General features: G+C 49.3%; 2 protein-coding genes across 4 annotated transcripts; both read left to right on the forward strand.

Moving 5' to 3' along the window:
- The first annotated feature begins 6,447 nt into the window (after window positions 1–6,447).
- Window positions 6,448–44,977, forward strand: gpatch3 (G patch domain containing 3). Of its 2 annotated transcripts, none has more exons than XM_038797669.1 (8): window positions 6,448–6,964; window positions 22,135–22,565; window positions 23,389–23,563; window positions 23,687–23,746; window positions 28,144–28,265; window positions 36,244–36,371; window positions 36,975–37,139; window positions 44,836–44,977. In XM_038797669.1, exons 1-8 carry the CDS (start codon window positions 6,625–6,627, stop codon window positions 44,909–44,911), a joined length of 1,497 nt encoding a protein of 498 aa, XP_038653597.1. In that variant the 5' UTR covers window positions 6,448–6,624; the 3' UTR covers window positions 44,912–44,977. The 2 variants fall into 2 exon arrangements, with proteins under 2 accessions (XP_038653597.1, XP_038653605.1); XM_038797677.1 differs by lacking the exon at window positions 44,836–44,977 and adding an exon at window positions 43,560–43,596.
- Window positions 44,978–57,029: 12,052 nt separating this feature from the next.
- Window positions 57,030–65,901, forward strand: gpn2 (GPN-loop GTPase 2). Of its 2 annotated transcripts, none has more exons than XM_038797689.1 (6): window positions 57,030–57,164; window positions 58,559–59,015; window positions 60,298–60,454; window positions 60,997–61,157; window positions 61,631–61,761; window positions 65,482–65,901. In XM_038797689.1, exons 2-6 carry the CDS (start codon window positions 58,596–58,598, stop codon window positions 65,582–65,584), a joined length of 972 nt encoding a protein of 323 aa, XP_038653617.1. In that variant the 5' UTR covers window positions 57,030–57,164; window positions 58,559–58,595; the 3' UTR covers window positions 65,585–65,901. The 2 variants fall into 2 exon arrangements, with proteins under 2 accessions (XP_038653617.1, XP_038653628.1); XM_038797700.1 differs by having other exon boundaries at window positions 57,058–57,188.
- Window positions 65,902–70,816: the final 4,915 nt, after the last annotated feature.

Raw genomic sequence — 70,816 nt, forward strand, 5'->3', positions numbered from 1 at the left:
AATGTGGAGGGACTCGAAGCCCCGAGTGTAGAGACCTGGGTTAGTGACATGGCTGGGTTTCTCAGTCTCGAGAAAATAAAGTTTGCCTTAAGAGGGTCAATGTCAGGGTTCATCCGGAGGTGGCAGCCGTTCATTGACGCTCTAGGGGAAAATAAAAATGTCAGCAGATGCAGTATTCCAAGGGGGGCTGGGCTTTTTGTTGTTGTATGGTTGAGGTGCGTGCAGATTGGGCGGGGGGAAATGTTTATTAACCATGCTGATGTTATTTTAAATGTTACTGTTATAAAAAATTTCAAATACCTCACTAAAATATAAAAATAAAGAATGGGTGTTATATCAAATAGCTGCAGTAATGTCATTGTGTGGGTAGAGCTGGAATGTGATTCTGTCTTTTACTTTCATTTTGAGCTGGAAGCTGCTTTGTGTTTTACTTTCATTTAAGGTAGTTGGGGGAGCTGCATTCAAGCAAGAAGGTGTATTTTGATTTCTCTCTCTGCCTACTAAAGAATGTCTCAAGATCACTTGATGATTTCAAAGTAATACCTCTTTTTGTAAGGAATACTGTCTTTGTTAAAAAGGTTTTTTTGACTTATGGATGTTGCTAAGAAAGTTATTAAGGGTTACCTATAGAGTATTGTATCTGTGGGGATTATCATTATTGGTAGTTGATCAGATGTTTACTGTGTGTTTTGTAAAATGTTATCTGGATCTCTGTTGCATCACACCTGTAAAGTGGGCCCTTGTGCACCCCATAAGCAAAATCTATTAAAAGTTGTGGGTCGGGGCAGCACGGTGGCTCAGTGGGTTAGCCCTGTAGCCTCACGGCGCCGAGGTCCCAGGTTCGATCCCGGCTCTGGGTCACTATCCGTGTTGAGTTTGCACATTCTCCCGGTGTTTGCATGGGTTTCGCCCCCACAACCCAAAGATGTGCAGGCTAGGTGGATTGGCCACGCTAAATTGCCCCTTAATTGGAAAAAATGAATTGGGTACTCTAAATTTTTTTTTTTAAGTTGTGGGTCAGGTGAACTCCATGAAATATTTTGGTGTTCTCTAAACCCATAACCATAACAAATTGGGGGCTTGTGGGGTAAAAGTCTATCTTTCGTGATTGGGTTGGCTCTGTGAATCTTTAAGACAGTGAGGGGTGAGCATATTTATGTTTGCTTTTCAGGTGTGGTATTCCAGTTTAAGTAGAGAGTGTGTTGTGGATAATGGCTCTTTCAGAGGCTCGGAAGTATTTGGGGAAGGAGAAGGTCACACGCAGTACCTTACGAACAGAGACAAAAAAAGGCTTTTAGATTTGGCAAAAACATTGCAGCGAATGTTACCTGACAGCATACAAAAATAGGTACTTACGGCGGCAGCTGAGCATTTAAAATTGCCTGAGATAGTCTGACCCATTAGAAATAGCAAAAATTCAGTTTCAGATTAAACAACTTGAACATGAAAAAGAATTAAAGCAGCTTAAATATGCAATGAAGGAAAAAGAAAAGGAGAGAGAAGAAGGAAAAAAAGAAGGAATAGCCCTAGCAGAACAGCAAGAAAGAGAAAGGGAGGACAGATCAGGGAAAAAGAGAGAAAGAGGTCGAGAGGAAAAAGAGAGAGAACGTGATAGAGAGGGAAAAGAAAAAGAGAGAGAGAGAGGAAAGGGAAAAAGAGAGAAAGGAAAGGGAAAAAGAGAGAGTTTGAACTTCAGATTCCATACTCTGGCCCATACCACCCTGACTACAGCCTGGATATTGGTTTTCGTCTCCTCTCTATGTTCTCTCAGTTCCCTTGAGAGAAACATCTTCCAACCACCCCTGGTGAGGGGAGGCTCCTTGTGTGGCTGGTCAATCCTTCCCGTACTAGCAAGGCCCAAGTTTTGTCGCCTTGTGTGTCTGATGGCTCAGCCAGTTGCTTCTGCAGATATGTTTCATACTTCACACAGGTCTATACACGAGCTATACATGCTACAGCTTCACAATACCAACTGCTTGTAATGATATGCATAAGCAATCATGTAAATAGTGATAGATACGACTTCCAACCAGCAGCTGGCAGTAGCAAACAATCACTTTTTTAAAACTTAGAGTACCCAATTCATTTTTTCCAATTAAGGGGGAATTTAGGCTGGCCAATCCATCTACCCTGCACATCTTTGGGTTGTGGGGGTGAAACCCACGCAGACACGGGAAGAATGTGCAAACTCCACACGGACAGTGACCCAGAGCCGGGATTGAACCTGGGACCTCGGCGCCGTGAGGCAACAGGGCTAACACATTGCGCCACCGTGCTGCCCCAGAGAACAATCACGAGATACTTACTTCAAGGAGTCTGGAGATAGTCGTCGTAGTGGATAGTCACATTTATAGTAGCCGAGGCACAGGGCAGAGAAGCTGACTTCCAGCTCAACAGGACTTGCGTCTGGGCAATCAGCAAGGCAAAAGCTAAAACATCTGCCCCCGCACCTGCCTGCAGGCCTGGCCTGTCTGACACCCTGAAAACGGCTTCTAGTTCCAAGTTCACCACCCCCGAGATGACACCTGGCTGGGCGACTACAACCCGGGGGTCGGGGGTGGTGCTCCAATGGGGCCTGGGCCACGATTGGGCCCACCGATCGGCGTGCGTGCCTCTCGTTCTCTGGGCCTATTTTCTTACACGACGGCCCCTCCTGAACTCCCGCGCCATGTTGTATCGGGGCCGGCACGTTGAGGGAGGCAATCGCGCATGTGCGGGTTGGCGCGGCGCACAGTACGCACCGGGATGGGAGGCTGGAGCAGCGTGAACCGCTTCAGCGCCATTTTGGCCCCCTGTAGGGGCCAGAATTGGTACTCCCAGTGGCCCATTCATGCCGTCGTGAAACACGATGGTGTTTCCGACGGCATGGACACTCTGCCGCCGAATGGGAGAATCCTGCCCATGGTTTCCCCTAATCGGCATTGTTTTGTTACCTGTAGAGATGGTAACTCAGTTACAGTAGACACTCTGGAAAAAAGGCTAGAAGTCGTCCAGAAGTTTGATGGTAGGTTTATTGAGCAACACAACTTAAATAACTGCGAGAGCAATTACTTAAAAAACTGCACTTGTAGATGAGGTTACAACTTTTCTATGCTCTGCAACTAGGCCTGACCACACTAGCAGCCCTGAGCTAACTTTCTGTTCCTGTTCTCGTCACAGTCATATCAGCCAAAGTGTGTGGGAGGGCCGTCGGCGTCATTTTTATACATGCCCCTGCTGCCCCCTGGTGGTCTTTCCATTACCCATCAGCTCTTTCTGTACACACTCAAGTAAGGATCACTACATCCCCCTTTTCACTTTTTTTTTCATAGTTGCAGAGCTGTAACTTAAAACAAAATTCAAACACAGTTAGTTTCATGCACAAAAACAGAGCAGAGCAATGATTGTATCAGTCCATGTTCACATGTTCAGGCGGTTGGGTGCACGTCTGATCCGGGTAGACCCCCTGAGTGGGCATGGAGACAGATAGTCTTTTATAGACCTCCTGAGTTGGGATGGAGACCCAGAGTCTTTTATGTCCATCCCGGAGTCCCAGGATGTCGTATGATGGAGTCCTGCAGATCTAATGTTGGAAATGCAGGTTGACGAGGAATAACTTTCAGCAGGTCTCGCCGATTGCGTCGAAACTGTATTCTATCATCAGACTTCACAATGTAAGATCGTGGTGATACTTGGCAGAGAACCATCGCCATGTTAGACCAACCCCCAGCCGGGTGTCCCAACCTTACCGTGTCGTTGATCGCTAATGGATGCAGCACTTTTGCCTGCCGGTCATAGTGCTGCTTTTGTACTTGACATTGGTGATGCATCTTGCCTAGGACTGGCGAGTGATCGGGATTGGTGAAGTGTTATGCCGGTAGCGCTGTCCGCACATCTCGATTGAAGAGCATTTGAGCCGGTGACAGCCCAGAGCTCAAAGGCGATGAACGGTATGACAATAGGGCCAAGTGTATGTCGGACATTGAGTCAGTGGCCTTGCTGATCAGTTGCTTAATAATGTGGACACCTTTCTCCACCCTGCCATTCGATTGAGGAAAGTGAGGACTCGACGTCACATGCTTGAAGTTGTACTGTTTTGCGAATGCCAACCACTCCCAGCTGGCAAAGCAAGGACCATTGTCGGACATCACCGTCTGTGGGATGCCATGCCTGGAGAAGGTTTCTTTGCAGGCTTTGATAACTGACGCCGATGTGAGATCCGGGAGTTTCAGTACTTCCGGAAAGTTGGAGTAATAATCGATGAGAAGAACATAGTTTCGGCCCATGGAGTGAAACAAGTCTATGCCAACTTTGTCCCACGGTGACATAGCCATCTCATGCTGTTGCAGTGGCTCCTTGCATTGTGCCGGTTGATGTTTTTGACACGTGTCACATGTGAGCACCATGTTCGTTATGTCCTCGTTTATCCCAGGCCAATACACGGATTGCCGTGCTCTCCTTTTGCACTTTTCAGCACCAAGGTGCCCCTCGTGAATCCTGCGGAGCATGTCCGCCCGGAGCGCCAGTGGAATGACAATTCTGTCATTCTACAGTATGATGCCATCCACCACGGACAGTTTAGTTTGGACGTTTTGGAACTTGGGCATTGCCCTCTTGGCCAGCCATATTGAAGGTTGTGCATGACCTGGAACAGGGTCGCATCTTCTTGTGTCGCCTGACAAATTTGCTGCAGCCTCTCGTCCGTTGCAGGGAGTGTCTCCCTGCACGAGTGTGCATGAGCTTCCACATCATTAATGGAAGCCGGAGGCCGATTGTCAGCGTCAATGGCTCAGGATAAGGTGTCAGCTATTATTAGGTCCTTACCAGGGGTGTAGACCAGCGTGAAGTCGTACCTCCGCAACTCCATCATCATGCGTTGAAGGCGCGCTGTCATGTCATTGAGATCTTTGTTGATGATGTTGACCAGTGGCCTATGATCAGTCTCCACGCGAAATGTGGGGAGGCCATCCACATAGTGGTGAAATTTGGTCACGCCTGTGATCAATCCCAGGCACTCCTTCTCTATCTGTGCATACCTTGTGTCCGAGTGTCCATTGCATCTACTGTGCAATAAAGTTTCCATGCCTTTGCATTGGAGAGTAGTATTTGGCTGCGGACTGACACTGGGAGGCAAAATGATTCATCTTAGAGCATTTTAGACACCTTTTCCCGTGTGCAGGACATTTCCCTTCTAAATGGGTGGTGCCACAGCGGTAGCACATCATGACGTCCGTGACATCACGCGCTGGCAGCATTCGCGCATGCGCAGCGCGCTCTTCAGACAGGGGCAGGTATTGTGTGTACTGCGCATACGCATACCGGGTCCTTCCGGGATCACGTCTGTCCTGATTGCGCGTATGCGCAGACGTGCCGTTATGGGCGCCAGTCACCAGAAAAGAAGGCCTGTGAGGAGAGGCCACCATTCTTATGTCTGCCTCGTGGTGGATCTTCTCCATATTTTTTTTTTCAAGAAACTCCAGGTACTGCTGCTTTTTCTGCTCTTGCTGTAAGCACTTTGCTATTATGGTTTTTAATATGAAATCATTTTGCAGCAGTAATGATTTCCTTAAATTTTTGTCGTAAAGACCATAGATTAATTGATCCCTGATGATGGAGTCTGTTAAATCAGCATAGTTGCAGCTTTGTGCTAGCAAGCGGAGATCTGCGACAAAACTGGAGATAGTCTCCCCGTTTTTTTGGAATCTGTTACGCAGGTTAAATCGTTCCATGATTTCATTTGATTGTGATTTATAGTAGTCATCAAATTTTGCCACTATCACTTGATATTTAGTTTTATCTTCAGTATCACCATACGTAAACGAGTTATAAATGTCTACCGCCTGCCGGCCTGCCGTTGAGAGTAATAGTTCAATCTTTCCCTCGTCGGTGGCTGTATTTAGGTCCATAGCTGCCATGTACATCTGAAGTTGCTGTTTATACATTTTCCAGTTACTATTTAAATTACCGGTAGTTTTCAGCATCTCTGGAAGTAGCATCTGATCCATCGCTTCAGTAGGTTGTTTGGAATCAAAATGCTGTGAAGTCTTCCACAGTCGAGCAGCCGGCCCGTTGCTTTTGCTGGTTGCTTTGCTTCTTTCTGGTCTCTAACCTAATCTTTCTAGTGCTGTTCAAATAAAGCCACTCCTATACAATGTTTTGTTACCTGCAGAGATGGTAACTCAGTCACAGTAGACGCTCTGGAAAAAAGGCTAGAAGTCGCCCAGATGTTTGATGGTAGGTTTATTGAGCAACACAACTTAAATAACTGCGTGAGCTCTTACTTAAAGAACTGCACTTGTAAATGAGGTTACAACTTTTCTATGCTCTCAACTAGGCCTGAACACACTAGCAGCCCTGAGCTAAATTTCCGTTCCTGTTCCCCTCAGTCTGTTCAGCCAAAGTGAGGGGGAGGGCCTTCAGTGCCCAGTGCTGCCCCCCTAATGGTCTTTCCATTACCCATCAGCCCCTTCTGTGCACACTCAAGTAAGGATCACTACAGGCATCTCCCTTGATCCAGCCCCCAACTTAAAGTGCTGCCTCAACTGCCTCCAAATATTTAACTAATGATGTTTCAAACGTTCAGGAATATCACTCAATAATTATCAATTGTCCTGTGCGCAGGCGCCCCCGATGCCAGTCTGAAAGATGGCGGCCGCGGACTGTGTTTATGCTGTTGTCGGGAATATTCCGCGCAGCCTCCGCTCTGCCGACCTCCGTAACCAGTTCTCTCAGTTCACCGAGAGCGGTGGCTTCAGCTGTTTCCACTACCGGCACCGGCCCGAGTGGCGGCGGCGGCCAACTTCGACGGCTGCTGCAGTCCCGGAGCTAGGCCGCAGCCCTACCTGCTGTAGTGTGGTTCGGCTGACCCCGGACCGAGCTTGCCACTTTCTGCAGATGTATGACGGCTGCCAATGGGTGGACAGGGCCGGAGAATGTATGCGGAGTCGCTGCTTCATCCGCATCGTCAGAGCGGCGGAGATTGCAGGTGAGGGGGTGATATCCGGGGGGGGGGGGGGGGGGGGAGGAGGGGAGCTTGTGTGGTCCGGGAGGGGAGGGGGGGCTTGTGTGGTCCGGGAGGGGAGGGGGGGCTTGTGTGGTCCGGGAGGGGGGGGGGGGGGCTTGTGTGGTCCGGGAGGGGGGGGGGGGGGGGGGGGGGCTTGTGTGGTCCGGGAGGGGGGGGGGGGGGGGAGGGGGGGCTTGTGTGGTCCGGGAGGGGGGTGCTTGTGTGGTCCGGGAGGGGGGTGCTTGTGTGGTCCGGGAGAGGGGGCTTGTGTGGTCCGGGAGGGGGGGAGGGAGGGGGGGGGGCTTGTGTGGTCCGGGAGGGGGGGGGCTTGTGTGGTCCGGGAGGGGGGGGGCTTGTGTGGTCCGGGAGGGGGGGGGTGCTTGTGTGGTCCGGGAGGGGAGGGGGGGGGGTGCTTGTGTGGTCCGGGAGGGGAGGGGGGGCTTGTGTGGTCCGGGAGGGGAGGGGGGGGGGTGCTTGTGTGGTCCGGGAGGGGGGGGGGGGCTTGTGTGGTCCGGGAGGGGGGGGGGGGCTTGTGTGGTCCGGGAGGGGAGGGGGGGGGGGTGCTTGTGTGGTCCGGGGGGGGAGGGGGGGCTTGTGTGGTCCGGGAGGGGAGGGGGGGGGGTGCTTGTGTGGTCCGGGAGGGGGGGGGGGCTTGTGTGGTCCGGGAGGGGAGGGGGGGGGTGCTTGTGTGGTCCGGGAGGGGAGGGGGGGGGGCTTGTGTGGTCCGGGAGGGGGGGGGGGGGCTTGTGTGGTCCGGGAGGGGAGGGGGGGGCTTGTGTGGTCCGGGAGGGGGGGGGGGCTTGTGTGGTCCGGGGGGGGGGGGGGGTGCTTGTTTGGTCCGGGAGGGGAGGGGGCGGGGGTGCTTGTGTGGTCCGGGAGGGGAGGGGGGGGCTTGTGTGGTCCGGGAGGGGAGGGGGGGGGTGCTTGTGTGGTCCGGGAGGGGAGGGGGGTCTTGTGTGGTCCGGGAGGGGGGGGGGGGGCTTGTGTGGTCCGGGGGGGGGGGTGCTTGTGTGGTCCGGGAGGGGAGGGGGGGGGGGGTGCTTGTGTGGTCCGGGAGGGGAGGGGGGGGGGGGTGCTTGTGTGGTCGGGAGGGGAGGGGGGGGGGGTGCTTGTGTGGTCCGGGAGGGGAGGGGGGGGGAGGTGCTTGTGTCCGGGAGGGGAGGGGGGGGGGGGCTTGTGTGGTCCGGGAGGGGGGGGGGGGGGAGGTGCTTGTGTGGTCCGGGAGGGGAGGGGGGGGGGTGCTTGTGTGGTCCGGGAGGGGAGGGGGGGGGTGCTTGTGTGGTCCGGGAGGGGACGGGGGGGGTGCTTGTGTGGTCCGGGAGGGGAGGGGGGGGCGCTTGTGTGGTCCGGGAGGGGAGGGGGGCGGGCTTGTGTGGGGGCTTGTGTGGTCCGGGAGGGGAGGGGGGGGGGGGCTTGTGTGGTCCGGGAGGGGAGGGGAGGGGGGGGGGGCTAGTGTGGTCCGGGAGGGGAGGGGGGGGGGCTAGTGTGGTCCGGGAGGGGAGGGGGGGGGGCTAGTGTGGTCCGGGAGGGGAGGGGGGGGCTTGTGTGGTCCGGGAGGGGAGGGGGGGGGCTTGTGTGGTCCGGGAGGGGACGGGGGGGGGGTGCTTGTGTGGTCCGGGAGGGGAGGGGGGGGCGCTTGTGTGGTCCGGGAGGGGAGGGGGGCGGGCTTGTGTGTGGGCTTGTGTGGTCCGGGAGGGGAGGGGGGCGGGCTTGTGTGGGGGCTTGTGTGGTCCGGGAGGGATGGGGGGGGGGGGGGGGCTTGTGTGGTCCGGGGGGGGAGGGGGGGGGGGGCTAGTGTGGTCCGGGAGGGGAGGAGGGGGGGGGCTAGTGTGGTCCGGGAGGGGAGGGGGGGGCTTGTGTGGTCCTGGAGGGGAGGGGGGGGGGCTTGTGTGGTCCGGGAGGGGAGGGGGGGGGGGGCTTGTGTGGTCCGGGAGGGGAGGGGGGGGGGGCTTGTGTGGTCCGGGAGGGGAGGGGGGGGGGGGCTTGTGTGGTCCGGGAGGGGGGGGGGGGGGGGCTTGTGTGGTCCGGGAGGGGGGGGGGCTTGTGTGGTCTGGGAGGGGAGGGGGCTTGTGTGGTCCGGGAGGGGAGGGGGGGGGGGCTTGCGTGGTCCAGGGGAGGAGGGGAGGGGGGGGGCTTGCGTGGTCCGGGAGGGGAGGGGGGGGGGGGGCTTGTGTGGTCCGGGGGAGGAGGGGAGGGGGGCTTGTGTGGTCCGGGGGAGGAGGGGAGAGGGGCTTGTGTGGTCCGGGGAGAGGGGCTTGTGTGGTCCGGGGAGAGGGGCTTGTGTGGTCCGGGGAGGGGGGCTTGTGTGGTCCGGGGAGGGGGGCTTGTGTGGTCCGGGGGAGGGGGGGGCTTGTGTGGTCCGGGGGAGGAGGGGAGGGTGGGGGGCTTGTGTGGTCTGGGGGAGGAGGGGAGGGGGGGGGGGCTTGTGTGGTCCGGGGGAGGAGAGGTCGGGTGATGACTGCAGTTGGAAGGGTTGAGGACTGGGACCTGAATAACGGGTGTGAGGATTGAGATTGGAAGGGGTGTTTGACTCGGGGAATGGCTGAAGGGCAATTTTGGAGAGGGTGGGTAAAGAACGGCACAATTTTGCATGGACTCCTCTCTTTTGATCTCAGCAGATGTAACTGTTTGCATTTATACTTGAGCTGATCCAAAACTCTGACCTAGATCCCAACTGGCTCCAAATCCTATTCACCCATCACTCCTGAGCTTGCTGACCTCGACTAACTCTCCATGTCTGACAACGTGTCAATTTTAAAAGCCTTGGGTGGTGTAGTGTTTAGCACTGCTGCTTCAGGACACTGAGGACCCTGGTTGGACCACAGCCCCCTGCCACTGTTGTCATGTGGAGTTTGCATATTCTTCCCATGTCTGCCTGGGTCTCACCCCTGGGACCCAAAGATGTGCAGGGTAGGTGGATTGCCCCTTAATTGGGGAAAAAAAGAATTGGGTACTCTAAATTTAAAAAAAAAATAAAGTGTCACCCGTTTCCACTTCAGAGGAATCCTGCAGGATAATGGCTGCTCTGATCATTCAGTTCATGTTGTATATCAGACAAATCCATGAATGGGCTTAAGACTGTCACTTTTGGCCCTGAAAGAGGCCAGTCTCTCACCGATTACCCTGGAAGGGCAAAGTAGCTCAGAAACTTGAGCACCCAGTGAAGCTAGCTGTTTCACACTTACTAAGCAGTAGCAACACACATGGTATTTGCTACCAATGGGATTTGCTGTCAAAATATGTTCTACCTATCTCATAATTGAGTCATGTGGTATATGGATTTCAATGCCACTGTGATGCTAGGTAGGTAGGCCGTACATCCCAAAAACTTGCAGATTGTAGAGGAAAGTGAGAGAGGAGATTGAAAACAGCACGAGAGTGTAGTGAGAGCTCCAAACTGGCACTCAGATTTCTCACTACACTGCCAGGATTGAAAAGTGACACCGGACAAGTGAAAGTAGGTGATTGAATAAGTACGGTCAGGTAAGTATTTACTACATTTATCGCTTATAGTTTGGAAGGTCTTTATTTTGTGCTTTATAGGGCTATATTCTGTAGTAACAAGGGCTAGGGAAGAAGGGGCCTAGCGTATTTGATTTTAAGTATCTTACGAGGTTTAATTATAAAAGAGGTAAGTCATTACAGTAGAGTGTAAATCTGTGGTATACTCCTCCTGCTGTATGTGGGAACCGGGGAGCATTTCAAAAGCCTGGGGCCAGCATGTCTGCAGGAGGTGTTCTTCAGCTGTGGCTCCTGGAAGCCCGGATTTCAGAGCTGGAATGGCGGCTGGGAACACTTTGGAGCATCTGCGAAGAAGAGAATATTGTGGCTAGAACGCATAGAGAGGTGGTCACACCACAGGGGAAGACTCCATAGACAGCTAGGGAATGGGTGGCCACCAGGCAGAGCAAGAGAACTAGGCAGGCATGGAAAATAGGAGCAGGAGAGGCCATTCAGCCCTTTGAGCATGCTTCCCCATTCATTGTGATCATGGCTGATCATCGTACTCCGGGACCTGTTCCTGCTTTCCATCCATATCTGTTGATCCCTTTAGCTCCAAGAGTTGCATCTAACACTTTCTTCAAAACATACAATATTTTGGCCTTAACTGCATTCTGTGGTAGAGAATTCCACAGGCTCAACTCTCTCTGGGTGAAGAAATTTCTCCTCATCTCAGTCCTAAGTGATTCCATGACTGGACAACATTTGCTAAATAATCCTCAGTGTGTTAAAAATTATGCTGACAACCAATTTAGCTGGGACTTCCGGTGGTGGCCATGGTTTGACCGGTTGCTCACAGGGTGGCATCTGCCTGGAGTTGTTGGTTTTAGAACTTTCTGCCCATTTGATGGGTGATTTTTAGTGATGTGTTGTGAGGAGAGAGGTGGGTGGTGGATTCTCCCCCAGTGTGATGACGACAGGGTACCGGACCTGGCAGAAGTCAGTGAGAGCCATTGCTCAGGGATTGGAGGAGCTTCATGGCACAGCACTATTGCGAAAGATGGTAGAGGGGGATGGGTCGTTGTCAATGTCTACTTCGCAAATGGAGCATCTCAAGAGTTTCATTGAAGTTGAATTTTGTGGGCAGCACAGTGGCGCAGTGGTTAGCATTGCTGCCTCACGGCGCCGAGGTCACTGTCCTTGTGGAGTTGCACATTCTCCCTGTGTTTGCGTTGGTCTCACCCCCCACAACCCAAAAATGAGCAGGGTAAGTGGATTGGCCACACTAAATTGCCCCTTAATTGGAAAAAATTAATTGGGTACTCTAAATTTATTTTTTTTTAAAGATAAATTTCGACAACAGCACAAGGAAATGCAGGGAGATTGATTTGAGAGCGATTTGAGGGTGCAATCATACCTCTTTATGGATCTTTGAATCGAGTTGAGAAGGGTCTGCAGGCAAACGATGCGATGATTAAAGAAGTGGAGAAGGCTGTCTCAGACCAGAGTGACCAAATATTTTCACTGGAGGCGGAGATGTCGATGCTGGCGGAAATGTGCATGGTGCTGCGGGGGAGGGTCGACGTCGAGGACAATCGTTTCAGGTAGCAGAATCTGCGCATCATGGGTCTGCCTGAGGGAGTAGAGGGAACGAGTGCCACCAGTTACACGATGAAGATGTTTGATAAGTGTCTGGATGAGAAGGTATTTGAGCGGGGCCAGAAGTGATCGGGCCCACTGGCCCCTGAGACAGAAGCCGAGGGCTGGGGAGCTGCCCCAGGCTGTGATTGTGCGTATGCAAAGATTCTATGGTGGGCCAAGGCAATGCGGGACTGTTGTGAGGGGAATTGGGTCCAGATATATCTGGAATTGGGTCCGGGGCTGATCTGGCCAAGAGCAGATTGGATTCAACAGGGCCAAAGCAGGTTCGGTTTGGGGTGCTGTCCCCTGCCAAGTTGTGGATAACATTCAAGGGCAAGGAGCATTATTTTCAGATGCCAGAAGAGGCAAATGACTTTGTTCGAGATCATGGGCTGGAGGAGGGTTAGGGTTGGGGCGCTTGGTATGTTTCACTATTTGTCGGGAGTATGTTGTATTGTATCTGTAATACGTTATTGATTTTTGTATGTATGTACGATGTTTTTTATGTGTGCTTTCTAGTGCTATGGGGTTGGTGGTTTGTCCTACCATGGACAGTTTGTTAGGTGTGCAGAGTGTGTGTGTGTGTGGGCGGTTGGGGGGGGGGGGGGGGGGGGGGCATAGAGTGCCCCTGTATGCTGATGATCTGTTTCTGTATATCTCCATGAGTGAGATGGATGGAGGAGGTGAGCAGTCCTTTATTTGGGCTTTCAGGCAGGGGTCACCATGCCAGCGACGGAAGCAGTATGGGAGTGGGGGCTGCAGTGGGTAATCAGAGGAGAGGAAGGGATGGGCTGGAGAGGGAAGTGAGGGGCAACGGGGGTGATGGGAGCATAAGGTGGAGCATTGGGTGCCCCTGTTGTTGTATCTCCAACCCAGGCTCGTCAGTGGGGGATAGGATAGGATTGCTTAGAAAATCTGGGACTTTTTCAGGCTGCAAATAAAATTTTGGGAAAAGTGAGTGTTTTGTGGTGTCTTCTCCAAGAGAGTGTGTACCATTTCAGGTGGGTTGCCATTTAAGGTGGCAACAAGCCACTTGAGCTATCTGGGAGTGGAGGTTGCTTGGGGTTCGGCTCTGTAAGTTGACCTTCAGGAGTCTGGTGGGCAGGGTCAAGGCGGATTTATGGACCCTTGACCCTTCCCCTATTGTTGGCAGGCCAGGTGCAGGCGGTTAAGATGAACATCTTGCTGCAGTTTTTATTTTTATTTCAATGCCTACTGGTCTTTTTGCCGAAATCTTTTTTATGGGGGTGGACAGGTTGGTTTCATCATTTGTGTGGGCAGGTAAAATGGTAAGGATTAGGAGGGCGGTGCCTCAGAGGGCGACAATTGGGGGGCCTGGCCCTTCCAAACCTCTTATACTATTATTAGGCAGCGAACGCTAACAGGGTGCTGAGTTGGAGTAGCGGGATGGAGGCTTTGAGGGTGAAGATGGAGACAGGTTCTTGTAAGGGGTTGGGGTTGCGGATGTTGGCAACAGCACCGTTCCCGTTTACCCCAGGAAGTACTTGGGAAATCCGGTGATGGTGGCCACGCTAAAAATGTGGAGGTAATTTCGGCAGCACTTCAGGGTGGGGGCGGGGTCGAAGTTGATGCCGATTCGAGGGAACCATGGGTTTGAACCAGGGAGGATGGATGCCAGGTTTCGGTGGTGGGAGGAGAGAGGGGTGAGGGAAATGAAGGATTTATTTTTTAGAGGGCCGGTTTGGAGGAGCTGGTGGAGTTGTTTTGGGATCCCGTAAGGGGAGGCTTTCAGGTCCATGCAGGTGCAGGATTTCTTGAAAAATATTTTTCCGACTTTTCCGGTGGTACCGCTCTCTTCGTTGCTGGAGTGGGTGTTGTTGATGATGGGTTATCTGTGGGAGAGTTTTAGAGGAGGATATGTTGTCTCTGGAGGGGGTTAAGGGTCAAGGCCAAGTGATCGCTTCTCAGCCTTTTGGCTAAGATCAAGTGTGGATTGAGCCTTTTGGCTCAGATCTGGTATGTCTCCCTTATGGGGACCATGAATTGGATTCAATTTGAATTGTTTTTTGAAGCAGGCAAGGAGCTGGATTAGGGGTTCGCCTCTGTCCACACTCTGAACCCTGGCTTTGTAACTCAGAAAAAAAAAGGGTTAAGGCCAAGTGGGAGGAGGAGCTGGGGATAGTGCTGGAGGAGGTGCTGCGGAGGGTGAATTCCTTAACCTCGAGCGCAAGGCTGAGGTTGATACAGCTAAAGGCAGTACACAGAGCGCACTTGACAAAGTCATGGATGAGCCAGCTGTTTGAGGGGGTGGAGGATATTTGTGAGCTGTGTGGGAGGGTCCCAGCTAATCACATACATTTGGTCCTGCCCGAAGTTGGAGAAATTTTGGAAGTCGTACTTTTAAAAAAATGTATTTAATTCCAACCGTCTATGAAAAGTTACAACACATAAACAATTCGGAAAACAAACTTCCCAACGAACAACCATACAGTTTGTACAAATTTTCCCCCTTTTCACAATCCCCTACCGTGGTCAAACACAGTCATGAACATCCCTCGCCTCGCTGAACCCCTTAACTCTTATTTGATCTTTTCCAGCCGAAGAAAGTCATATAAGTCAACTGGCCAGGCCGCTACCCCCGGTGGCGTTGCTGACCGCCACTCCAATAAAATTTGTCGCTGGGCACTTGGAGGCGAAGGTGACAATATTGGCCTTCCTCCCCTCTGAGATTACTATCCCCGCATACTCTGCCCCCTCCACCCCAACCAAAACCTCCCGGCTCACCACAAAAAAGTAAATTCTAGAATATGGCCTGCATATATGTGAAAAAAAGGAGTACTCCCTTCCCCCTGGGTTCTTGAAGTACCACGGGTCCACCATACCCATCTTTTCCATAAACCCACCCAGCTCCTTTGCCATTTGAATCCTACCCACCGACTTGGGGCTCGGCCTATCTACCCTCGGCTCTAGGACACAATTACAATCTCCTCCCATAATTAACTGGTGCGTGGCCAAGTCCGGAATCGCTGCCAACAACCCCCTCATAAAGCCTACATCATCCCAATTTGGTGCATACAAATTCACCAACACCACCAACATTCACCAACACATTCACCAACACCCCCAACATCCACCAACACATTCACCAACACATTCACCAACACCACCAACATTCACCAACACATTCACCAACACCACCAACATTCACCAACACATTCACCAACACCACCAAGATTCACCAACACATTCACCAACACCACCAACATTCACCAACACCACCAACATTCACCAACACCACCAACATTCACCAACACCACCAACATTCACCAACACCACCAACATTCACCAACACATTCACCAACACCACCCTGCTCAAAATCACATCTCCCACCTGGGTCCCTCAGTTCCTTTGCATTCACAAACTCCGTTTTCTTACTCATCAAAAGTGCCACCCCCCGCGTCATTGAATCTAACCCTGAGTGGAAAACCTTACCCACCGATCCCTTTCTTAGCCTAACCTGGTCCTTAACGTGGAGGTGCGTCTCATGCAGAAAGACCACCCCCACTCTACCCATATTCCCAATTACTTCAAAGGTGTCAGCACCTCAGTCTCCTAGAATCATTCCGATCAGTTCTCCCTCAGTTTATGCTGCTTGATAAAGTTATTGGCCGCTTCTGGGTCTCAAAATAGTATTCCCAGCCTTCATACCTCACCCAAAGCTTGGCTGATAGAGCATCCCAAACCTGATCTGCCGTTGATATAGCACCGCCTTGGCTTTGTTGAACCCCTCTCGCCATTTTGCCAGCTCATCTCCAAAGTCCTGTTATATTCGGACCTTGTCCCATTTACAGTTGCGCTACTCCCTGGCCCACCACAAGATCTTCTCTTTCTCCACAAACTTATGGAGTCTCACGATCACCAGCCAAGGCGGCTCCCCTGCCCTAGTCTTCTGCCACAGCGCCTTCGAGCGATCCTCCTGCATCTCCTTCCTCTACTGGCGGAGTCCTTCCTTGATGAAGGCCATCAACTGTTTCATCTGGGGCTTTGCTACTTGCACCAGTCCTTCCCCTGCCTCCATGTTTACACTGGCTGCTCCACCACAGGTCTCTTCCAACTCCTTGGCCAGGTCTTTCACCTGCCGGGTTTGGTAGCCAGCAGGCATGCCCTCCATCCAACCCCCGGGGAACATCTCCACTGACCGCCCGTCGAAGTTGCACCCAATTTTGGGTAAAAGTGCTCTTTTCTGTGTCTTGGGAGCTGCCCTGTGTGCGACCACTCACACCATGCTGCCACCAGAAGTCTGGAAGTCATCTTCATATCGGCGATCTTGCATGCGGATTTAGAAGCCAGTTTCGGGATGTCAGATATTTTAGCCTTCCCTTGTTGATTGCTTGCAGGCAGGTCCTGTTGGTGTGGAGGTCAGTTTCTCCACCCTGTACCTTGGTGTGGCTGGGGGATTTAATGGAGTTCTTGTACTTGGAAACGGTGAAATTTGCTCGGGGTGGGGGGGGGGGGGGGAAAGAGAGAGTGTGAGGGGTTCCATAGAATCAGATTTACAGAAGACTGCAGTGCAGAAGAGGCCCTTCGGCCCATTGAGTCTGCACCGACGCTGAAAGGCCCTGACCTGCCCACTTGGATCAGCACTTAACCCATGTGGCAAGTACTCATCCAGGTATTTTTTAAAGGATGTGAGTCATCCCGCCTCTACCACCCTCCCAGGCAGTGTGTTCCAGACCGTTACCACTCTCTGGGTAAAAAAGCTTTCCTTACATTTCCCCCTAAACTTCCCACCCCTCACTTTGTACTTGTGTGTCCCCCGTAACTGACACTTCAACTAAGGGAACATCTGCTCCCTATCCACCGTGTCCCTGCCCCTAAGAGCTGGTGTTAGATCTCTTTGTTTCCACAGAGTCGAGTTGTTAAATTTCAATGGCTTTATTCAGAACCCAAAGATGTGGCACAGTTGTACTTCTTTAGCTATTCCCAAGGCAAGAGAGAGAAAGAGCTGTTCGCGCTCTTAGATCATATACCCGTGTCGTCAATGGTCTTGACCTCCATGGTGCATTTAAATTGCACTGCCAGGCCCTGATTGGTCTTCACTCGGACTGGGGCTGAAGTTGTTCCTGATTGATGGTTGGGAGCGTGTCACCGGTGGTATGACGCAGGCGTCAGTGTCATGTGGGCCATGGGGCTGAAATCGGAAGGTGGCAGTGGCCATTTTGATCGGGCACCGGAGGAAGGGGTGGCGGTGGCCATTTTATGGAGAGATGTTCCCCGACCTCCCAATCGAGGACCAGGCGCCGGCAGAGGAGGAGGTCAGGCTCCAACCCGCGATTAGCTTTTTACTTCATAGTCCTTTGATGTTTTTAGATGTTCAGTTTCCACTAACGGCAAATCCTTCAACCCATGCATTGTCATTGACCCCAGCTCTGCTGGAAGTACCTTTTCCGGGCAAAGCGGCTCACGAGCGCCCCCAACAAAGCTGGCTGTTTCTAACTGCATGCTCAGATGGGGTTTGTCTATGCTGCATTTCAAGGAGCTGGTTACTGTCAACTGCTAGAGGGTAGGGTCGGGGCGAGGTGGGGAGGTTGGTGTTGGGAGCAGGTTTGGAGTTTTATGTTGGTTTTACTTTGTCATGTTATGTGTTTTATATGTTAAAATATTAAAAGTTTGAATAAAAATACTTTTGGAAAAAAAGAGTGTGGTGAGAAGGCTTAGCTGCCTGCTGGCCCAACAGTTGAGAGGACTGGAGGTTGCACAGGAAATTGTACAAGAAAATGAGGATCCACTGCAGTGTCATACAGGCCCATTTTGTTGCTAAATACGGACGTGAAAATATTGGCCAAGTTGCTGGCAAGGTGATTGGAGGACTGTGTGTTGGAGGTGGTATCAGAAGATCAGATGGGGTTCGTAAAGAGGTGGCAACATTAGAAGGCTATTGAATATGGTCATGACTCTGTCAAGTAGCAGGGTGTTGGAGGTGATCTTGTCAATGGACTTGGAGAAGGCCTTTGTCCGAGTTGAGTGGTGGTATTTGTTTGAGGACTTGAGGAGGTTTGAGTTCAGACTGACGTTTGTGGAGTAAGGTTACTTCACTCATCTCCCACGGCGAGTGTGCAAACAAATGAGATGGATTCTAAGTACTTTAGGCTACAAAGGGGAATGAGGCAGGGGTGCTCTTTGTCACCAATATTGTTTGCATGGCGATTGCGCTGCGGACATCCGGGGAGTGGCAGGGGATTATGACCGGGGGTAAGGAACATAGGGTGTGGTTGTATGCTGACGATTTATTGTTATATGTGCAGGACCAGTTGGAGAGCATGGGAAGGATTGTGAACTTGTTGGAAAAACTCGGGGTCTTCTCTGGGTACAAAGTGAATGTGGGAAAGAGTGAGGTCTTCCCGGTGAATGACTTGGGGAGGAGTATAAATCTTGGGGCTCTGCCATTTAAGGTGGATAAGGTTAGGTTCCGATAACTGGGGATTCAAGTTGCGCACAATTGGGTAACGATGTACAGGTGGAATTTAATTGGACTGGTGGAAGGACTTGAGGGCGATCTGAGGAGATCTGTTGCCATTGGCAGGGAGGGTGCAGGCCTTTAAGATGAACGTGTTGCCTAGGTTCTTGTTTATCTTCCAGTTTCTCCTTGAGGCCTTTTTCCAAAGGGTGGATGGATTGATCTCCAGGTTTGAGTGGGCAGGAAAGATAACAGGGGTCAGCAGGGCCCTTTTGCAGAGGAAAAGGCTAATGGGAGGCTTGTTAGAGCTCCCAAATTTGCTGCACTACTACTGGGATGTTAATGTGTTGAGACGATGGTGGGCAGAGGGGGTGGAATGGGTGCGAGTGGAGGAGGACTCCGGTATGGGTTGAGTTTAAGGGCTATGGTAACGGCCCCGCTCCCGTTTGCCCTGGGGGAAATATACTAATAGCCCGGTGGTGGTGTCAGCGATACAGATCTGGAATCTGTTACAGAAGCACTTATGTTGGGGTGGCCGTCAGTATTGGTCCCGCTGTGTAGGAATCATAGGTTTGCACCCGGATGAATGGACGTGATGTATGAGGGGTGGCACAGTGCAGGGGTATGGCAAGTGAGGGATCTATTCGCAGGAGAATGGTTTGCAGATCTGGCGGAGCTTCAGGAGAAGTTTGAGTTACCAAGGGGGAGCAAATTCAGATACTTACAGGTTCGGGATTATGCGTGGAAGGAGCTTCCCACTTTCCCCCAAATACCAGAGTATATGTTACTGGAAAAGCAGTTGGCTCCAGCCGTTTGGGAGGCAGGGATGATCGGTGATATTTATGGGTAGTTGGGAAAGAGAGATGGCATGAGTGCAAAGGATGAAGGGCAGGTGAAAGAAGAGCGGGGGACCAAGCTAGGATAGGTTTTTGGGGGGGGGGGGGGGGGGGGGGGGAGGGAGTGAGATATTACGCCGGATCAGTGTGACGTCCTTGTGCGAGAATGAGTCACATTCAATTTAATGTGGTGCAAAGGGTACACATGATGCAGGCCCGGATGAGAGGGGTTCTTCCCTGGGGTAGAGGATCTCTGTGAGAGATGTGGGCGTGGGTTGGTGAACCACGCCTATATGTTCTGTGAAATGTGTATGTGAAACTGGGGGGCTTTTGGGAAGCAGTGTTCAAGGCTCTGTCTGAAATAGTGGGGTTCGAAGTAGCACCGTGCCCTTTGGTGGCAATGTTTGGAGTCATGGAGTTGCCGGGACGACAGGAGGGGAAGAGAGGTCCATTAAAGTGGAACAATATTACAAACAATGTGTAATGATTGTGTTTGTGGGTGATTTTTGGAACCCAATCTTGTTTGAGTTTGGAATAAAACAGGGGTGGCATGGTAGCACAGTGGGTAGCACTATTGCTTCACAGTTCCAGGGTCCCAGGTTCGATGCCAGGTTTGGATCAGTGTCTGCGCAGAGTCTGTATGTTCTCCCCGTGTCTGGGTGGGTTTTCTCCAGGTGCTCTGGCTTCCTCCCACGGTCCAAAGATGTGCAGGTTAGATAAATTGGCCAGGCTAAATTGCCCTTAGTGTCCAAAAAGCTGAGGTGAGGTTGCTGGGTTACTGGGATGGGGGTGTGGGCTCAGCTAGGGTGTTCTTTCCAAGGGCCGGTGCTGACTCAGTGGGCTGAATGGCCTCCTTCTGCACTGTAAATTCTATGATTCTATGAAAATATATTTTAAAAATAAGATTGTCAGTCAGGCTTGCAGCGTGGTAAATTTGCATGTCCTGGAAGCTACATATATTAATATACAGGGCCCTGCTCTTTGTAGATGGAAAGAACATATACACACATTATGGCTGTTTCAGCTAAACAAAATAAGTGACAGCCATTTGCTGACTTATTACCCAGGGCACTGCCCTGACCAATCAGGATCAAGCTTTCTGATTTAATGCTTGGCAGTTTACTGTCAGTCACCATAAACTGGTGCATTCTCCATGGCAATATCTCTACTACTCAGCCCACTTACAGTATAAATTGTTGTTTTCCCCAAATACTGCTATTCTTCAAAGTGTCCAGGTGATTGCAAAACGAAAAGCTTTATCATGCCTCTTTTTTCAATAATACACAAGTTCTGTACTATCAAATGACTACTTTTAAATTGTTGTCAGTGCTGTAATGTAGAAACAAGGCAGTAAATTTATGCATATCAAGCTCCCACAGAACAGCAACAACTTGATACTGTCCAGATAATCTGAATATTTAGTGATGTTGATTGAAGGCTAAATATTTGCCAGGATCCTGGAGATCTGCTCTTCAAAATAATGCTGTGAGACCTTTTACATCCACTTGAGAGAGCAAACGGATGAGGTCTCGGAATCAAATTTCATTGAAAGGCAGCACTCCTTAAGTACTGAACTGGAGTGTCAACTTAGATTTTTGTGCTGAAGTTCTTAGAGTGGGAGTTGAACTTATAACTTCCTTATTCAGGAGCAAACATGCAAACAACTGAGACACAGCTGACAATGCACATGCAGAGAGAATTGGGAAAGGAAATCTGGAACTTGGGCGTAGGTGGTTGAAGTGGAGCAATTAAAATCAGGGATGGGCAAAGGTCAGAATTGGAGAAATACCAAGATCGTGGAAGATTTTAGGAGTAAATTAAGTTTATATAGAGGTAAGAAGGAGTGCGGAACGAGGGCCCTAGAGGGATTTGAAAACTAGGGTGATAATTTTAAAACTGAAACTATGGCCTGCAATCTCTGCTCCCACCACTCCTCCTTTAAGATGCTCTTTAATAAGGAGTCCATATGACTGGCACCCCTTCCACCACCTTAAATATTCACTCCCTCATCCGCCAATGCACAATGACAGCTGCGTGTACTACCTACAAGATGCATTGCAGCAACTCGCCAACGCTCCTTCGTCGGTCTACCATCTCGGAGAACAAGGGCAGCAGGTGCATGGGAATTACACAACCTTCATGCTCTTCCCCTCCATGACTCTCACTGTTCTGACTCGGAACAACATTACTGCTCCTTCACACGTTGGGTCAAAATCCTGAAACTTCCTCCCTAACAGCACTGCAGGTGTAACTTTATTATATGAACTACAGTGGTTTAAAAAAGGCCTTTCACTGCCAACTTCTCGAGGACAATTAGGGATTGGCAGCAAATGTTGGTCTTGCCAATGACATGCGTCCCAAGAATGAATATTTAAAAGAAAGCTATTTCTTTTATCACGCAATTCATCCCTGTTATATTTCCTTATGTGATTTGCTGTCAAATTGTTGCTGGATAAAGCTCCTGTGAAGTGCCTTTGGATGATTTGCCATGTTAAATATTCTATGTAAATGTAAGTTGTGAAATTTTGTAGCTTGTTTAGCTCAACTTTAAATCTCTTGTCGTGCCCTACACCAGCTGATCACTGCCCACAGTACAGTATCATCCGTGTCTGGAGAACAATTCATGGGTTGGGAGTACAAGCTAATTCAAATGTTTCACAGCTGCATTTGGCAGTATAAGTAGCATAGGAGTGGCGCATGAACATGTGGGCTCTGCGTGTATGTTCATGCGTGTACTGGGGGTGGTGTTAGTGCACATGTGTGTTTGGGCGTTGCAATTTCAGAGGACTATGTTCAATGTGTTTTTGTTCAACAGATTCTGACATCTTCTCATACAAAACGAGAAAAGAACTTCGGAGTCAGAAAGCTCAGAGTGAGACTTTCACACCTGAGGACTTGTCCAGATTGCCAGAGTTAAACCCCCCGACATTGATGCCCAATGGGAATGTTGGAACACCACTGAAAGTTTTCCTAGAACTGATCCAAGCATGCCGCCTACCTCCCCGTATCATCACCAAGCTCGGCCTGATATTTCCCAAGACCAGCTCTAGCAGACGTTATGGTAATGTTCCATTCCAATATCAAGACTCAGCCCCATTATACAGTGGGAAAACAGTTTACACAGCTGCATGGGGAGGGAAAACTGATGCTGTGCTGCAGCCAAAAAAGGAGCGACAATGGACAAGACGCAGGAAGTTGTTAAAGAGAAGAGACGAGGAGGAAGGAGAGACGTCTCATTCTGATGATGTAAGCAGCATTTCTTTGTCTTGTGGGGAAAAGTTCCACGGTGAATGATACATGTGGATACAGATAAATATTCTCAGATGTAGCCCCGTTGCCAGTCCCAGCCTTCCTCCGACTGATGGAACCTTTTCATTTGATGGTGAGCTGGTGTTTCAAGGATTGGAACAGTCTCATCACTTGAGCCTGGATTGAGACGGAACCCAGATGGATGAAGGTATCTCCTGCGACCCGGCCTGCCCTCTGTGGGTGGCGCCCGGCCTGCCCTCTGTGGGTGGCGCCCGGCCTGCCCTCTGTGGGTGGCGCCCGGCCTGCCCTCTGTGGGTGGCGCCCGGCCTGCCCTCTGTGGGTGGCGCCCGGCCTGCCCTCTGTGGGTGGCGCCCGGCCTGCCCTCTGTGGGTGGCGCCCGGCCTGCCCTCTGTGGGTGGCGCCCGGCCTGCCCTCTGTGGGTGGCGCCCGGCCTGCCCTCTGTGGGTGGCGCCCGGCCTGCCCTCTGTGGGTGGCGCCCGGCCTGCCCTCTGTGGGTGGCGCCCGGCCTGCCCTCTGTGGGTGGCGCCCGGCCTGCCCTCTGTGGGTGGCGCCCGGCCTGCCCTCTGTGGGTGGCGCCCGGCCTGCCCTCTGTGGGTGGCGCCCGGCCTGCCCTCTGTGGGTGGCGCCCGGCCTGCCCTCTGTGGGTGGCGCCCGGCCTGCCCTCTGTGGGTGGCGCCCGGCCTGCCCTCTGTGGGTGGCGCCCGGCCTGCCCTCTGTGGGTGATTTTGTTGCTCTTGTACACTGTATAAATGCAAGCAGTTGTTATATGGCCTATCACTGAGCTTTCTGTTCTGCCCAGGACAATGATACATGTGAAGAGTGGGAGAGACATGAGGCGCTGTATGAGGATGTTACAACTCAGGAGCGGACAAAGGAACGACTATATGAGGAAGAAATTGAGCTGAAATGGGAGAAGGGTGGGTCCGGCCTCGTGTTTTACACAGATGCCCAGTATTGGCAGGAGGAGAAAGGAGGTAGGTTGGGGCACAGGGATTGTTGGGGTGGGAAAGGGCATGGGTTAATAGTGCCAAGAATTGGCAGTGTAGTGATCAAGTAATCACTGGTTTCAGTGGTTGACTTCTGTTGCTTTCTTTCAGATTTTGACGAGGAGACGGCAGATGACTGGGATGTCGATATGAGTGTCTATTATGACAAAGGTTAGTTTGGATGAAGGGGTTGTTTTTTTAACTTTTTGTCTGTTTTGTGTGGCATTAGAATTTGCCGTTTTATGCTCCTGACTCCTCCTCATAACTCTCCACAAATGGAACGGAGAAATACTCTGGTATGATTATTAGTAAAACAGTCTGAGACGAATTGTGTTCATGAATAATAACGGAGTATAAATCTACACATCCAGTAAAATGGTTATGTTTTAAGTGGTTTTGCTTTTATTCACAGTAGGATAACCAGGTTGCCACACTGTTAACCAGTTGTCAGAGTTTATTGCAAAGGTGTTGCTTGCTCACTTTTCTAGGTGAAAGAGGGGGGAATCTCCCAAGTGACTCTAGTGATGTCACCACGTATCACGTGACAGAAAGATATTCCTCCGCTTTTACTCCTGTAGTGCGACGACAAATATTGACAAACATTAACTTAAACTTTTACTCATGATGAACCGTGATGATTTAACCAAGTAGTATTATTATACAATTATTTTTATAACGTGTGTGCGATATAGCACAAGGGTCTCTTAGATGGACGTTGGTTCCGCTTAGATAGAATCCATCGTTCAGGAGTCTTTGTTCTGAAACTCTTGGTAGCCTGTTCTGTGCTGGGCTCAGACACATCATCTAAAGAAGTTGGTTCTCCTTCGTCTTCAACAGCTGCAATTGGTTTGACTATTATAGAATCTGCCCTCGACTCAGTTGTCATCGTAAGTCCAGGGATTTCCTAACCTTGAATGTCTGACGTTTGATTTCAGCTGCCAACTCCACAAATTCTCATTTTGACATGAGGATTTGATCGGTGTCTCATCCAAATTCCCTCGTCATCAGTTTGCCCCGTATAAGAAATAGTCTTTGCGAGTATTGTGGCAGGTACCCACTTCTCACCTAAGGAGCAGTTTCTAGTCCAAACTATTTTGTTTTGATGTCTGTTTGCAGCGAGTAAAGTGATTTGATACTGTAGCTCCACTACGGTAGAAGTGTCGGATGGTAAGAGCAAATCAAACTTTGTTCTCAGCTTCTGTTTTAGAAAGAATATTGCCGGTGAATTTTGGGTTGTCGCATGGGCAGTGTTTCGATTGGAAATGTGGAACTTGTTCATTCTCTTAGACAACGGCCCTTCGTCCTTGTAGGCTTTGGTGGCATTCTTCAATGACTACCGACCTCTCCGCCAATCCATTTGTGGAAGGATGGCAAGGCGCAGTTGTTTTATCTTGTATCCATTGTTCTGAAAGTAGTCCACAAATTATGTTGATGTGAATTGAGTTCCATTATAGATGACTAGTTGTTCCAGTTTGCAAACCGTGCAAATACCTTGTCTAGACGCTCGATTGTCATTTCCGTATCATGATTTCGGGCCATTTGGAATGTGCATATGCTGGGAAAAGAAACATGTATCCTTTGATTAGACCCAAATCGATATGTACTCTGTGTCATAGTTGCTTTAGCCAACCCCAAGGGTGTAGTGGTTGCAGAGGGAGAGTATTTTGTGTCCCAGCATAAGACTGACATTGGCCTACTCTTTCTTCAATCTGTTCATCTCGTCATGGCCACCAAAAATAATTCCTTGCAAATTCTTTCATATGTACAACTCCTGAATGTCCTTTATGGAGTTGTCCCAGTATGTGACTCTGCAAGCATGGAGGAATTATGACTCAAATCCCCCATATAAGTATTCCATTTTGTATCATTAATTGAAGTTCTCCTGTTCGGTACGGCTTGAATTCCAGATTCTCTCTTTGTTTATCTAGTGATATGCCTTTCAAGATCATGTCCACGACCTTCCCCATCACCAGATCTGACCTTGAGTCTTTGCACTTGAGTTGCAGTAACAGGTATACTATCCATCTTGGAAAAGTACTCGTAGTTCTCCTGTGATTTGGCTTTGTCTCGCATTGAAAAGGTTGTCCAAATAACATGGAACACTGTTGACACCATTAAGGATTTGGTCCATGGACTTTTGGGATAGGGCAGATGCAGACGTTATTCTGAACGGTAGGAGCTTGTACTGGAATAGTTTGAAAATGTTGCAGGTCCTCTATTAATGGCAAGGGATACTGGCCGGCACACAACACTGACTTAATCGTCATTTTTTTCCAATTAAGGGGCAATTTAGAAGGCCAATCCACCTACCCTGCGCATCTTTGGGTTGTAGGGGTGAAACCCACGCAAACACGGGGAGAATGTGCAAACTCCACACGGACAGTGACCCAGAGCCGGGATCGAACCTGGGACCGTGGCGCTGTGAGGCAGCAATGCTAACCACTGCACCGCCGTGCTGCCCAGTTAATCATTTTAAAGTCACCACAGATTCTTACTGAGCCATTTGGCTTTATAACTGGGACAATTGGGGTTGCCCAATCGCTCGTCATCACACTCTCACTCCTTCTTTGATCGATTCGCCAAATTCCACTGTAACTTTCAGTTTGATAGCATATGGCACAGTTCTTGCCTTTAAGCAATTAGAGGTGCTATCAGGTTTTATCTTAAGTCGCACTTCGACTCCGGTCATTTCCCCCAAAACTGTTTTCAAATATTATTTTGTACTTTTCAAAGTTTCTGTAATGTGTTCTTTCCGTCAACCAATCAGCTTGACAATTTGTGGAAAGTGTAGGAAAATTTCCTTTTACCACATGTAATGGCAGTTTTTCAGATTGACCATTTACTTCAACTTGCTCCAAGATATAACCCTTCACTGGGTCCACCTCTTCTGTGTAAATTCTCAAGATTATATCAGATGGTTTTAATGGTACATACTTGAGTTTTTGCTGCAAAGGTGTGCAGCTGCAAAAGATACCCCAGCTGTGATAGGTAACTTGTTTCTTTCACCGTTTACCCTTTTATTTCTTTACTTGCTCGTTTTCTAGGTTTTGATTATTTTAATTGACTAGTATTACCATCGACAAGCTGGCTGAAATATTTTTTTAAATTCCCGCCTCTGACTCTCCAAGCACTCCCAGGTTGCGGTCAAATACTAAACAAAAAATAAGGAACGGTCCAGAGTGCTTTCTTTTAATTAAAAAATTAATATACACCCTTAGCAAAGGCTAAAAATCCATATCCAACAGCCAGGGTTTAAAAAAAAAAAAATTTTGTTTTTACAATTAAGAGGCAATTTAGCGGGGCCAATCCAGCGGCAGGTTTAGTGCTTGTACCATTTGTTTTTTGTAAAAATGTATTGTGAACTGTTTTAATAATCAGAGTATCTTCTCCCCCCCCCCCCCCCCCCCCCCCGTACATTGGTACTGAGGGGAGGGTACCCTGTTTCTCCAAAACAAAATTAGTGTTTGTACCGTTTGGCCTTGTATACATTTTTACTGTTTTAACAAAAAGATATGGCCAATCCACCACATCTTTGGGTTGTGGGGGCGAAACCCATGCAAACATGGGGAGAATGTGCAAACTCCACACGGACAATGACCCAGAATTGAACCTGGAACCTTGGCGCCGTGAGGCGGTAATGCTAACCACTGCGCCACCGTACTGCCCTCAACAACCAGGGTTAACGCACTTCAATTGGTGTGAGTGGTCTCCAGAAAATTGATCCTTGACTCGAGGTCCAAATCTGATTTGTTTCTTCTAACAATGTTACTGGAAAAACATCCTTGTTGCCAGCTTTGTCTTTATGCTGTTTTGCTTTTATTTCCCAGCAGAGACAAAAGATAACCAGGCTGCCACACTGAAGGTTACTGAACCAGTTGTCAGAGTTTATTGGAGTTTTTGCTTGCTCACAATCCTAGGGAGAGGGAAATCTCCCAACTGCTTCTGGTGATGTCACCACGTATCATGTGACATACTATACAGAAGGACATTGGTTACAACACTTTTTAGAGTACAATAATTTATTTTCCAATTAAGGGGCAATTTAGCGTGGTCAATTCACCTACCCTGCACATCTTTGGGTTGTGGGGGTGAGACCCACACAAACGTGGGGTGAATATGCAAACTCCATATGGACAGTGATCTGGGGCTGGGATCAAACCCGGATCCTCAGCACCGTGAGGTAGCAATGCTAACCACTGTGCCGCCCAATGGTTACAATACATAAGTGGTAATAGAAATGTAATTTTTGGGTCATGAGGAATCGGCAGTAAATTAATGAGACCACACTACAGGACACCGAAATAGCATGGAGGAGGGGAGTGTGCATAGAGCATGGGCTGTAGAGTCTATGTTTCTTTTATTTCACCATGTGATGCAGGTGCTGTGTATCCTGCAATGTGTAACAGCGTGAATTCCTGCTTCCTTAGGGCAGAGATGATTACAAGATTGTTGCAGAAACTCAGGACAATGTGCAGATTGCTTGATCTGCCTGTGCAGTGACCTTTACCCACAGTAAATTTCTGCTAAATCAAAGACTAGTGTGAAATTACTTTTTGAATTTTGCACAGATGGAGGAGATAAAGATTCCCGGGATTATGTGCAGATGAGATTGGAACAACGGCAGAGAGAGGGTGTTGAGAATGTCTCTGTGCAATCCCCATGTATCGGAGGCTTTGAAAGACATACTAAGGTAAACATGTTTTCTTTTTTATTGATTACTCAGTATAGTACTAAATGATGTTTTTTGTTTAAATGTATGTATTTAAATAGTTGGCTTTATTCCAAACCTCCCTACAAACTTAAATCATTGGCTGGTCCTTGGTACTCTTGACATGAAACATGGAATAAACAAATATTAAAAATGCAATCCATGTAACTTCAAATTCTTTGGACTTTAAATTGTTTTTTAGAGTACCCAGTTTTTTGCTAATTAAGGGGCAATTTAGCGTGGCCAATTCACCTACCCTGCATATCTTTTTAAGTTGTGGGGGTGAGACCCAGCAGATATGGGGAGAATGTGCAAACTCCACACGGGCACGTCCATTATTGTGGGAGTGAGCCTGTGGTTGTTGCAGATGGGGGCATTGGACATTTCGGTTAGGCCGAGGTTTTGCCTCATTTGGTACCACGTCCGGTGTGTGGCTACAACCACTGGGAATTTGGTCTGGGCTTGCTTAAACAGCAGTCCCCCCAGCTTTGTCCCTCTCCTCTGCGGATTCACAAGGAAGATCTTGCTCTTGCTCAGGTTAGGTTTGTAACCTGAGGCGGCACGGTGGCACAGTGGTTAGTATTGCTGCCTACGGCGCTGAGGACCCGGGTTCGAATCCCGGCCCTGGGTCACTGTCCGTGAGGAGTTTGCACATTCTCCCCGTGTCTGCTTGGGTTTCACCCCCACAACCCAAAGATGTGCAGGGTAGGTGGATTGGCTACGCTAAATTGCCCCTTAATTGAAAAAAAATAATTGGGTACGCTAAATTTATTTTTTAAAAAAGGTTTGTAACCTGAGAAGGCTCCGAGCTCCTTTAAGAGTTTCGTTATGCTCTCCATGCTGGTCTGAGGGTTCATGATATAGAGGAGGAGTTCATCCGCGTAGAGCAAGACTATGCTCTCTGACCTCCCTTTTAGATACCTCTCCAATCCTTCGCTGCTCTGAAGGTGATCGCCAGTGGCTCAATTGCCAGGGTGAACAGCGGCGGGGACAGCGGACATTCCTGCCTTGTCCCTCAGTGAAGCCGAAAGTATCTAGAGCTGGTGCTGTTTGTCTGTAAGCTCGCCAGACAGAGAAGACACCGGGGCCAGGTACAGCAGTTTCACCTAGGAGGTGAACCCTAGCCCAAATCCAAACCGTTCCAGTACCTCTGAGATACTTGCATTCAACTTCTTCGAAGACCTTTTCTGCAACCAGGGAGATGATCACTTTTGGTGTTCTGTCTCCGGATGAGGTCACTACCGTATTCGATGTTAGCTGCTTGCCCTTGACAAACCCTGTCTGGTCCTCCATGACTACCTCCAGTTCTCCAGTCACCTCACCAAAAGCCTTAAACCAGGATCTTTGCGTCTACATTAAGTAGTAGGACTAGCACTCGGTTGGGTCTTTATCCTTTTTGGGTATCGGCGATATTGAGACTTGTGCCAGTGTTGGCGGCAGGGTACAGCTTACTAGTGAGTCTGTGAACATCTCTTGCAAATGGGGGGCCAGTGCTGGCGTGAACTTTTTGTAGAAGTCCATCGGGAATCCATCTGGTCCCGGTGCCTTCTATGCCTACATGGAGCTGATACTCTCCATGACGTCCCCAGTTCTAATGGTGCTTCCAGGCCCTGTCTCTTATCTTCTCCCCATCTCTTATCTTCCCCCCATGACCGGCATGTCCAGTCCGTTGAGGAACTGCTTCATCTTCGAGTCCCCGCCGGGGCTTGGAGGTGTACAACACTTCGTAGAAAGTTGTGAAGGCTTCATTGATCTTTTCTGTCAAAGTGACTAGCCTGCTGCTTTTGTCTTTAACCTGAGCTATTTCCCTCATGGCTGCCTGCTTTCTCAGCTAGTGATCCAGCAGGCGGCTGGCTTTGTCTCCATGTTCATAAAAGGTCCTCTGTGTCTAGCGGAGCTGGTGCACTGCTTTTCCCGTGGCGAGCAGGTCGAAGTCCATTTACAATTTTTCCCCTCCGCCAGCAATTCCACGGTTAGGACCATGGAGTATCGCCAATCCATCTTCAGTATGGAGTCAACCAGCTGTGGCCTGGCTGCCCTCCCCTCCCTGTCTTTGCGTGCCTTGAATGCAATCATCCGCCCCCCCCCCCATCCACCGCCTTCAGCGCCTCCCAGAATGTGGAGGGTGAGACCTCCCTATTTTGGCTGTTGATTGCATTCCTGTCTGTGGTCTGTGACACCCGATTGCAAAATGCCTTGTCGGCGAGGAGCGCCTTGTCTAGACTCCATGGAGGGTCATAGAGCCCGGGCCATCCCCAACCATGCATCCACCTAGTGTGGAGTGTAGTTGCTGATTACTCAGCATTCAGCTCCCATTACCCCTGGAAGCACTGATTTGCCCACTATAAAGAAGTTGATCCTTGAGTAGACCCTGTGGACCTGGAAAGGAAGGATAACTCTTTCTCCCTTGGGTACGTAAACCTCCAACGTTCTATCTGCTACTTGAAGATGTTCAGCTCCCTTGCCATATTTTTGTTAGTTTCCCCGATTAGGGGCTGGATCTGTCTGCCCATAGGTCCTGCACACAGTTAAAGTGCCCTCACCCCCCCCCCCCCGTCTGTGTCTATGTTCCAGGATTTCTGAGTTGGTTTTCTTTATGAAATCCGTGTCATCCCAGTTGGGGGCGTACACATTTACTAGGACCACAGGTGCTCCTTCCAGGATACTTCTAACCATGACCTACCGTCCCCCTGGATCTGTAACTGTCTTTGTCACCGTGAAGGCTGTCCTCTTGTTAAGTACTAGGCAACACCCCTAGACCTAGACCCATAACACTATTTGTACATCTGGCCCACCCATCTCTTCCTTACCCGCAGTGAGTCTTTCTCCTTCAGGTGACTCTCCTGGAGGAAGTTAACATCGACCCTCAACCTTTTCAGATGGGTGAAGACTGGAACTGACCATTAAGACCCCTGATTCCCAGGTGACTATCTGGATAGGGGGTTTCTGTCCTCTCCCTCCTGTGGGATGCACCCCTGCTGTCCACGGTTTCCCTTTGGGGGCCATCCAAGATAGCCACATTCAGCGTATTTTCTATGTGGCAACATCCCTGCACTCCGGGTTTCCTTTTGTCCAGGGACACCCAAGTTGTCCGTCTTTGCCATTCACTCCATGTAGCTGGGCCCCTGCACTCTGGGGTTTCCCTTTGCTTCGGGGTCCACCAAGATAGCCGTTCTTGTTGCCGCTATTTTCGCTACCACCATGTGCGACCTGTCGTAGCCAATTTTCTGACTCCCCCGTTCCCCTTCTTGGATCACAACTGTTTACAATCTATATAAATGATCTGCAAGCAAGAATAGAGTGTAACAGAGCAAAATTTACGGTTGATACTAAAATAGGTGGGGAAGCAGGCAGTGAAGAGGGGATAAAGATTTTACAGACGGATATAGATAGGCTAGGAAATTGGGCAAAACTTTGGCAGATGGACTTTAATGTGGATAAGTTTGAGGTTATCCATTTTGGCTGAAAAAAATAGGCAAATTATTATCTAAATGGAAAGCATGCACATTCTCCTCGGGTCTGTGTGGGTTTCACCCCCACAACCCAAGATGTGCAGGGTAGGTGGATTGGCCATGTTAAAATTGTCCCTTAATTGGAAAAAAAAGAATTGGCACTCTAAAATTGGTTTTAAAAATTTGGATAGTGGATTCAAAATGCACCTGGGCAGAGGGATCTGGGCGTCTTTGTTTATGAATTGCAGAATATCTGTACAAAAGTACAACATGTAATGAGAAAGGCAAATGGAATGTTAGTGTATATTGTAAAAGACTGAGGTATGAAAGTAGAAAAGCGCTGTTGCAATTGTCAAGGGTGTTAGTGAAATCACATCTGGAGTATTGTGCCCAATTTTGGTCTCCTTATTTGAGGAAGGATGGGGTAGCATTGGAAACAGTTCACCAGATTGATTCTGGGAATGAAGGGATTAACGTACGAGGAGAAATTAAACAATTTGGGCTTGTACTTGCTGGAGTTTAGAAGGATGAGGGAGGATCTGATCGAGGTATATAAAATACTAAAAGGGATTGATAAAGTAAATGTAGACCAAATGTTCCCCCTTGGAGCAATCTAGAACAAGAGGTCACAGATATAGGTTGATAGACGGTAGATTTAAAACTGCGATGAGGTGCACTACTTCTCGCAGAGGGGCGGTGAATTTGTGGAACTCACTGCTCCATAGTGCGGTGGAATCTGAGTCATTAAATGGTTTCAAGTTCTCTAGTTTGGTGGGGAGAGTGAAAGCCGATCTCGCAAGGTGAGATGGTCTCCCTCTGTCACTGGCGGGTCGGGTACAGGCGGTTACAATGAATGTGTTGCCGCGATTTCAGTTTATTTTTCAATGCCTACTGATTTTCCTGCCAAAGGTTTTTTTCAGAGAGATTGAGGGAAGGATTACCTCGTTCATATGGGGAGGGGGAGGGAAGTTGGCCAGAGTGAGAAAGGTGCTGCTACAGAGGGGAAGGCAGGCAGGGGGTTTGTGTCTCCCGAACCTGATGTACTACTACTGGGTGGCAAATGTGGAGAAGGTGCGGAGCTGGGTCAGAGGGATTGATTCCCAGTGGGTCAGAATGGAGGAGAGTTTGTGCAGGGGGTCATGACTGAAAGCACTAGCAACAGTGCTGCTCCCGATAGCTCTGGGGAAATACTCAGGGAGTCCGGTAATAATAGCTTCATTGAGAATTTGGAGGCAGTTTCGCCAACACTTCGGGTTGGGGGCAGGGTCAAGGGAAATGCTGATTCAGGGGAACCACAGATTTGAGCCAGGGAAGTGGGATGGAAGTTTTCGGAAATGGGAGGAGAAGGGGATTAAGACGATAAAAGATTTGTTTCTTATGGGTCGGTTTGCAGGATTGAATTTGCTGGAAGCGAAGTATGGGTTGGAGCAGGGAGAAATGTTTAGATACATGCAGGTTCGAGATTTTGCCAGAATGGAGATACAGAGCTTCCCAGAGGAACCGGCCTCCACATTGCTGGAGGAGGTGCTCACGACAAGGGGACTGGAGAAGGGGGGTAGTGTCAGCGGTTTACGGAGCTATTTTGGAAAAGGATAAGGCACCACTGGAAGGGATCAAAGCAAAGTGGGAGGAAGGATTGGGAGAGTTTATCGAGGAGGGGTTCTGTTGCAGAGAGTAAATGCCTCCATCTCGTGTGTGAGGTTGGGGCTGATACAGCTGAAGGTGGTATGCAGAGCACACCTCGCGAGGGCAAAGGTGAGCCGATTCTTTGAAGGAGTAGAAGATGTGTGTGAGCGTTGCAGGGGGGGGGGGGGGGGGCGCGCTAATCACGTTCATATATTTTGGTCCTGTCCAAAGCTTGGGGAGTACTGGAAGGAGGTTTTTAGTGTAATTTCCAAGATGGTGCATGTGAAGCTGGACCCGGGTCCCCGGGAGGCCATATTCGGGGTGTTGGACCAGCCAGGGTTGGAAACGGGGGCGGAGGCAGATATCGTAGCCTTCGCATCGTTGATCACCCGAAATGCGGATCCTGTTGGGATGGAGAGCAGCCTCTCCACCCTGTGCCCTGGCGTGGCGGGGGGACCTGTTGGAATTCTTGATTCTTGAGAAGGTTAAGTTTGAACTGAGGGGAAGGATGGAGGGGTTCTACAATTCATGGGCATTATTCATTATGCACTTTCAAGAACTGGATAACACCGAACATTAGTTGGGAGGGTTGAGGGGAGGGGGGTGGTGTGTGTTAATGGCGACTATGGGTGATCCCTGATTCCTTTTTGTCATTTGTTTAGGTAAACATACGAGCTGATGTTTGGGGTTTGGTGGGAGGATGGAATCGTTGTTATTGATATGGGGATTGACATATTAGTTACTGATTATTGTTTATTGTTGGTGGGTGTATATTTGGGAGAAAATGTGAAAAAGGAGAATAAAAATAATAAATTTTAAAAATGAAATGGTTTCAAGTGGCTTTGAAATGAAAATCGCTTATTGTCACAAGTAGGCTTCAAATGAGGTTATGTGAAAAGCCCCTAGTTGCCACATTCCGGGGCCTGTTCGGGGAGGCTGGTACGGGAATTGAACCCGCGCTGCTGGTGAGACCAGGAAGAGATCAGCCATGATCTGATTGAATGGCGGAGCAGGCTTGAAGGGCTGAATTACCTACTTCTGCTCCTAATTGTTATGTCTATCCTGTCCTCTTTCTGCCAGGCACCCCTTCTGCCAGGAGCTGTGCCGTAACCCCAACCCCCTTCGCCCATACTCCCCTGCACTGGCTTGCCCACAAGTGTGGTGCCCCCCTCCAGGGAGCAATCCGTCTTCCTCTCCCCCCCCCCCCCCCACCTATTTCTGCCCCTCTCAGCTCTCACCACCTTCCTGTTGCTCAAAAGGTTGAAAGCAACAGTTTAGTCCAGCGCAAATGTCTCTTTCTTTAAAATGAGTTTGCCGTCACTGTTCATAGAATCATAGAATTTACAGTGCAGAAGGAGGCCCTTTGGCCCATCGAGTCTGCACCTGCTCTTGGAAAGAACACCCTACCCAAGGTCCACACCTCCACCCTATCCCCACAATCCAGCAACCCCACCCAACACTAAGGGAAATTTTGGATACTGAGGGCAATTTAGTATGGCCTATCCACCTAACCTGCACATCTTTGGACTGTGGGAGGAAACCGGAGCACCCGGAGGAAACCCACGTACACATGGGGAGAATGTGCAGATTGCACACAGACAGTGACCCAAGCACTTTTGGCGCTGTTGCTACTGCCTTCCCCTGATCTTGGTATTGGTACAGCTTCACTAGTAAGGCCTTGCTGCTCACCCTCTATAGGTTTTGGCCGATTGATCTGTGGGCTCTGATTTGGACAAGCGCTCCCTTCAGACCAGGTTACCCAGCATCTGGGCTACATGCTCCGTGGGGTTCCTGCCCTCGATGCCCTCCGGCAGGCCCACGCTACAGAGGTACTGGCGGCGCGAGCAATTATTCTGGTCCTCCACCGTCCCCTTCAGTGCCCCTTGCTTCGCCATCGACCTTGCCACTTCTGTTTCCACGGAGGCGATTAGGTCACTTTGGTTGGTCCCTGCTTTTTCCAGGTCCCCGATTGTTGCCTGCTGTGCCGCCAATCGTCTGTCTTCTCCAATGCCACCTTGAAGGGACCAGGGTGTTCACAACCGCTGCCTTCACTGTTGCCACCATTTCCAACTTGATGGCATCTCTGCCTTTCTGAAGCTCCTGAGTCATTTAAAAACAAATGTTTTTCCAATTAAAGGGCAATTTTTTTAAATTTAGAGTATTCAATTTGTTTTTTCCAATTAAGGAGCGATTTAGCATGGTCAATCCAACTAACCATAACTGTGGGTTGTGGAGGGTGAAACCCACGCAGACACGGGGAAAATGTGCAAACTCCACATGGACAGTGACCCGGGACTGGGATCGAACTGGGTCCTCAGTGCCATAGGCAGCAGTGGTATCCACTGCACCACCGCCCTAAAAGGCAAATTAATGTGGTCACCTACCCTGCGCACCTTTTGGGATGTGGGGGTGAGACCCACAAAAACACCAGGAGAATGTCCTCGGCACCGTGAGGCAGCAGTGCTAACCACTGCCCACCGTACCATCCAGCTCCTGAGTCATGAGGTCCGTCCACTCGCGTATCTGTGGATAGTTCAGCATGGGTCACTGAACTGGGCAACGTCCCCTGGGTTTGGCCGGCTCCGACTTGATCCTCATGTTTGCAGTTACCGTTCCTCCTCTCCAGGCATTTGCAGACCCTGCCATACTTTCGGGATTTGGAGTTATTGCCGGGCATTTCTCAATAGTTGCGCTGTCTTATGAGGTGGGGGGTGGGTGGAGAGGGAGAGATTCAACAGGTTTGATGGGCTATTTTCGTACAAAACATCGTTTTTCTGAGTTCCCTGGGAACAGCCACCTTCTCGCTATCGCTCAGCACATCCCTCTCACCAGAATTCCCCCTTTTTGAATAATGTTGATCAATGTGTGTTCTCCTTACCCAGGGAGTCGGCAGAAAGGTGATGGAAAAGCAGGGGTGGAGGGACGGACAAGGTCTCGGCTCCAACAGTTCTGGGCTGGCTGATGCTCTGGATCACGATGGGCAGAACCCGAAGTGTAAACGAGGATTTGGGTATGTGATACAAGTGGCTCTTTGTCAGTGTGGTAGGGGTGGAATCCCAGAATAATCTGCTGAGAGAAAGCATCTGCTGGTGACTGGGTTACAAAGAGTCCTCCACAAGTGAGTGTCTTTGCTGCATGAGTCTCAGTTGTGTACAGGAAACTCATGTTTCTCATTGAGTGAAATTCTGCTGAGTCTTCTTGTTTTCATACCACATTTATTCAATGAAATACCATGCAGCGTGTCTCTCCACCCCTCCAAGAGAGGGGGGGGGGGGGGGGGGGGGGGAGGCTGATGAAAGGATGAACTTGCATACATTATTTCATTAAATGGTTACAATCTCAGCACAACATGATAGTTTTGAGACTGGATTTTGTGCTCAAGCCTCTGAAGTTAGAAATTGAATAATCTCGTCCTTCTGACTCAGACTACTCCTGAGCCAAGCCGACACCCAATATGCCAGGACACAGCTTCAGTTCATCACCCTGATGCTACCATGGCGATCATCTGAATCTTTCTTTCATCAGCAGGAACAGAAGAGCTATGGATGGTTATGATTTATTTGAAATGCCCTCACTGATATCCATTTGTTGTTGTGACATTCTGACTCTGCAGGTATCACGGAGAAAGAATCCAGAACTTCCAACCAGTGAAGAAAGTACGTCGACAAACCAAGCATATGATTTCAACTGTCTATGATCAGCCTGAGGAGATGGACCAGGGTGACATGCTGCTTCGGAGACAGCCAGTGATCAGCATGAAATACAGAGGGGATATGAGGTTTGTTAAAGGGTCAGAATTCCGCAACCGCACCCAGTTACCCTGGTAATAACATTCTGTGGCTGCTGGTACATCCTGGGCAGAAGCTGCTATTTCTGTGAAATATATTGTTAGGTTCTTGGTACTTGCTGGTCTTTGACACTTACAGTGCAGCAAAGGGTTGACAGAAATAGTGGTTAAGATCACCCCAATGCCAATGCAACATTGACTATAGATCAGAGTACAATCTGGGACTATGGTCTGTATTTATTGTATGAAGCAACTGAGGGATTCAATTAAGTTCTGGCAAAATTAACAGAACAAAAACAATAACAACTGTTTGTATTTATATAGTGCCTTTAACATACCTCAACAGCGCCTTTTAGGAACACCCTCAAAAATATAGTCTTCAGGGATGTGCATGATGACAAGCCTCAGACAGGAAATGTGCAAGAGACTACAATTGAAAGAACCAAGTATTTGGGGTCAGATGGATTTGTAGGAGAAGGTTTAGAGATGGGAAAGGAGTGAGGCCATGAAGAGATTCGAAGAGAAGGTTGAGACTCCCCACCCAAGGCAACTAGTCCATCCAAAATAAGTGCCTGTTTTCATCAGGTTTCCCCTGGCAAGGGCGGCATGTGGCGCAGTGGATAGCACTGGGACTGGGGGCGCTGAGGACCTGGGTTCAAATCCAGTCCCTGGGTCACTGTCCGTGTGGAGTTTTCACATTCTCCCCATGTCTGCGTGGGTTTCACCCCCACAACCCAAAGATGTGCTGGTTAGGTGGATTGGCCATGCTAAATTGCCCCTTAATTGGAAATAATAATTGGGTACTCTAAATTTATATAAAAAATAAGAAAAAAAAGTTCCCCCTGGCCCCTATAGGTCAAAAGATAGTTTTGGATGGGAAATGCCATTCAGCCCATTTAAATTCATCCATCAAACAAAATCATAGTTATTTCCTCATCTCTACGTGTGTTGATTCCATGTGTTGTTGATTGAATTTTCTGATAGTAGTTTTCATTTTCCTGTCATGGAAATGAACCGGTGTCCCTAGCCAACTTCTAGAATTTAATGAAATAATAGTTTAGGTTAACATTTTCAATACTTTAACAACCTGGGGGTAACGATAACTGGGGCTGGTTCAGCACAGGGCTAAATCGCTGACTTGGGAAGCAGACTAAGGCAGACCAGCAGCGCGGGTTCAATTCCCTTACATACCAGCCTCCCCGAACAGGCGCCGGAATGTGGCGACTCGGGCTTTTCACAGTAACTTCAGTTGAAGACGACTTGTGACAATAAGCGATTTTCATTCATGTTCCACCTTGCGTACCTATATGCAGTTATTTTGCACGTGCCTCATTACCAGACTGAATAGCCCAAATCTCTCCAGTTTTAGGCAGCACGGTGGCACAGTGGGTTAGCCCTGCTGCCTCACGGCACCGAGGTCCCAGGTTCGATCCCAGCCCTGGGTCACTGTCCGTGTGGAGTTTGCACATTCTCCCCGTGTTTGCGTGAGTTTCGCTCCCACAGCCCAAAGATGCGCAGGCTAGGTAGATTGGCCACGCTAAATTGCCCCTTAATTGGATACTCTAAATTTATTTTTACGTGAGGGAGGGGTATAGAACTGTTTATTTAATGTATATTCTCTTTTTGTATAATGATCACAGCCACCTAGTTTTGTTAAATATTTTCCTTTTATTTTTCTGTTATTGGTTATGTAAAAATTCTGTTTGAAAAAAGCTTTAATAAAAACAAATTTAAAAAAAAATTATTTTTACAAAAGTCTCTCCAGTTTTTCCAACTAAAACTGTCACACTGGAGATCAGTGTCTTCTGACATTGGCTCCAGTGTTCTAGAACATAGAACATACAGTGCAGAAGGAGGCCATTCGGCCCATCGAGTCTGCACTTACCCACTTAAGCCCTCACTTCCACCCTATCCCCGTAACCCAAGAACCCCTTCTAACCTTTTTGGACATAAGGCCAATTTTAGCCTGGCCAATCCACCTAACCTGCTCGTCTTTGGACTGTGGGAGGAAACCGGAGCACCCGGAGGAAACCCACGCAGACACGGGGAGAACGTGCAGACTCTGCACAGACAGTGACCCAAGCCAGGAATCGACCCTGGCGCTGTGAAGCCACAGTACTAACCACTGTGCTACCGTGCTGCCCTAATGCCCTGCTGTTCTAATGTCTCTCTTGTGTTTTTACAATCACTGAAACCAAACAAGGAGAGTTCTGACCAGAGTCTGTAGTTTGATCACCTTGTACCTGTGGCCTATGTTGTTCCAACATCCCACAGGCACTGTTTGTTGTTGCTTTGCATTGTTGGCCATGTGGACTTTACAAAGCTACTCAGCTTCACCGTGAGCTGATGCACTGCACTGCTGTTTATGGATTTTGAGTGCAACTCATATTTCCTTCCCATCTGCGCTATTTCACACTTGCCTGCACTAAATTCTAGTTCCTTTTAGAATTATTGAATGGCACAGTTAAAAAGGTGACTATTTGACCCATGGAGCATGTGCCAGTACTTTGGTAGAGCTAACCAATTAATCTCATGCCCCTGTGCTTCCCCCATAGATCTCATTTTTTCCCCAATTTTCTTTTGCAAATTACTATTGAATCCATTCTACCATTCTTTCAAGCAGTGGATTTCAGATCGCAACTCACTGCATAAACATGTTTCCCCATTGTTTTGGCCAGCTGGATATTTTGCTTAGCTGTTTTGTAATTTTTCAGCAGCCTCTAACAATTTCACTGCTACCCAGCTTGGAATTTTAACCAATGCAAATTTGATCATTTATACTGGGTTTCTAAATTGTGCATTTATATACCTGCACTGGGTATTAGTGATTAATGTACTTGGAGCCCTTAATCTCTATGCTCAGCCACTGTTCCTAGCTCCTTGCCATTTAGAAAAAACTCTGATCTATCTGTCCTAGGTCCAAAGTACACTTCCCATGTTGACGGCGCAATTGTGACAGATGGAATTCAATGTTCCTTTGAAACATTCTACTCCATTTGCACTATTGCCACCTAACTTGATGTCATGCAAACTTAAGATACTGTACATGGTGTAAAGCTCTACCCCAGTATGCTTGAGTAGACTTGGCCACCAGTTGGTGGCTAAAGGGTGGAGGTGCACTGATGGAGCAAAACCCAAAGCTGACAGGATTCCAACTAATCCTGGAAGTGGACATGAAACTGTAGAAAATGTAAAAATGGTGGGAGAGATAAACTAGCAAGTCTATAGGCCTGTTTTGGGGAAATTACGAGAATCTCGACAGTGACTGAGCAATTGGACAAACATGAACTGGTCAGAGAGAGCCAGCATAGATTTGTAAGGGATATGTTATACCTAAAGAACCTAGTTGAATTTTTTTGAGGTGGTAACTAAGGTGATGAGGAGAAACGCCAGAACTGAGTGCTGAGTCCAGTCAGTGTGATGGAGGGTATTGTAAATAGACACTTTATTTTGTATAAATAACAATGAGAAAAATATTGCAGATGCTGGAAATCGGAAATAAAAACAGAAAATATTCAGCAGGCCATTCTCTCCACATATGCTGCCTGTCCTGCTGAGTATTTACAGTTCAGTGTACATTCAGATGGTTTAATTTCAGGAAAAATAATTTTGTGCATAAAAATAAAATATTTTCCTATTTAAATATAGCGTTTAATGAAGATTTGTGAATTTCTAACTGTTGAATATATAATGGAATTTGCAGATTTCCCTTCAGTCTGGGCGTTGCAAACTATTTTACTTTACTGATATAATGCCACATCTCTCAAGTCCCCATGGGCTAATTCAGGTATTGTCCCCAATTACTGAACAGAATGGACTTCAAACACAAACTAATTGAAAACAGCATTCACCCATGAGCATCGTCGTTGTGCAATACACATCCTTGTAGGATTTTTGGAAAATCCGAAGTCATTTTTATAATTAAATAAACCTAACCATTCCCATTTCCAACCCATTGCAATTCTTTAAATGAAGTAATAAAAATGCTCAAATAAAGTGAGTCACATATATGCCATCTTATGGCACACCTGGCACCACGTGGAACGGGGGAGGATATACTATCCCGGTGACCGTAGCCCTCAACTTCTACGCGACGGGGTCATTCCATGGCGCCAAGCGGGGACCTGTCCGGTATCTCACAGGCATCGGTGCACCAGTGCATCCGAGCAGTAACCGACACCCTGTATGCCATCGCCGACCGGTACATCCAGTTTCCAGAGGACCGCTCAGTCCCCTTCACGACCCCTCCGGCACCGGACATAGCACAGAGACATCTAGATTTGGTGTAACAGTGACTTCAATCGTGACATTCACATACAAGTGCCCTAGACCATATAACTAAGCTGTGCCCTGCACCCGTGGCAACTTACTACATGTCAAACTTCTTTGCCTTAGGGGCCCTACCACTAAGCCTTGGTGTTTCCCCAGACGGTACAGCAGGAATGGAGGCGGACTGCCGAAACTCGTGCCCTGCGATGTGGCTCCCCGTCGGCGCGCGTTTCCTGGGGCGGCCTGGTTGGATGGGCCAGGCTGTTCAGTGGGCGTGCTGGATGGCGTGGTGCAACCCTGTCCTGCCCGCTGCCGACCAGGGACGGAACGGGGGAAGTCCGAGTGTTCCGGGACCTCCCTTGTTGGAGTCACCGGGACGGGCCCCAGAAACCACCACCTCCCTCGGGGAGCCCAGTGGCCCCCGGGCCTCACTATGGGACGGTGGTGTGAGCGGAGACGAGCGCCGTGCCACCACCGACACCTGGCGCTGCCAGTCCTGGAGGCCCGCTGTGATATCGACCAGGGTCTGAACGTTCGGAGCAATGGAGCTCAGGGAGTGCGCCATCCCTGTCAGTGACTGCAACCTCCCGCTGGGCTTGTGCAACGCCATCCAGCACGTGCGCAAGGCCGCCGATGCTCTCAGCGATGGCCTGCTGAGACTGGGCCATGGCCTGCTGAGACTTGGCCAGACCCCAGAGTGCGGCGGCAATGTCCAGCTGGCTCTGGCACATGGCTGCCTGTGAGAGGGCAGCCCTGACCTGGGCAACGGATGATGCGTGCACATGAAGCCCCACACCTTGCAGAACCTGACCCATGGCCGAAACCGTTGCCCCCTTGCCTCCACAGCGGACACCACCCGTGCGGTGTCGGCCTGGGTGGCAGCCATGACAGGCACCACTCCCTCCTCCTGGACACGGATGGACTCCTCCAACTGAATCCGCAGATGCTGGAAGGCGGCCGTCATCCCGTTGTCCACTCCCTGGGTTTCCAAACACATCGTGTCTGTGGGTGGGTCTGGTAAGTCCAGGAACCCGGGAATTGTCTGGGCGGCAGCTGGGTGCTGGGCCTGGCCTGCCCTCTGACCGTCCTGCCCCTCGGCTGCTCCTACCTCCACCTGCTGTACTGTTTCGGTTGTGTGGTGCGCACCAGTCAGTGTCCCAGAAGCCTCCTCACTAATGTGCCCAACCGAGGTGAGTGTATCTGCGATGATGGAGGGTGTGGGTGACAGCAGTGACGCAAGGTCCATGTCCTCATCGGACCCCTGGTCTGGAGTCTCCTGGGTCGAGCCTTGGACCGATGGACATTGTCCCCGGCCCATGTGAGGTGCTGTGTTCGGTCGGTCCATCATCTAACTGGCTGTCCTCTGTGCGTCACTGTTCAGAGTCCCTGGTCCTCTGTCTGTCACTGTCCTGGCTCTCCGTCCTCTCTTCGTTCGTCTCATGGCTGTCAGTGTCCTGACTGTCCGTCCTGTGTTCGTCAGTGTCGTTTCTATCGGTCCTCTGTGCGTCCGCTTCCTGTGCCCCGGCCTCGGAAGAGGGCCCTCCTGTCCGTCTTCCTTCCCCTCCCTGGCGTGCGTCCCTGTGGGCGGATGAACTTGGACCTGGATGGCGGGGACTTCTCCAAGAAGTTCCTGGACGATCGGCTGCTGGCCCTGGAATACACAATAAAGCATGTATCGTTAGACACGCGGAGTCGGGTGTGAGGGGGTGGAGAGTGAGACGTGGGTGAGGGGCAGTGTGGGGGTGGGGGGGATGAGGGAGTGTAGCCAGGCAGGGGAGTCTCACTTGGTACTGAGCCTCCGGTCTGGCATGATGCTACCTCCGGGTGGCGGCTCCCACAGCGAGGTCCAGAGCCCTCTGCTCATGGATGGTGAGGGGATGCAGCACCGCTGCTGGCCCCTTTTCGGGGCCTGAATCGATGCTGCCGGCGGCCCGTTCGCACCGTCGTGAAACGTGATGGCGTTCACGACAACGCGGACACTCTGACTCGCCATCGGAGAATCCCGCCCTTTATACCTGTGTTTGATACCACCCCCTCTTTGCCCCCTATTGATTTGCAAGTTTTAAATTGTGACATCTGAATGGTGGTCTTTATTATCACTCACATTGATATCTGACTTATTGGCTTTATTCCCCTTTGCAGTCTAGCTGAGAGGCTGGTATAAGGTTTCACCGCCAAGCTGACCTTGACTCAGAACAATGCAAGCTTGTATTTCAACTGCAGTTACAATATTTTTAAAACTTGGATTTTAACTATTTCCCTACACTAATAAAAACTGAAAATGTTGGAATCACTCTGGTTTCGGGCCTCAGTAGAGACGGTCAGTTTCAGGTGGATGACCTTTCACCACAACTATTGTGACTAAATGTTTGTAACTGGTGCTGTCAGAAACCATTGCCTTACCCATCAGAAGACACGCATTAGGAACAGGAATAGACGATTCGGTCCCTCGAGCCTACTCCATAATTTAATAAGATTATAGCTGATCTGATTGTAGCCTCAACTCCACTCTTCCACCTATCCCCATAACGTTTGACTCCTGTTGGTCAAGAATCAATCAGGGGCAGCATGGTGGCGCAGTGGGTTAGCACTGCTGCCTCACGGCGCTGAGGTCCCAGGTTCGATCCCGGCTCTGGGTCACTGTCCGTGAGGAGTTTGCACATTCTCCCCGTGTTTGCGTGGGTTTCGCCCTCACAACCCAAAGATGTGCAGGGTAGGTGGATTGACCACGCTAAATTGCCCCTTAATTGGAAAAAATGAATTGGGTACTCTAAATTTATATTTAAAAAAAGAATCAATCCACCTCGGCCTTAAAATCATTTATTGACCTTTTCTCCATCGCCCTCTGGGGAAGAGTGTTCCAACGATTCACGACCCTCAGAACTTTTTTCTCATCTCCGTCTTAAATGGGAGACCCCTTATTTTTAATTGGTGGTCCCTCGTTCTAGTCTCTCCCACAAGGGGAAACATCATCTGGGTACCCATCCTGTCAAGTCCCCTCAGATAATACATGTTCCAATAAGATTACCTTTCAAATCTTCTAAACTCCAATGTATACAGGCCTAGCTGTCCAACCTTTCCTCGTAACATAACTCCCCAAGCCAGATATCAGTCGAGTGAACCTTCTCAGAACTGCTTGTAAAGCATTTATAACCTTTCTTAAATAAGGAGATCAAAACTGTACACAGTACTCTGAATGTGGTCTCGAGTTAATGTGTAATTGGCCCCGCTGATTAATCTGGTTTGGACACTCTCCCACCTGATCTTATCAATTGATGGGTGCAGCCTCTATTCCTAGTTTGTTGGGTAGAAGGAATTCTTCTTCTTGAGATACTAAGATATTATTTGAAATGTGATTTACCTTAAATGTAAGGATTAGTCTATACGGTTGAATGTCCTGCTTGTGTTTGGGATCTAGATTCATTAGGATGATGCCGTCTAAGGGACCAGTTTCTATACAGGCTGCTGCTTGGGCTAGCAGGATAAGGGAGTAACCTGGAGAAGAGAACGATCTAACTTCCTCTTAAGTTAGTAAGATGCCACCAAGACCCAAGATCAACTTTAATTCAAAAACAAATGAAATGTAAACCTGCTTCACCACTGTTCACATGAATCATTGAAATGACAGAATAGAAGCTGGGAATTTCTGGGCAATAAATGGTCTATCTGCTGCTGCCAGAGTTGTGTCGGCCTCAGACTAACATATGTGTGGTGCTGACGTTTATGAATGTGGTTAGCACTAGCTAAACCAGAAATGACCTGTTATGGTAATCATAATGAGGAAGAACTTATAATGGAGATGATCAATAAAGATACCAACATCTGTCACTGGGAAAATGTTAAGAGTCCATTATAAAGGATGTAATAGCACATTATTGAGAAGTATCTAATAATCAAGCAGTCAGCATGGCTTCATGAAGGGGAAATTATGCCCGATAAATTTATTAGAATTCTTTGAGGTGGTAACGAGTACATAAAGGGGAACCAATAGATGGAATGTACTTGGATTTTCAAAAAGTGTTCGATAAGGTACCGCACAAAAGGCAAATTAATAATAAAAGTGTTCATGGTTTTGGGGGGTAGTATATAGCATGGATAGAAGATTAGCTAACTAATAGAAGACAGTTGGGATAAGAGGGGCATTTTCAGAATGGTAACCTGTAACAAAGTGCCAGAGAGATAAGTGCTGGGGCCAATTATTTTCAATATATTAATGACTTTGTTGAGGGAAGTGAATGCACTATTGCCAGGTTTGTGGCTGCCACACATAGGTAGAACCAAGTGGTGAGTATGACACAGAGTCTACAAAGGGTTATAGACAGGTTAAGTGAGTGAGCAAAAGTTTGGCAGGTGGAATATAATGTAGGAAAATGTGAAGTATGAAGTTTGGTAGGAAGAATAAAGGAGTTGAATATTATTTAAATCGAGAAATACTGCAGAGGGATTTGGTGGTCCAAGTACATAAATCACAAAAAGCTAGCACGCAAGTTCAGCCGGTAATAAGGAAAGCAAATGGCCTTCTTTTCAAAGGGAGTGGAGTATAAGGGAAGTTTTGCTAAACTAGTTAGCACTAGTAAGACCACACCTAGAATACTGTGAACAGTTTTGGTCCTCTCGTCTACGGAAAGATATACTGGCATTTGAGGCAGTCCAAAGAAGGTTCACTAGGTTAGTCCTGGGTATTGAGGGATTTTCTTAGGAGAGGTTGAGTAGGTTGGGCCTGTACTTATTAGAAGAGTGAGAAGGGACTTTATTGAGACATACAGGATTGTCAGCGGGCTTGACATGGTGAATGCTGAGAGGTTGTTTCACCTTGCAGGCGGGTCTGGGACGAGGGCGTAATCTCAGAGTAAGGGGTCACCCATTTAAGACAAAGAGGAGGAATTACTTCTCTTTATTTTTAATGTTTGTATTAAGGTGTGTGGTATATATATATAAAATATATATATAGAACGATATAGCGCAGTACAGGCCCTTCGGCCCTCGATGTTGCACCGACATGGAAAAAAAAAACTAAAGGCCATCTAACCTACACTATGCCATTATCATCCATATGATTATCCAATAAACTTTTAAATGCCCTCAATGTTGGCGAGTTCACTACTGTTGCAGGTAGGGCATTCCACGGCCTCACCACTCTTTGCGTAAAAAACCCACCTCTGACCTCTGTCCTATATCTATTACCCCTCAATTTAAGGCTATGTCCCCTCGTGCTAGCCACCCCCATCCGCGGGAGAAGGCTCTCGCTGTCCACCCTATCTAACCCTCTGATCATTTTGTATGCCTCTATTAAGTCACCTCTTAACCTTCTTCTCTCTAACGAAAACAACCTCAAGTCCATCAGCCTTTCCTCATAAGATTATCCCTCCATACCTTACCCACCACAGACGTTAGGCTCACCGGCCTATAGTTACCGGGGTTATCTCTACTCCCCTTCTTGAACAAAGGGACCACATTTGCTATCCTCCAGTCCTCTGGCACTATTCCTGTAGCCAATGATGACCTAAAAATCAAAGCCAAAGGCTCAGCAATCTCTTCCCTGGCTTCCCAGAGAATCCTAGGATAAATCCCATCCGGCCCCGGGGACTTATCTATTTTCACCTTGTCCAGAATTGCCAACACTCCTTCCCTACGCACCTCAATGCCATCTATTCTAATAGCCTGGGTCTCAGCATTCTCCTCCACAATATTATCTTTTTCTTGAGTGAATACTGACGAAAAGTATTCATTTAGTATCTCGCTTATCTCCTCAGCCTCCACACACAACTTCCCACCACTGTCCTTGACTGGCCCTACTCTTACCCTCGTCATTCTTTTATTCCTGACATACCTATAGAAAGCTTTTGGGTTTTCCTTGATCCTACCTGCCAAAGACTTCACCTGCCAAATACTTCTCATGTCCCCTCCTTGCTCGTCTCAGCTCTCTCTTTAGATCCTTCCTCGCTTCCTTGTAACTATCAAGTGCCCCAACTGAAACTTCATGCCTCATCTTCACATAGGCCTCCTTCTTCCTCTTAACAAGAGATTCCACTTCTTTGGTAAACCACGGTTCCCTCGCTCGACCCCTTCCTCCCTGCCTGACTGGTACGTACTTATCAAGAACATGCAATAGCTGTTCCTTGAACAAGCTCCACATATCCAGTGTGCCCAACCCTTGCAGCCTACTTCTCCAACCAACACATCCTAAGTCATGTCTAATGGCATCATAATTGCCCTTCCCCCAGCTATAACTCTTGCCCTGCGGGGTATACTTATCCCTTTCCATCACTAACGTAAAGGTCACCGAATTGTGACTAAAACACCTAAACCCCGGAACCTGCAACAACCATTCCTGTCCCTGCTCTATCCATGTCTCTGAAATGGCCACAACGTCGAAGTCCCAGGTACCCACCCATGCTGCCAGTTCCCCTACCTTATTTCGTATACTCCTGGCATTGAAGTAGACACACTTCAAACCACCTACCTGAACACTGGCACCCTCCTGCGAAGTCAAATCTGTGCTCCTGACCTCTATACTCTCAATCTCCCGCACCCCCAGAACCCCGCATCCAGCCCCCTCAGAACAAACCTGTGATTCCCACAAATCTGAGCCCAAACTGAGGCCCCTCCAGCCTCAGGTGCTGCTGCCGTTGTCCCCACACCCTCAGGGCCGCCACCATTACTGATTTGTGGAGTACCTGGCCAGCGAGAACAGCAGAGGCACCGTTCCCTCTGGAACGTTCCCAAGCTAGTGCCCTTACACTGCCTTCATCTGCTCCCATTCCGACCCCTCCCCCAATACCCACTTCCTTACATGGCTGTATTTGCTGCCCAGTAATAGTTCATTAAATGTGGCAAGGCCAGCCTGCCCCCCTCCCCACGTCCCCTCTCCAGCAGCGCCTTCACCCAAGAGGCTTTCCCGCCCACACAAATACCAAGATCAATGTATTGACCGTCCTAAAAAAGGCCTTTGAAATAAAAATCAGAAGGTTCTGAAACACAAAATAAAAACCTTTGGAGAAACATCATCTTCACAGACTGCACCCGTACCGCAAATGACAGGAAATACATCCCACTTCTTAAAATCTCCCTTCATTTGCTCCAACACAGCCAAATTCAGTTTATGTAGCTGCTCCCATCCCTGCGCCACCTGGATACCCAGATACCTCAAGCTCGTTCCTACTACCTTAAACGGCAGCTCGCCCAGCCTCCTCTCCTGCCCCCTCGCTGGATCGGAAAGACCCCACTCTTCCCCATGTTTAGCTTATACCCAGAGAACCAACCAAATTCCACCAAAATGTCTATGATTTCTCCAATATTTTCCAATGGGTCCGATATGTAGAGCAACAGATCGTCTGCATATATCGAGACTCTATGCTCCCCCCTCCCGCCAACCCCTTGGCACTCTCAGTGCCATTGCCAGTGGCTCTATCGCCAAGCCAAGACAAAGAGCAATGGAGAGTGGGGCATCCCCGCCTCATCCCACAATACAGCCTAAAATACTCCGAACACATCCGCGTCATCCTTACACTCGCTGCCGGTGCCTGATCCAACAATCAGAACCAGTTCACAAACCCATGCCCGAACCCAAACCGCCCCAGTACCTCCCACAAATATTCCCATTCGATCCGATCAAAGGCCTTCTCCACATCCATAGCGACTGCCACTTCCACATTCCGTCCCTCCGAGGGCATCATTAAAACATTCAACAGACACCTAACGTTTTCCGACAGACGGAGTCTGCACGTTCTTCCTATGTCTGCATGGATTTCCTCCGGGAGCTCCGGTTTCCTCCCACAAATCTCGAAAGATGTTCTGGTTGGGTAATTTGGACATTCTGAATTCTCTCTCCGTGTCCCGAACAGGCGTCAGTGTGGGGCGAGTAGGAAATTTTCACTAACTTAATTGCAGTGGTTAATGTAAGCCTACTTGTGACAATAAAGATTATTTTAAAAAAAGATGTCTCCTCTTTACAAATCTGTCTAGTCTTCTCCTATCACCCCGGCACACAGTCCTCAATCTGTGAGGCCAAGACCTTTGCCAACAACTTGCTGTCCACATTCAGCAGTGATACCGGGCGGTAAGACCCACACTGCTCCCGATCCTTATCCCTCTTCAAAATGAAACATACTGAGGCCTGCGATAATGTGGGGGGGGAGGAGAGCGAGCGAGCGAGCTCCCCCTTCTCTCTCTCCTCATTAAATGCCCTTACCAGCAAGGGCCCCAGGTCACCCAAAATCTTTTCATAAAATTCTACCGGAAAACCATCGGGACCTGGCCTGCATCGCCCCCATACCTTCCATCACCTCCACCGGTCCAATGGGTGCTCAACCCCTCTACCAGGTCCTCCTCCACCTTGGGGAACTGCAGCCGAGAACGGGGGCTCCGATTTATAAATGATCCTATAAAACTCCTCAAATACCCCATTTACCCCCACCAGGTCCAATACCACTCCACCCCTACCGTCCTTCACCCTCCCAATCTCCCTCGCCACTTCCTGAGTTGGTGGGCCAGCATCCTACTAGCCTTCTCCCCGTACTCCTGCCTCCGGGGCCACTGAATACCTCCTGTCCACCTGCAGAATCTTGCCCACCAACCTTGTCGTCTCTGCTCACTCCTCCTTCTCCCTGTGCGCCCGGATCGATATGAACTCCCCCCTAATAACTGCCTTGAGTGCCTCCCACAGCGTGGCGGCCGAGACCTCACCTGTATCATTGAGTTCCACGTACCCCTGAATGGCGGCCCTCACCTGCTCACACACCACCTCATCCGCTAGCAACCCTACATCCAGCCTCCACTGAGGACGCTGGACCCCCCCCCCCCCCCGCCGGTCCACTTGCAAGTCCACCCAATGCAGCGCGTGGTCTGAAACCATGATCGCCAAGTACCCCGAGTTGACCACCCCCGCCAATAATATCTTGCCCACCACAAAATAATCCGAGAGTACACCCTGTGCACATGGGGGAAGTGCGAAAACTCCTTCGCCCTCGGCTTCTCAAACCTCCATGGGTCCACGCCCCCCATACGCTCATTGAATCCCTCCAGCTCTTTCACCACCACCCACACCCTCCCAGACTTCGGGCTCAACCAATCCAACCTTGGATCAATGACAGTGCTAAAGTCAACCCCTCCCCCCCCCAAAAAAAAACAGTTGGTGCGGGTCCAGGTCTGGGATCTTCCTTAGCACTCATCTCATAAACTCCACATCATCCCAATTTGGGGCATAAACATTTATCAGGACTACAGACATCTCCTCCAGCTTCCCACTCACCATTGTGAACCTTCTCTCTCATTCAGCCGCTATCTTACCCACCTCGAACGCCATCCGCCACCCTTTCCTCAGCCTTCTTACATTCCATGTGACCAGCCTGGTCAGAGGGCACCCCGCACCCCCTCCGCCACTGATCAACCATATTCCTTAGGCCAGCCCCGGTCCCTCCAGGCTCACCCTCCGATGTCCACTGTTATCTCTCCCTCCCATGCTATACAACAGCAACAACACCCTTGTCAGCAAACCCCCCTCCCTTCCCTTAAGCAAAACAACTACCCCATCCCCCTCTGCTACACTAGCCACCTGATCATCCACCCCCCCCCACTACGCTCCTGTTAACTAGACCGCCCAGCTAGCCCCCGCTGCAAGGCGCCTAAGCCTCCTATCCCCCGCTGATTCCCTTCCCCCTGCTCGCACACCTCCACTTTCCAAATGGTCTGTCCCTGGGACTGCAGCCTCTGCTCCATCCGGTCAATTCTCACTTTTAATGGCTCTATCACCTTGGTTTGGGCCTCCCTCCTCTGTCGGCTAAACCTTTCAGTTAAAAAGTCCACCAGTTGCTCTGTCGACCACTGGACAGGCAAAGCGGACCCTTTACCTTCCGCCATCTTGTCCTGTGTCGCACAAAAGTTCACTTGCTCCAATTGCTCCCTTCTTCTCGACCCACTTCTGGTCTATGGATACAACCACCAGTGGAGTCAAACTTTTCTCCAGCCAGTCCTACACCTCTTTTCTACAACACATCAATCAACCCAACAAACGGGGAAAAGGTCCAAAACAGCAGCCTCGAGCGGGACCTGCCAAATGCGCGACCACTCGCCCAATGACCTCCGAGGAATTACTTATCTGAGGGTAGTAGTGAATCTATGGAATTATTAACTGCAGAGGGCTATGGAACCAGGTTGTTAGGTATGTACAAGGCTGAGAGGGACAGATTGTTAATCAGTACAGGAATCAAGGGTTTTGGGGGTAAGGTGGGAAAGTGGAGTTGAGGATTATAATTTCAGATCAGTCATGACCTCATAGAATGGCAGAGCAGACTCAATGAGTGGAATTGTCTTACTTTTGCCCCAACATCTTATGATCAATCAATTTCTATCAAGTATCTTAAAAGCAAGTCTGGGGCTAGCTATTATACAACAAATAACTCTCCTTCTGAATTCCCAGAGACTGCATTATACGAATATACGAAGTAGAAGTAGGCCACTCAGCCCTTTGAGCCTGCTTCACCATTTAATAAGACCATGGCTGATCTGACTGTAACCTCCTGCCTACTTCTGGTAACCCTTCACCCCGTTGTTTATCAAGAATCTGTTCACCTCTGCCTTGAAAACATTTAAAAACTAGTTTCTACTGCCATTTGAGGAAGGGAGTTCCAAAGTCTCCCTCAGAGAAAAAAAATATTTTTATCTCTGTCTTAAATAGAAAACCCCTTATTTTTAAAGTGACCCCTAGTTCCAGATTATCTCACAAGAGGAACCTCCTCTCCACACCAACCCTGTGAAGACCCTTCAGAATCTTTTATGTTGGGGCAGCATGGTGGTGCAGTGGTTAGCACTGCTATCTCATACCACCGAGGACCCAGGTTTGATCCCGACCCCAGGTCACTGTGCGTGTAGAGTTTGCACATTCTCCCTGTGTCCACGAGTGTCTCACAACACAAAAGATACATAGGGTAGGTGGGTTGGCCGTACTAAATTACCCCTTAATTGGAAAAAAAAAATTTGGGTACTCTAAAATTTTAAAAATAACATTCGTATGTTTCAATCATGTCACCTCTTACTCTTCTAAACTCTAGCAGATGCAAGCTTAACCTGCCCAATCTTTCCTCATAAGATATCCTGCCCATTCCTGTTATTAGTTTAATAAACCTTCACTGAATCACTAATGCATTTACATCCTTCATGAAATAAGGAGACCAATACTCTACACAGTATTTCAGATCTGGTCTCACCAGGGTCCTTCCCAACTTGAGCATAACCTCTCTACTTTTGTATTCAGGCTCCTTTGCATAACGTCAGGGTCCCAGGTTCACTTCCTGACTTGGCTCACTGTCTGTGTGGAGTCTGCACGTTCTCCCTGTGTCTGCATGGGTTTCCTCTGGGTGCTCTGGTTTCCTCCCACAAGCCCCGAAAGACGTGCTGTTAGGTAATTTGGACTTTCTGAATTATCCCTCAGTGTACCCGAACAGGCGCCGGACTAGGGGCTTTTCACGGTAACTTCATTGCAGTGTTTTTTTTTATAAATTTAGATTACCCAATTATTTTTTCCAATTAAGGGGCAATTTTAGCGTGGCCAATCCACCTACTCTGCACATCTTTGGGTTGTGGGGGCAAAACCCACGCAGACACGGGGAGAATGTGCAAACTCCACACAGACAGTGACCCAGAGCCGGGATCGAACCTGGGACCTCGGCGCCGTGAGGCGGTTGTGCTAACCACTAGGCCACCGTGCTGCCGTTTCATTGCAGTGTTAATGTAAGCCTACTTGTGACAATAAGTAACATAAAAGGGGACTGTGAAAGCTTCTGTAAGTATGTGAAAGAAAAAGATTAGTGAAGACAAATGTAGGACAGGAGAATCAATAGTAGACAACAAGGAAATGGCAAACCAATTAAACAAGTAATTCTGTGTTCATGGAGGAAGACACAAATAACTTCCCAGAAATACTAGGGAACCAAATGTCTACTGAGAAGGAGGTCTTATGAAACAAATGATGCTGGAGAAATTAATGGGACTGAAAGCCGATAAATCCCCAGGACCTGATAATCTACATCCCAGGGTACTAAAGGTGGTGGCCATGGAAATAGTGGATGGGTTGGTTGCCATCTTCCAAAATTCTGTATATTCTGGAACAGTCCCGGCAGATTGGAGGATGGTGAATGCAAATGCAATCCTGAAATTTCAAAAAGGAGGGAGAAAACGGAGAACTACAGACTGGTGAGCCTAACATCAGTAGTAGGAAAAATGCTAGAGTCTATTATGAACAATGGGTAACATGACACTCAGAAAATATCAACTGGATTAGAAAAAGTCAACCTGGATTTATGAAAGGAAAATCATGTTTAATAAACCCACTGGGCCTATTTGAAGACGTGACCAGCAGAATAGATAAGGGTGAACCAGTGGATGTGGTGTATTTGGATTTTCAGAAATTTTTTGATAAAGTCCCAAAAAATTAAGTGTCCAAAATTAAAGTATGTAGGATTGGTGGGGGGGGGGGGGGGGGGGTAACATATTGCCATGGATTGAGAATTGTTAGCAGACAGAAAAAGAGTAAGAATAAATGGGTCATTTTTTAAGTGGAAGCAGTGACTAGTAAAACCCACATGGTTCAGTGCTTGCACCCCAGCTATTCACAATATTTATCAATGATTTTGATGAGGGAACCAAATGTAATATTTCCAAGTATGCTGATAGCACAAAATTTGGTGGGAATGTAAGTGGTGAGGAGGGTGTTAAGAGGCTTCAAGGTGATTTAGACAAGTTGAATGAGTGGGCGAATACATGGTAGATGCAGTATAACATGGATAAATGTGAAGTTATCTGCTTTGGAAGGAGAAATAGAACGGCAGAGTGTTATTTAAATGGTGACAGATTGGGAAATGTTGACAAAGGAACCTGGGTGTCGTTGTGCACCAGTCACTGAAAGCAAGCATGCAGTAAGGAAGGCAAATGGTATGTTGGCTTTCATCGCAAGAGGACTTGAGTACAGGAGCAAGAATGTCTTCCTGCAGCTGTACAGGGCCTTGGTCATGCCTGGAGAATTGTGTGCAGTTTTGGTTTCCTTATTTAAGAAATTATACACTTGACATAGAGAGAGTGCAACAAAAGTTCACCAAACTGATTCCTGGGATGGCAGGATTATCATGTGAGGAGAGATTGGGTTGATTAGTCCTGGAATTTGGAAGACAGAGGGATCTCATTGAAATGTACACAATTCTGACAGGGCTGGAGTGACTGGAGGCGTTTCGTCTGACTAGAGGGTCTAGAACTAAGGGTCACAGTCTCAGGATATGCGGTGAGCTATTTAGGACCAAAATTAGGGGAAATGTCTTCAGCCACACGGGGTGGTGAACCTGTGGAATTATTTACCACAGAAGGCTGTTGAGGCCAGGTCACTGAATATATTTCAGAAGGAACTAGATGGACTTCAAATCTCTAAAGACGTCAAATTGTATGGAGAGAGCACGGGGGTATGTCATTGAGATAGAGGATCAGCCATAATCATATGGAACAGAGGAGCTGGCTCGAAGTTCTGAATAACCTACTGCTCCTATTTTCTACGTTTCTACTCCACTTGCCAGATCTTAGGCCACTTACTAAACCTATGTCCTCTTGTGCCCTCTTCACAATTAACCCTCCTACCTATCTTTGTATCATAAGCAAATTTGATCCCTTCATCCCAAGTTGTTTATGCAAATTGTAAAACGTTGAGGGTCCAGCACTGTTCCATGTGGCACACGATTTGTTACACAATGCCAAACAGAAATAGATCCATTTATGACTAAACTGTTTCCTGTCAGCTAGTCAATATGTTATTCCCTACACCGTGAGTTTATATTTCCCCCAATACTCTTTAATGTGGCATCTTATCAAATACCTTCTAGAAATCTAACTACAGTACATCCACCAGTTCCCCTTTATCGACAGACGCAGGTGACTCCTTCAAAGAACTCCCATAAATTGGTTAAACATAATTTCCCTTTCACAAGGTCATGACTCTGCCTGATTGTTTTGATTTTTTTCTCAATGTTCTGCCATAATGTAAAGTCTCAGGCAAGCGGCCACTTGGAAGTGACGACTGTAGAAGAACTCAGATTTATTTTACTTATATTTACACCTCCTACTCCCCAAAGGATCTCAGGCACCTGGCCCATACTTGGGCCAGGGCATTTATGTCCCATAGGCCCCTTGTTTAAGGGGGAGGGTCCACCCATCTCATCTAGGTAAAATGCACTCAGGTGAAGCCACTGGGACTCTGAAGCTGCAGATTCCTGGACCTCCAGTCGGGTTATAACACATAACTTTAATTAATTAACTAATTTCAACATTTTCCCTATGACAGATGTTAAACTAACTCGCCTTTCGTTTCCTGCCATTTTTCTCCCTCTCTTTTTGAATAAATTTGCTATTTTCCAACTAATGGCATTTTCCTCAAATCTGGGGAATTTTGGAAAATGAAAACTAATGCATCAATTATATCACTTGCCACTTCTTTTCAGACCCTAGGATTAAGTCCATCAGGATCGGGAATTTGTCAGCCTGCAGCTCCAACAATTTGCTAAGTACCACTTCCCTGGTGACTGAAATTTTCCTCCCTCACCATCAACTCCTGATTTACTGCTGTTTCTGGGATGTTACTTATATCATCTATAATGTAAATAAGTAAAGTCGCTTATAGTCCCAGATGACCATAGGCTGCTTACCCCTTTGAGGGGGAGAGCTGACTGGTGGTAATTTAACCTGCGGATTACACCTCAGGCAAGGGGTAAGGTTGAGAAGGCGGGACCTTCATGAGTAACCTCAGCCGGTATGGGAATTGATCCTGCGCTGCTGGCTTTGTTCTGCATCATGAACCAGCTGTTTAGCCAAGTGAACTAACCTGGCCCCCATCCTCTATAATGAAAACCAATGGAAAATACCTGCCATTCCCTTATTTTCCATTATTGATTTCCCCTGACACATTATTTTCTATATGACCAATGCCCACTTTGTTAACTCTTCTTACTTAAGTATCCAAAGAAACTCGTACTGTCTTTTCATTTCCAGCTATAACTAGTATACTTTAGTGATACTGTCCTTATTTGCTGTTCTGCAAATTACAACTCAGGAGTGTGGTGACTACTCACTCGGCTGGGTTCATGCAGCTCTAATGACATTCCATCCAGCTTGACACCATCCAGAACAAAGCAGCCTATTTGATTGGTACCCCATCCACTATTCGTGAGTCATGCAGATACACTGGAGCACCTCGCCAAAGCTTCTTCAACTGCATCTCCCAATCCTGCAATAAGGACAAGGAGAGTAGGGAATGGGAACATCCCCATTTCCGAGTTACGCTCCATTCTGACATTGGAAATACATCACCTTTCCTTCATTGTTGCTGGGTCAAAATCCGAGAACTCCTTCCCCAACAGGAGTCCAGGAAGGTGGCTCGCCACCAGCTTCTCGTGGGTAATTGGGGATGATGGACAACAAATACCAAACCATAGTCACATTTACTTACCGAATAACAACAAACCCAGGTACAACATGCGGAAAGCTGCGTGTCCAATGTTCCCTCCCAAGCCGGTTATGCCTGCACTGAGCATGCGCTTCTGGGAGACGGGAACGCCGGGCAGTGGCGATGTACTGCGCATGCTCGGGGAGCAGGGACTGCGCATGCTCGGGGAGCAGGGACTGCGCATGCTCAGTGGCGCCGGTGCGGCCTGCAGTTTCGGGCCTGTTCCTGTTGACCTGAAAAGTGGGCGAGCGAGCGAGATTTCGCTCCATCTGGTGCGTGACTTCAATGTTCCTGCGGTAGGAGATGTTGCCTGGGCAAAGCGGGCCGAGACGGAGTACCCAGAGCTGGCACTCTGGCTGGGCTCCTGAGTGAGACGCCCACCCTCAGGGAAGGAGAAGAGGGGCCTGGAGAGTGCTGAGTCCGGTCACGGTGCAGCTGCTCCTCTCCCTGTTTGTGGAATTATTTATCAGTCTTGTTGGAGGAAGCGGCTTCACATGAGTTTTAGAGTGTTACAGCACAGAAGGAGGCCCATTGTGGCAGTGCTGATTATTTAAAGGATCTATTCAGTCAGTCCGGGATCTTACCCCATAACCCTTCCAAGTTTTAAGAAATAAATTTAGAGTACCCAATAACTTTTTTCCAATTAAGGAGCAATTTAGTGTGACAAATCCACCTAACCTGAACATCTTTTGGTTTGTCGGGGTGAGACCCACGCTGACACTGGGAGAATGTGCAAACTCCACACAGACTGTGACCCGGGCCGGGATCGAACCCAGGTCCTCAGCGTTGTATAACTGTGCCACCCGTATAACTATCCAAATGAGACCAATACTGTATACTGTACTCCAGATATGGTCTCACCAGTGTCCTGCACAACTGAAGCATAACTTCCCTACTTTGATATTTAATTCCCCTTGCAATGAATCATAACATTCTGTTTGCGTTTCTAATTACTGTACTTGCATATTAGCCTTTTTTGATTGATACAGTAGGGCACCCAGATCCCTCTGAATCTCAAGAGTTATGCAATCTCTCACCATTTAGATAACATGCTTTTTATTATTCTTACTGCCAAAATAGACAATTTTACATTTGCCCACATTATATTCCATTTGCCAGACCTTTGCCTACTCACTTAACTTATCCATATCCCTTTGTAGCTCCTTGTGTTCGGTTCACAATCTACTTTCCTACCTTTCTTTGTGTCATCAGCAAATTTAGCAACCATACTTTTTGTTCCTCCACCCAAGTTTTGAAAGTTACTATTGAAGCTGCTTCCACCTCCCTATTAAGCAATGCTTTCAGACCACAGCAACTCGATTTGTAAAAAATATTCTTGTCTCCTAATTCAGGGTGACCAATTATCTGGTGATTTAAGCGATCGTCCTTTATTTTGCCTTTCATCCTGGGACAACTGTTGCCTCTTTTTGTGAGCATGCACAGCCCCCTCCCATGGCATCACAAGTACCTCTCCCGACACCCGTCGCCCTGTCCCATGGTCAAAGTTTCCCTTATTTTATCTTGTAACGGTTGATCACCCTGCTCCATTTCCTGCTACCTCATTCAAATTCTCAGATTGCCACGGTGCATTCATAGTCCAGCAATATTGCCTCTATACCTACATGGCATCGGTGAGATGTTTCTAATGTTTTTTTATCTGTTCCAGGCCTGTGGAACTATGATGAGCCCCTAGGAATCTGGTTATGATGTCAGAAGAACCCAGGCCTCCCACTGTGATTTTTGGCCAGATGGTTATTGGGCCACCTGGCTCAGGAAAGACCACCTACTGCATGGCGATGCAAGAGTTTCTCTCAAAGCTGGGCCGAAAAGTGGCAGTAGTGAATCTTGACCCTGCTAATGATCTCATTCCATACCAGTGTTGTGTGGACATTGCTGAGCTGGTGAAAGTTGATGATGTTATGGACGGTCTCGGACTGGGCCCTAATGGAGGTCTTATTTACTGTATGGAATACTTGGAGGCAAACCTGGATTGGCTACTGGGCAAGCTGGAATGCTTCAAGGACTGTTACTTCCTGTTTGACTGTCCTGGTCAGGTGGAGCTGTACACCCACAACTGTTCTGTGAGGAACATCCTCGCACAATTAGCCAAGTGGAATTTCAGGGTGAGTTCATACACTAGGATAAACAATATTGAAAATACTCAGCTGGTCAGGCAGCATCTGTAGGGAAAACATCTAGTATTTCAGGTGACCCTGAAAGTTTACATGAAATTTGCCCTGTCTTCCCCTCTCAAACAAGCTGATTAGTGGCACTTCTTTCCTCTCAATTTATTTGTTAGACTCCAACTAACTTGAAACTGCACTGAGACATGTAGACCAGAGGCTTTGATTTAGTGACTATGTCAGGCTTGTGATAGAGGTTTTTCTTGTTGTTTATGAGATGTGGGCGTCGCTGGTTAGGCCAGCATTTATTGCCCATCCCTAGTTGCCCTTCAGAAGGTGGTGGTGAGTTGCCTTCTTGAACCACTGCAGTCCTTCAGGTGTAGGTACATCCACTGTTAGGGAGAGAGTTCCAGGATGTTGTCCCAGCGACAATGAAGGAGCAGCGATTATATTTCCAAGTCAGGGTGGTGAGTGATTTGGTGAGAATCTTCCAGGTGATGGGGTTCTCAGGTATCTGCTGCTCTTGTCCTTCTCGGTGGCAGTGGTTGTGGGTTTGGAAGATGTTGTCTAAGGAACCTTGGTGAGTTACTTCAGTGCATCTTGTAGATGGTACACAAGGTTGCCACTGTTCATCAGTGGTGGAGGGTTTGAATGTTTGTGAAATGGGGAGCAATCAAGCGGGTTGCTTTGTCCTGGATGGTGTCGAGCTTCTTGAATGTTGTTGGAGCTGTGCTCATCCAGGCAAGTGGAGAGTATTCCATTAGACTTCTACTTTTGCCTTGTAGATGGTGAACAGGCTTTGGAGGGTCAGGGTGAGTTACTCGCTGCAGGATTCCTCATCTTTGACCTGCCCTGGTAGCCACAACCTTAATGTGGCTAGTGCAGTTCAGTTTCTGATCAATGATAACCCACAGGATGTTAATTGTGGGGGATTCAGCGATGGTAATGCCATTGAATGTCAAGGGTTGGTGATTAGATCCTCTCTTGTAGGAGATGGTCATTACCTGGCACATGTGTGGTGCGAATGTAGCTATGATCAGCCTACTGGCTTTTGGTTAGAGAGTGGGAAATGTGGCCATGGTTGCTGAAGGAAGGGCCCAGCTCTAAGGCCGAACCCACTATCACTCGTTGTTGAAACTCATGCACTGTGAGTAGTTGCTTGTGCAAGGAATGCAGGGGAACCTGATCTCACAGCAGAAGGGTAACTCTGGAGAGTATTGGGAAGGTATTGCAAGGGTACGGTTCAGACCTTATGGTAATCTGTCTTTGTGTCTTCTTGCAGCTAACGGCTGTCCACTTGGTAGATTCTCACTACTGCACCGATCCGGCAAAGTTCATTTCTATCCTCTGCACATCCCTGTCCACCATGCTGCAAGTGGAGCTACCTCATGTCAACATCCTCTCCAAAATCGATCTCATTGAACAGTTTGGGAAACTAGGTAAAGGGATATTTCCAACAAAGTGGGGTGGGGCTAAGTGATTCTCCGGTCTGTTGCAGGGGCAGGGAAGCGGTGGCACGGTTTGATTCCAGAGTTCCAGGTTTTCTTTTTTAAATTTAGAGTACCCAATTCATTTTCTCCAATTAAGGGCAATTTTGATGTGGCCAATCGACCTACCCTGCACATCTTTGGGTTGTGGGGTGAAACCCACGCAAACCAGAGTTCCAGGCTTGATGAGAGATTCAGAGTTCTAATCCTGTGAAGGGGGGCTCGGAGTCCTGGGACTATGGGGAGGGGGTTCATCTTAAACCATAAATAAGTTTTTCGAAAGTCCAGGAGCAAAGTTCAGTCTTTAATTTGACAGAACTAATTTACAGGTGGAGAAATATTTTGCTGTCGGTTAATCCAGTGTTCATATTGATGTGATATATTGAAAATATAGCCAGTGGTTGGCAGAGAGAGGACAAAATCTCTGGGAACGCTGGGCTGTCAGCAAGTGTGAGCTTGCACTTGAGTTAAGATCTGTTTTCTTTCTTTTTCAGCATTTAATTTAGATTATTACACTGAAGTGTTAGATCTGTCTTACCTGTTGGATCATTTGGCCAAAGACCCTTTCTTCAAAAACTTTCGACAATTAAACAAGAAGTTGGTGGAAGTGATTGAAGATTACAGCCTGGTCTCCTTTATACCTCTTAATGTGCAGGTGCGTGACGATTACTAACTGGCTTTCCAGCAGCATCAATATGTGTTGAGAAAATTGGAAACTCATCAGGCCGCAGTTTGCATTCACTGCGATTAGAGAGTACAGCCTGGGTGTTGGGCTTCACAACAATATTATGGAAAGTGTTGTTGTGCAAAAGGACTGGGATTAGGAGCTGTGATTGTGATTGTGAGGATTTCCAAGTCAAGAACACACATTGGGATGTTCAGAACATTCAGACGAAACGGGGAGTGTGAGGGATTGCATTGCACAAGATGTGAGAAAAATCGATTTTGAGATTGGCACAGGGGGTATTTGAGTGTTGGCGTTGAATGTGTTTTTGGATCCATGCAGAACCTATTTCAGTTTCAAGTTACACCCAGGCGTTTGGGTGCACACACCACCTGCAGGTTCCACATTTACACACTGAAGGCAGTTTGATTGAATTTGAATCATAAGCGTTATCTTACCCACAGGATAAAGAAACCATGAGGCATGTGATGAAGGCTGTCGATAAGGCAAACGGATACTGTTTTGGGGACTCGGAGAAGAGAACACTGGAAGCCATGATGTCAGCAGCAGTTGGGGCAGATTTCCAGTTCTCCATGTATCCTTGAGACAGACCATTTCATCATCAGCATTGTAGTGTGTGATGCCATTGATTACAGATCCACACAGGGGAAAGTTGCTGCATTCAGCAAAGGCAATACCCCCTCTTGCTCTGTCTTGCCTGTCCCAAGCCCCTCTCTCTCACTCTCCCCACTGCTTCTGTCTCTCTTAATCCGCACTCGAGGCACTCTCTCCCCCTCCCAGCTCCCCCACTCTCTCCCCCTCCCAGCTCCCCCACTCTCTCCCCCTCCCAGCTCCCCCACTCTCTCCCCTCCCAGCTCCCCTACTCGCTTCCCCTCCCAGCTCACCCCCACTGGCTTCCCCTCCCAGCTCACCCCCACTGGCTTCCCCTCCCAGCTCATACCCACTCGCTTCCCTCCCAGCTCCTCCACTCGCTTCCCTCCCAGCTCATACCCACTCTCTCCCCTCCCAGCACCCCCACTGGCTTCCCCTCCCAGCCCCCCCACTGGCTTCCCCCTCCCCAGCTCATACCCACTCTCTCCCCTGCCAGCTCCCCCACTTGCTTCCCCTCCCAGCTCATACCACTCTCTCCCCTCCCAGCTCCCCCACTGGCTTCCCCTCCCAGCTCCCCCACTGGCTTCCCCTCCCAGCTCCCCCACTCGCTTCCCCTCCCAGCTCCCCACTCTCTCCCCCTCCCAGCTCCCCCACTGGCTTCCCCTCCCAGCTCATACCTACTCTCTCCCCTCCCAGCTCCCCCACTCGCTGCTTCCCCTCCCAGCTCCCCCACTCGCTTCCCCTCCCAGCTCCCCCACTCGCTTCCCCTCCCAGCTCCCCCACTCGCTTCCCCTTCCCAGCTCCTCCACTCTCTCCCCTCCCAGCTCCCCACTGGCTTCCCCTCCCAGCTCCCCCACTGGCTTCCCCTCCCAGCTCCCCCACTGGCTTCCCCTCCCAGCTCCCCCACTGGCTTCCCCTCCCAGCTCCCCCACTGGCTTCCCCTTCCAGCTCCCCCACTGGCTTCCCCTCCCAGCTCCCTCACTGGCTTCCCCTCCCAGCCTCCCCACTCTCTCCCCTCCCAGCTCCCCACTGGCTTCCCTCCCAGCTCCCCCACTGGCTTCCCCTCCCAGCTCCCCCACTGGCTTCCCCTCCCAGCTCCCCCACTCGCTTCCCCTCCCAGCTCCCCCACCTCTCCCCTCCCAGCTCCCCCACTCTCTCCCCTCCCAGCTCTCCCACTCTCTCCCCTCCCAGCTTCCCACTCTCTTCCCTCCCAGCTCCCCCACTCGCTTCCCCTCCCAGCTCCCCCACTCGCTTCCCAACCCAGCTCTCCCACTCTCTCCCCTCCCAGCTCCCCCACTCTCCCCTCCCAGCTTCCCCACTCGCTTCCCCTCCCAGCTCCCCCAGTCTCTCCCCTCCCAGCTCCCCCACTCGCTACCCTCCCAGCTCCCCCACTCTCTCCCCTCCCAGCTCCCCCACTCGCTTCCCCTCCCAGCTCCCCCACTCGCTTCCCCTCCAGCTCCCTCACTGGCTTCCCCTCCCAGCTCCCCCACTGGCTTCCCCTCCCAGCTCCCCACTCTCTCCCCTCCCAGCTCCCCCACTCACTCCCCTCCCAGCTCATACCCACTCTCTCCCCCTCCCAGCTCCCCCACTCGCTTCCCCTCCCAGCTCTCACTCTCTCTCACTCTCTCCCCCTCCCAGCTCCCCCACTGGCTTCCCCTCCCAGCTCCCCCACTGGCTTCCCCTCCCAGCTCCCCCACTGGCTTCCTCTCCCAGCTCCCCCACTGGCTTCCCCTCCCAGCTCCCCCACTGGCTTCCCCTCCCAGCTCCCCCACTCTCTCCCCTCCCAGCTCCCCACTCTCTCCCCTCCCAGCACCCCCACTTTCTCCCCTCCCAGCTCTCCCACTCTCTCCCCTCCCAGCTTCCCACTCTCTCCCCTCCCAGCTCCCCACTCTCTCCCCCTCCCAGCTCCCGCACTCTCTCCCCTGCCAGCAACCCCACTCTCTCCCCTCCCAGCACCCCCACTTTCTCCCCTCCCAGCTTCCCACTCTCTCCCCTCCCAGCTTCCCACTCTCTCCCCTCCCAGCTCCCCCATTCTCTCCCCTCCCAGCTCCCCCACTCTCTCCCCTCCCAGCTCCCCCTCTCTCCCCCTCCCAGCTCCCCCACTCTCTCCCCTCCCAGCTCCTCCACTGGCTTCCCCTCCCAGCTCCCCCACTGGCTTTCCCTCCCAGCTCCCCCACTCACTCCCCTCCCAGCTCCCCCACTCGCTTCCCCTCCCAGCTCTCCCACTCTCTCCCCTCCCAGCTCCCCCACTCGCTTCCCCTCCCAGCCCCCCCACTCGCTTCCCCTCCCAACTCCCACACTCGCTTCCCCTCCCAGCTCCCTCCACTCGCTTCCCCTCCCAGCTCCCCCACTCGCTTCCCCTCCCAGCTCCCCCACTCTCCCTCCCCCTCCCAGCTCCCCCACTCTCTCCCCTCCCAGCTCCCCCACTCTCTCCCCTCCCAGCTCCCCCACTCGCTTCCCCTCCCAGCTCCCCCACTCGCTTCCCCTCCCAGCTCCCCCACTGGCTTCCCCTCCCAGCTCCCCCACTGCCTTCCCCTCCCAGCTCCCCCACTCTCTCCCCTCCCAGCTCCCCCACTCTCCCCCCTCCCAGCTCCCCCACTCTCTCCCCCTCCCAGCTCCCACACTCTCTCCCCCTCCCAGCTCCCCACTGGCTCCCCCTCCCAGCTCCCCCACTCTCTCCCCTCCCAGCTCCCCCACTCTCTCCCCTCCCAGCTCCCCCACTCTCCCCGCTCCCAGCACCCCCACTTTCTCCCCTCCCAGCTCCCCTCTCTCTCCCCTCCCAGCTTCCCCACTCTCTCTCCCCTCCCAGCTCCCCCACTCTCTCCCCTCCCAGCTCCCCCACTCTCTCCCCTCCCAGCTCCCCCTCTCTCTCCCCTCCCAGCTCCCCCACTCTCTCCCCTCCCAGCTCCTCCACTGGCTTCCCCTCCCAGCTCCCCCACTGGCTTTCCCTCCCAGCTCCCCCACTCACTCCCCTCCCAGCTCCCCCACTCGCTACCCTCCCAGCTCCCCCACTCGCTACCCTCTCAGCTCCCCCACTCGCTTCCCCTCCCCAGCTCCCACACTCGCTTCCCCTCCCAGCTCCTCCACTCGCTTCCCCTCCCAGCTCCCCCACTCGCTTCCCCTCCCAGCTCCCCCCACTCTCTCCCCTCCCAGCTCCCCCACTCTCTCCCTCCCAGCTCCCCCACTCTCTCCCCTCCCAGCTCCCCCACTCGCTTCCCCTCCCAGCTCCCCCACTCGCTACCCTCCCAGCTCCCCCACTCGCTTCCCCTCCCAGCTCCCCCACTGGCTTCCCCTCCCAGCTCCCCCACTGCCTTCCCCTCCCAGCTCCCCCACTCTCTCCCCTCCTAGCTCCCCCACTCTCCCCCTCCCAGCTCCCCCACTCTCTCCCCCTCCCAGCTCCCACACTCTCTCCCCCTCCCAGCTCCCCCACTGGCTTCCCCTCCCAGCTCCCCCACTCTCTCCCCTCCCAGCTCCCCCACTCTCTCCCCTCCCAGCTCCCCCACTCTCTCCCCTCCCAGCTCCCCCATTCTCTCCCCTCCCAGCTCCCCCACTCGCTTCCCCTCTCTCCCTCTCCTCACTCCACCTTGCACTTGACCTGATCCCCCATGCAGTCCCCCTCTCTCCCTTTCTGGATATTGCTTGTAAAATTACTTATTAATATATCTTTGCCAATTACCCTGAATGTTTCCTTAGCGATGAGAAGGTCGATGGATGCCCAGGAGAAATACGTGAAATCGATTGAGGAGGATGTGGAAGAGGAGGTGATGCAGCTCTCTCGTCCACACACTAACTGCGATGCAACATGAAGTCTTTCATTGAGTGACTGCTGATGGTTGCTGGGCTCACCTGGAAGTGTCTGGGTGATGGAGACGGCATCTCCCAGCATTCTTGTTGGTTCCAGGTGTGCAAGTTCAATCTGGGAGTGATAGTTTTCATACTTGCCACAGTTGAGCCATAGATTCATCTGCCAGCAGCTGCTGACCGTTTTTAAGCCAATTTTGTTAATGGACAACTTGCCTCACTTCGAGTGGGAATGTTTGAAAAATAATTTATTTCCAGGAACCTTTGTTTTTACCTTTTTTTTCCAAAAACATATCCAATAAAGATGTTTAGCTTCAGTACATCCTCCTCTGGATCAGTCAGATTAGTGACTGCTGAAAACTAAGGAACTACACACATCAGATTTGCCCTTGCTGATCAGTATGGTGATATGTCACTTTTCAGAGCCTTGTATCCTGCAACATCGGTCCTTTTAAGAACCCCAAAGGAAGCCCATTTTGTTCACCTTCACCTGCAGCCTTCCCATCTTCACATCCACTTGCGTATGGTGCCATCACTGCCCAGAAAGCCATTGCATGTTGAGTTTCTGCAATTGCTCCTTTTACCTCTTTGTCCCAGTGTTGCAGTTAGCAGGAGGTCATCTTACAGCCATTTCCATACTGCTCCCACAGCCACCTGAATTCAAGCTGAACTGTCCAGAATTGTCCAATTCACCATGGGATTGTCTTGTGGCTCTTTTCTCTTAACCCCCTTTGTGTCTTGGAGATCATAGCTACTGCAGAATGACAAGTTTTTGCCATGAACCTGTACCCCCACCCTCTGAGGCAGTGGAAGCAGAACCTAATGGAGCTGAGCAGAAGCACAAGACACATCAACTCCTCATGGGGATGCTGCTGTGAGAGACAGATACCATCAACAACAGCACCAACGTCTATAGTGGCTTTTTGGCAGAGGTAGGGGGTGGGGGGAGTCACCGGGCATATAATCTGGATGCCCAGGCTAATGCTCTGGGGACACAGATGCAATTCTCACTATGGTAGCTGGTGGAGTTTGAACTCAATATTTTCTTTTAAAATCTGGCGCCAGTCTGATGCTAGTCTCAGTAATGGTAACAGTGACAACTATCATCCATTCACTAATGTCCTTTAGGGAAGGAAATATGGCGTCCTTATATGGCCTGGCCTACATGTGACTCCAGAGCTACAGTAATGTAGTTGCCTCTTAACTGCCTGTTGAAATGGTCTAGCAAACCACTCCGTTCAAGGGCAGTTAGGGATGGACAATAAATACTGGCCTTGGAGGCAACCTCCACGACCCACAAAATTAAAAAAAATATTAATTTAGTGTACCCAATTCATTTTTTCCAATTTAGCATGGCCAATCCACCTAGCCTGCACATCTTTGGGTAGTGGGGGCAAAACCCATGCAAACACGGGGAGAATGTGCAAACTCCACACGGACAGTGGCCCAGAGCCAGGATCGAACCTGGGTTCTTGGCGCCTTGAGGCTGCAGGGCTAACCCACTGCGCCACCGTGCTGCCCATATATTGAAATGTTTGAAGGCACTTCACAGGAGCATAATAAAACAAAGTCTGACACTGAGTCACATAAGGAGATGATAGGCCAGATGACCAAAAGCTTGCTCAAAGAGGACATTTTTAAAGAGGTGTTTTCCAAACTTTTCCAGTATGACCCTATTTTAACACTTGAAAATTAACGTGATCCTAACGCCAGCAAAAATCAAAACAGCAATAAAGCAAAGTAATAATTAAAGTTTGCCTTATATAGATCAACATATACACCAGATAAATATGAATATTTGTGTTCTTAAAATACTTTGAAAAAATATTGTTGTTTAATTTGCTCATTTAGGTTTCAGCCAAGCTCTCCATTATCCCTGGTAACAAGCCCCTCTTCCTCTACCCCCCCCCCCCCCCCCCATTCACTGTAATCACCCCTTCTTTCTCCCATCACACAAAGTAATCATCCCCCCGCCACACCTAGCAATCAGCTCTTCTTTCCTCCCTCACCCCCCCTAAACAAAGTCATCAGCCCCTCTCCCCTTACAGACACACTCACAAATAAACTGTGTTAGCAATAGGAGGTGTTAGCAATTTTGGAAAATGTCAAAATAGATAAGTCCCCTGGGCCAGATGGGATTTATCCTAGGATTCTCTGGGAAGCCAGGGAGGAGATTGCAGAGCCTTTGTCCTTGATCTTTATGTCGTCTTTGTCGACAGGAATAGTGCCGGAAGACTGGAGGATAGCAAATGTTGTCCCCTTGTTCAAGAAGGGGAGTAGAGACAACCCTGGTAATTATAGACCTGTGAGCCTTACTTCGGTTGTGGGTAAAATGTTGGAAAAGGTTATAAGAGATAGGGTTTATAATCATCTTGAAAAGAACAAGTTGATTAGCGATAGTCAACACGGTTTTGTGAAGGGTAGGTCATGCCTCACAAACCTTATTGAGATTTTTGAGAAGGTGACCAAACAGGTGGATGAGGGTAAAGCTGTTGATGTGGTGTATATGGATTTCAGTAAGGCGTTTGATAAGGTTCCCCACGGTAGGCTATTGCAGAAAATAAGGAAGTATGGAATTGAAGGTGATTTAGCGGTTTGGATCAGTAATTGGCTAGCTGAAAGAAGACAGAGGGTGGTGGTTGATGGCAAATGTTCATCCTGGAGTTCAGTTACTAGTGGTGTACCGCAAGGATCTGTTTTGGGGCCACTGCTGTTTGTCATTTTTACAAATGACCTGGAAGAGGGTGTAGAAGGATGGGTTAGTAAATTTGCAGATGACACGAAGGTCGGTGGAGTTGTGGATAGTGCTGAAGGATGTTGTAGGATACAGAGGGACATAGATAAGCTGCAGAGCTGGGCTGAGAGGTGGCAGATGGAGTTTAATGCGGAAAAGTGTGAGGTGGTTCACTTTGGAAGGAGTAACAGGAATGCAGAGTACTGGGCTAATGGCAAGATTCTTGGTAGTGTAGATGAACAGAGAGATCTCGGCATCCAGGTACATAAATCCCTGAAAGTTGCCACCCAGGTTAATAGGGCTGTTAAGAAGGCATATGGTTTGCTAGCCTTTATAAGCAGGGGGATTGAGTTTCGGAACCACAAGGTCATGCTGCAGCTGTACATAACTCTGGTGCGGCCGCACCTGGAGTACTGCGTGCAGTTCTGGTCACCACATTATAGGAAGGATGTGGAAGCTTTGGAAAGGGTTCAGAGGAGATTTACTAGGATGTTGCCTGGTATGGAGGGAAGGTCTTACGAGGAAAGGCTCAGGGAATTGAGGTTGTTTTCGTTAGAGAGGAGAAGGCTGAGAGGTGACTTAATAGAGACATATAAGATAGTCAGAGGGTTAGATAGGGTGGACAGTGAGAGTCTTTTCCTCGGATGGTGATGACCAACACGAGGGGACATAGCTTTAAATTGAGGGGTGGTAGATATAGGACAGATGTCAGAGGCAGTTTCTTTACTCAGAGAGTAGTAGGGGTGTGGAACGCCCTGCCTGCAACAGTAGTAGACTCGCCAACTTTAAGGGCATTTAAGTGGTCACTGGATAGACATATGGATGAAAATGGAATAGTGTAGGTCAGATAGGCTTCAGATGGTTTCACAGGTCGGCGCAACATCGAGGGCCGAAGGGCCCGTACTGCGCTGTAGTGTTCTATGTTCTATGTAAACCATTTCCCTTCTTTTCCCCCTTTATGGTCGAGTTGCCAGTGCCTATGAACGATAGTCCTTAGCCTGTGTTGAGGAACCTGTACAACAGGCAGCAAGAACGGACACAGCAAAGTTTGAAGCAGTCACTCACCGACTCAGATGCATGACTCTTGTTTTTCTTTCCCATACTCAGTAAATGTCAGTGAGGGACTTGTCAGTCAGTCACTGAGTTACACTTTCCTGCGCCAAATAGCCACGCAAACATCCCAGGACTGCCCAATGCTCACTGCCAAAAGTGTTTACTGAGGTAAAAGAGGCTTTGGGCTTTTTTTTTCTGTTGCAGAAATATACTTTATTGATAAAACATCTGAAAGAACATTACAAACATAAAGTGCAATAATATTTGGGTTCTCTACATACATCATGTTGCACTCTTGAAATGCTTCAATACAGTCAAGAATAAAAGAAGGCTTTTGGCTCACTGTCCAACCCTTGCTGTTTAGCGATCCAGAGCTGCCCCACCAGAGCCTCCATAATGTGCAGCTTCCTCTTCACAGTTGCTGTTCCTGCCTCGGAGGAGGTGGAGTGTGTGACTTGCGATGAATATCTGGTCCATTTTTCATGTTAATATTTTAAGAGGTAATGTTTACTTCTGGAAAGACTAAATTAGCAAATAGGATAAATGTAACTATTTTTTAAAATTTAGAGTACCCAATTATTTTTTTTCAACTAAGGGGCAATTTAGCGTAGCCAATCCACCTAACCTGCACATATTTGGGTTGTGGGGGTGAAACCCGCGCAGACAAGGAGTGAATGTGCAAACTCCACACAGTCAGTGGCGGGATCAAACCCAGGCCCTTAGTGCCGTAGGCAGCAGTGCAATACACTGCGCCACTGTGCCGCCCAATAAATGCAACTAAAACAGCTTGGAGCTGCTTACATTTAAAAGTTTGGAGCCATGTTGACTTATGAAGTTAAAAGCTCCAAAGGTAAGATCATAAAACAGCAGGTGGGTTTACTTAGGTGGAGAACTGGAGATGTGGTGCATGCACTGCTTATAAAGTGCAGTCTGGAGAGATGTTTTTGGAGTTATAACTAATTTAATTTTAAAACATTGTTGTAAAATCATATATTCAAGAACTTTATTGTATTTTAAAATTTGGAAGGCCATTGCATTATTTGGACACATTTTTTAAAAAATCAAACACTCACCTTGGACTGTGAATGCGACTTTCTGAATTCTCCCTCAGTGTACCCGAACAGGTGCCGTAGTGTGGCGACGAGGGGATTTTCACAATAATTTCATTGCAGTGTTAATGTAAGCCTATCTGTGACACTAACAAAGATTATTATTATTAGCCAAAAAAAACATTTTAAAGGCAAAGACCCTGGTGATTTACTGGAAATCACCTGTGAAGATGAGCTTTATGCTTTGAACCTGTTATTTTGAACTCAGTGGGGAATGAACTGAGTTGGGGAAAAGCTGCTCAGCTTGCACACGCCTTGTCTGAAACCAGCTAGGAATCCTCAACTCAGTGGAACTTGCCTGTATTTGGAAACCCAGGAGACAGACGACAAGGAGGTCCCAA

This window comes from Scyliorhinus canicula, chromosome 1, assembly GCF_902713615.1.
Source record: "Scyliorhinus canicula chromosome 1, sScyCan1.1, whole genome shotgun sequence".
In the NCBI taxonomy this organism is placed as follows: domain Eukaryota; kingdom Metazoa; phylum Chordata; class Chondrichthyes; order Carcharhiniformes; family Scyliorhinidae; genus Scyliorhinus; species Scyliorhinus canicula.

Excerpts from the sequence above, each read along its gene's own strand:
- gpatch3 (XM_038797669.1), top strand. The coding sequence starts at position 6,625 with ATGGCGGCCGCGGACTGTGTTTATGCTGTTGTCGGGAATATTCCGCGC. Across the intron at positions 6,965-22,134 it reads CAGAGCGGCGGAGATTGCAG|ATTCTGACATCTTCTCATAC; the intron begins GTGAGGGGGTGA and ends TTTGTTCAACAG. Across the intron at positions 36,372-36,974 it reads AAGTGTAAACGAGGATTTGG|GTATCACGGAGAAAGAATCC; the intron begins GTATGTGATACA and ends CTGACTCTGCAG.
- gpn2 (XM_038797689.1), top strand. The coding sequence starts at position 58,596 with ATGATGTCAGAAGAACCCAGGCCTCCCACTGTGATTTTTGGCCAGATG. Across the intron at positions 60,455-60,996 it reads TGAACAGTTTGGGAAACTAG|CATTTAATTTAGATTATTAC; the intron begins GTAAAGGGATAT and ends TTTCTTTTTCAG. Across the intron at positions 61,158-61,630 it reads TTATACCTCTTAATGTGCAG|GATAAAGAAACCATGAGGCA; the intron begins GTGCGTGACGAT and ends TCTTACCCACAG.